Genomic DNA, 72,089 nt, shown 5'->3' with positions numbered 1-72,089 from the left:
GCATACAACATTCATGTATCATGATTGTTTGGAGCACACGCTGACGTAAAGTGACCGGATTTCAGGACCTTAATGCTTTCAAAATTATGTTAAGCTTAGTGCACGTTTATCGGCGCTATTACTTATATAGTTTTTGAAATCAAACAAAGAATACTCTCAATTAAATAATTCTTGGAAATTAGAAAATGTTGCTTATGTTGAATGGAAGGAGATTTAAATTAAGAGATTAATTTAACCTTCAAGCGCATTATAGGACCATTAATAAAATAATCATGTGAAGTCCCATCGAATAAGCATGATTGGATTTTATTAGATTGGACTTAAATATCTATGGGAGGAGATTTAAATTAAGAAATTAATTTAACCTCCAGGCGCATTGTGGGCCTATCAATAAAATAATCATGTGAGGCCCCAACGGATTAGCATGATTGGATTTTATTGGGCCTTAATAATTTCAAAATTTTAATAAAGTATTGTACGACCCATCGTCGATAATACTAAGTTATTAAAGATAATTTTGAAATTAAACAATGAATTCGACTGGGCTTATGAAAATTCTCAAACAAAAATGTTGAATGGGTGAAGGTTTTAAAAATTTATTAATTTTAAAACCTGTGGGCTCCATTTGTGGGTTTATTAGTGAAATGGTTATCGCTGAAGCCCCATCGGATAAGGATAATCAGATTTCACTAGATTAAATCTTAATAATTTCAAAATTTTAGTAAAGTATTGTACGGCCCATCGTCGGCAATGCTTAGACACTAAGGATAATTTTGAAATTAAACAATGGTTAATTACGTTCAACTTTGGTAAAATTGTTAACCCTCCCATCGAGGCTCTGGCAATGGCACTGAAGGCCCAAATAACAATTTTGGTTTTTACAAGTGACTTGCCCATCGTAAGCCTTGTAAAGATAAACTGAAAGATTGTTAACAATAAACAAGAGTAGTTATGAGAATCTACTTGCACTTCGTTTGTTTATTGCATTATTTGTTTGTAATTGTGTGCTTTATATGTTTTTCAGAAAATATCTTAGAAATGATTTTGAGTCGAAAACCTCTAGATGGTACCAACTATGAATAAGTGAAAAACAAATCTTTGATATTGTTCTAAAACATGGAAGCTAAAATTTGTCCTGACAATGCGAGGGCCATAGCAACCTGCAGAGAATGCGTCTAAGGAAGCTAAGATGCATTTCTCAGATTGGGAAAGGGCAGAAATGGTAGTTCGCTGCTATATTATTGTCAGTCTTTCCAAATACTTGCAGAAGAAGTGTACATGATTAAGAGTGGAGTAAAAATGCTTCAGACTCTTAATGACATGTTTGCTGCGTCTAGCAACTCTGCTAGACAGAATGCAGTCGGTGCAGGTTTTGCTAAGAGTCTTGTTAAATCCAAAGGGAAACCCAATGGTGGTAACAAGAACAAAATGACTTGGTTATCAGTTGTCAAACTAGTTGCTATGAAGAAGCTGCAAGGTAAGTTCTTCAAGTGCAGACTGAAGGGATACTGAAAGAAAAATTGCCCAGAGGTGATGAAAAGAACCTGACATGGGCATATCAAGGCCTGATCAGTGAATGAATTATTGATTCAGGAATTACTGATTATGTTTGTTACTCTTTGTAGTAGTTCAAACATGGCATACCTGTCAGCAATGGACATAGATATTTTAAGCTTGAAAATGGGAACTTTTGTCTGCATTTGCAGTAGGACAAGTTATTTATAAGACTATGGTTTTGGGTGACTGTTTATTTGTTCCAGATTTCAAGAGAAATTCAATTTTTGTTAGTTGTTTTGGTTAAAACATGGGTTGACAATGCAATTGATTCCTCAGTTACATTTCGAAGTTCATCTTCGTCTTGTTTGTTCTGGTACATTGTTTAAATAGTCTTTATTACCTATGTCCTATAACCTTTTTAAATTTGTTATGTTGAATGGAAATGATGATAAACAAGGATTTTCACCAAAGAAATAAAAGTTTCAAATGAAACATAACTTTGGCCTTTGTGATTGAGTCACATTATCTCAAGTAGAAAATATGTTTTAGTTAAAAGAGGGACTGGAAGTTCAATAATCTTTTAACTAACAGCTACATGTTAGTACTATTTGGAAGGTAAAGTGGCCTAGCAATCCTACAAGGGCCAATAAGGTTTGCGCAACTATTCAACTGGAACTGGTATATACTAAAGTATGTGGACCACTTAGTGTTCAGACCAGAAGAGGTGATGAGTACTTCATTATATGAATGTTTACTCTGGATTTGGACAGATGAACCAAGTGCGCTATAAGTCTAAAGCTTTTGGAAATTTCCAAGAGGTTTAGTCTGAGGCAGAAAAGCATGTAGGTGTTCAAATCAAAAACACTTTGGTCTGACTAAAGTGTTGGCTACCTGTCTGGTAAGTTCAGGTGTTACCTGATTTAAGAGGGGATAGTTTTTGTAACTGTCAACTCTAAGAACGCATTAGTTGAATAAAGTTGCAGTATGCAAAAATCAAACATTTTTAGACTTGGTGAAGATCATGTTCAGTTATTCATCTTTGCTAATGTTGTTCAAGGGAGATGCCTAAGAGAAGGAAATCTATCTTCTTAACTTGGTTCCGTCAAAGTTTGTTGTAAAGACACCTAAAGAATTATGGAAGGGGTGCAAGCCCAGATCAAACCCTATTCGGATTTAGGGTGCTACGGCACACGTCCTACAACAACAGTCAAATAAGATGGAATCTTGTATGGAAGAGTGCATATCTTTTGGCTACCCTAAGAGAACTAGGGATGATTTCTTCTTTAGTCTTAAGGACAAGATAATCTAAGTGAGCACTCACATGATTTTCTTAAAGGAAGACTAGATAAGAAATTATAAGCTCTTAAGTTAGGTTATTCTTGATGAGATTTATCTCAGATCAAGAATTTCCAGAATCTCTAGAAGCTTCATCCACTGTTCCCTTGATTGTTCAAGAGGGGATAGATATATCTCTAAGTGAACAAACAAGAGAACCATGATTGGAAATTCAACATGATAATATATAAGTGAAACTAGTAGAAATATTAGTATCACATGTAAATGAACAATATTCAAGAAACTGAAGATCCATCATTTGACCCACTCTTTGTTTTACCTATAAATACACAAGGTCTAGTGCAGTACATTCGTATTGGGAGAGAACCTTGTTAACTCTCAAGTTGTCTCTTGTTGAGTGATATTGATCCTACTAGTTACGATAATGCACTAGAAGATGTTGTTGATCAAGTGTTGCTCAAGCTATGAACAATGAGATGAAATACTTGTATTTCAACTCCGTTCGGTCCTAGTAAAGACACCAAGAGGGGTAAAACCCACAAGGTGCATGTGGACATAAAAGGCAAAGAGAGGATGGACAGGAAGGTGAAAACCTTCAAAGCTAGCTTGGAGGCAATTTTTGCCAGACGCCATGCTTGAGTCTATCCAGATTCTCTTAGTTGCTATAAGTCTCAATTATGAGATTTCATTTTGGGAGTTGGATGTCAGGATACCTACATACAACAACCAAAAGGGTTTATAGCAAATGAGTAGGAACACACGGTATGCAAGTTGTGAAAGTCAATTTCATAGACTTAAGCAAGCATCCAGGTCTTGAAACATCAGTTTTGATCAGGTTATCAAAATTTTGATTTTGAGAGAACCTTGATGAATGATGTGTATTTGTATGTAAAGGATACAATGGAAGACAGTAGCTTTTCTGGTACTTTATGTAGATGATATGCTCCTTATTAGAAACAATGTGGAGGTAATATCAAGCAAAAAGAGTTGGCTAAGTTAGTGTTTTGGTATGGAAGTACTGGGGAAGCCAATTATATTCTTGGTATAAAACTCTTATGAGGCCGGAAGAATAAGTTGTTGGCATCACCTCAGGCTACTTACATTGATAAAACCCAAAATTCAACATGAGAATTCTACGAGAAGAATTATAATTCTCAGATGTGGAATTCATCTTCCTAAGGAGTGACCAAAGACTTCTAAGAAGGAAGAATGCATGAGCAAGATATCTTATGCTTTGGCAAAGGTAGACTCATGCATATCATGTTGGGCGTTAAACCAGACATTTGTCACGCAGTGGGAGTAGTGAGATAGTACCATTTTGAACATAGAGGAATACTAGATTATTGTTAAGCATGTACTCAAGTATCTTTGGAGAACGAGAGATTATATGCTGGTATATTCTAGTGGGAGTCTTGAAAAGCTGAGTTTTCAAAAAAATCAGTTATTTCAAGTGGATATTGACTCAAGAAAATCAACCTCGAGCTATGAGTTTTTCACTAAACTCAGATAGCATTAGAGGTGGATCTTGCAGACCCAGTTACTAAGAGTTTGCCTGAATTTGTGTTCGAGAGGCATATTACTTCTTTGGGTCTTAGGAGGATCCCAGACTTGCATTAAGCAAGTGGAAGTTATTGGTTTCATTGCGCTCTTGGAATAAGACGATGAAACAATAAAATCATTTTCTGAATTTCATAAATAAGGTTTTATTTATTTATTTTGCGCACTATTTACAAACATAAAGGTCCGGATCAAATTGTGGAGTATATGATCATATGGATACGTTCATGGAGGACATGATCATAGGATCTCACAATTGATGAATGGAGTCACAACCGTTAAATAAAGTTGGGCACTTTATTCAGGCTGCAATATTTTATGAAATGATTTTGTCCGAATCATTGTAAAATATTGGTGTGAATTAACATTCACATTGAAAGGATCAAGGAGAGATTTGATTAAGGTTGTTTTTCTGTCATAAGGTATCAAATCTCCAGTTAACTATAGTTATGTAATTGCTCTTAATCCTGAGTTTATTATAAATAGGTAATCAAATAGTTTTCATTCTTTGATTTACCAACGGGTGAGGTTCGATCTATTGACGGCCAATAACTCGGTATTTTGGGAGTGAGATTATTTGATTATCGGTATTTATGAGATAAACAACATGGAATTTGTAGGATATGTCCCCTTGATATGTTTTGGTACTTGGATATTAAAGACACTGGCCAGTGCATGTAATCCATTAGAGAAACTATCATAGTCAAGGGAATAAATAATTGATTGAGTTACAGAAAACTTGTCAATCAATTATAGACATTCTACAAAGGGGCGATGCATATTCATCTTATAAGTGTTGTTAATCTTGGAGTTCAAGTTCGGGCTTTTAGTGGAGTAGCACCGAATTAGATAATCATTCGTTGATTATCAGGAGCCTTGATTAATAACAGATGGTAGATCCCCAAGCTAGCTTGAGACAAGGGATGGGGTATTTTTCGGATAGATGATGACTTATGGGTTACATGATCTTGGGTTTTACGACTCAAGTTTGTATCCAAAAGAGCAAGTGGGAGATTGTTGGGTTTGCTCTTTTACTAAAGCCCAAATGGGTTATTAGTATGAGAAGAGCCCAAGGAACCTAGAGCCCAATGAGCTAGGGTTTCTTGGAACCCATATAAATAGTACCTCTTAAGTCATCAGCCTCCAAGGTCTTTTTTGTGAGAAAGAGGCAAGATCAGAATCTAATCAGTGCCCACACACTTCCCCTTCCTCCTCGAGAGATAGTTTGGAAGATCTGCCACAGTCCAGCTTCAAGGAGGTTGTTCGTGCTGCGGCGCTGAGGTGAGCTGTTCGTGAAGAGAAATCCTACAAGGGTAGATTCTACACGAGACCTGTGCACCGAGAGGTAATTGTGAAACAAGGATGATTCAGTAAGCATACCAATGTACTAGGTCCTAAATCGCTTCCGCATAAATCTAAGATTTCCTTCATAAGTGAGCTTGGGGTGGAGAGATCCTTGAGGACCCCTTGTCTTACTGAGATTTCTTTTTAGAGATCTCACCCCGTGTTGGGGCACATTTTCAGGTAATAATGATGAAGTCATAATTTGAAAACGGATTGACGCGAACACAGATTTTTTGTGTCGTGTAAGCGGATCGTATTGAAAATTGTCACCCTTACTTTCAGACACCCTGATCACTAATACACATTAAATAATAAAAAATATAACAATAAATGACAAATGTTAAGACAGTGAGTATTTATTTATTTATAAATATTTTTTACTTTCAAAATTAAACGAAATAATCAATTAATAACGCCTCGATAAAATTATTAAGTTTATATACACCAACCAATTGTATAGTAAATCAATGACGTCACAAAGAAGCCGAATCCAATAATCCACAGATTTCATCCCTTTATTTCAACTAAGTATATATACAAGATTCCATCAAATTAATCGCACTAATATAAAACCCATATAACGAGTTTTCTTTATAATGCTAATATCAATATATCATACTACATATATAACACAGTAATCTGCACTCAATCACCTATAGGACAAGATTACTTGCACAATCCAGGTTCTCCTTCACACGACATAAAATACAAAAGAAAAAACAAGAAAACACAAAAACTATAAAGGTCGTTGGCCTTCAATATTGCCTGGTGGGTCATAGCTGCAAATAACAAAAATCCACCCATTGTTACACACTGCTCTTGCACACCCAAGATGAACCGTATCGCGCCAAATGACCTGAGTATAATGCAAGCATGCACCATTAACACATGAGTTGGAGTTATGATCATAATTGGGCTTCTCCGCCACCCACAACTTCACGGCATCTGTAGCCGTCATTTCGCCGTAAACCTCCGCCACGTTCTCCCCATAAGGCCCGTAGGAGTGCACCAGATTGCAGTCTTGGATCCTCGAGTTGGCATAGTTCTGAGCATAAGCTTCAAGTGTGTCGTTCCATGAGAGTGGACCAACACCAACCTCTGCGCGAGCCTCATTGTGCGGGTCAAGGAAGTCTTGAGGGGAGTAATGTGCTAAGGAAATGCAACACATGGAGAAAATGGTTAAGAGCAATAGGTATAAGGATCTCATTGTTGCTTGCTTGTATCTTGGATAATGGATCATAGTGAAGGATAAATAGTTAAAGCCTTCAACGTTATTGTAGGAGAATATATAATGGTGCAAATTCCACCATAAACAGAAGTGATGATAATACAAATAGCGGGTAGCCTCTTCTTTCTCTGGTTCTCTGGATTCGTTGAAAAATGTAATAACAAAAATAGAGAAGCATGGCCTATTGGGTGGACAACCTTTTCTCGTTATTAAAAATAGATGTTACGAAATATAGAAAACAAAAGCTGCTGAAAAAAGTAAGTAGGTTACCAACTATTAATGGTCAAAGTGATAAGAAACTAGTTTCTTTTAAATATATGTCTTAATTCGAGCCTAAAAATAAAGAAACTGATTTTGAGAGAATCGTTACTTAATTATAATGTTTCGAACCAGATTAACCAAATAATAGTTGAGAGAGGAGAGAAAAGATCGATTGATTAGAAAGAGAATACAAACAAAAGGCGTACATGATTCAGTACGGGTGTGAAATTAGAATAATTTGAACCACATAAATTATCTGTAGTAACTTTAATATAATGTTGTTTTGGGACAGAAATTATAGTGTTTTTGTAATTTTAATTTATTTCAGAATTATTATACTTTTTATAATTATAATTTTTTAATATTTTAATCTTAAAACGACATTATTTTAAAAATAAATGCAGATAACTTATTATAATAACTGCAAAAATATTTTTTCGTGTTTTATTAATAGTTAAATTGAAAATTTTAATCTTCATGATTTTAATTGGGTTCGCACAACTTTTTTTTAAACCAGTCTTTACATCAATAAACGTTTTGAAAATAGTTGTCTTCATTATTGTAAACTTGCGTTATAACTCTTGGGACAGGGTACCTCGATCAACGCAAAAGAAGTCACAGTCCGTTAAGTCGAGCAGTAAAGCTTGGCATAAAATCATTAGGTCGGCCAAATGCAAAAAAACAAAAATGCATAAAATCGGAGATGTAAAAAAAAAAGCACAATAAATTTTAATGTGAAAACCCTCTTAATGTAGAGAAAAAAAATAGAAAAAATTTTATTACGAGAAAATCTTCCACTATGAATCGTAGGATTACAAAGATTCAAACTTCCCTAGTCATAGAGGTACACTCAGGTAGTGTTTGGTTCGAGAAAAAAAAAAATTTACTAGGGAAATATAATTGATAGGAAAGTGGTTGGAAAATGAGTTTGATAGGAAAATGTAAAAAAAGTTGTTTGGTTGACCCAAATATTACCAGGGAAATTTATTTAAATATGCAAAATCTATGTTCGGGAGAAACTTTGCACCTGTTTTTTCACTTCTCCAGTTATCTCAAAATACCACATCTCAAGTGGTATTCTGTAACAGTGAATTTCATCCAAAAATCAACACAAAAGTCATTTTCCCATCTATCCTATTTGTCTGGTATTTCTTGAAAAAACCTGAACCAAACGTGGCATTTTCCAATATCCACCTACACTTTCCCATCAATCCTAAAATAAACCTTCAACCAAACACTACCTCAAGCTTCACCAACAATGATGGTTACAAAATTCTTCTTCACATACTTAATCTTCTCTTCATAGGATTCTGGCACAAGGTCTCTAAGCTTAGGTTATAAGATTAGGTTAACCCTTCCAAAGGGTTTTATATTTCTTCATATAAGAGAGGTGAAACCCTTCACCTCCTTGTAGAATCTTCTTCATAATTATGAGGTAGGTATTTGTTCGATCCTAAGGGTATCGAGTTGTCCAGTCAAAAACTGGTGAATTACTATTGGATTTGTATGCCTTTTCTTAGGTATCTATGGGAGAGATAGTCCCTTAGAGTAGCGGATCATTGTGCATAATAATGGAGAAACATAGCCATGACATGGGGTATGTGCACAGTGACAACTAATAGAGAGAGCAAAAATGCATATATGTAGGCTTTACTTCTTATTTATAGAGTTTACTTGTGACTAATGAGATTTTTGACCTTTTGTGTATTTTTGGGGTCCGATGCTTGATTCATTGAAGATACGGTAGGATTGATATCCTTTAGGAATCTTTCCTTATTTCTCTCTTAGTTGTTTGCCTTTATTGAGCCCTCTAGAATATCAGACCTTAAGTTAGGCCAATAATAGTTTCCCCCAAACCGATAGCTTGGGTGTTCGGGCTGTAGCTGGTGCCAGGCTAGTGATCCCAAAGTTACCTTTCTCTTGGCGTTCCTATTCCGGGTTGGGACCTGTCATACTTGATTAGACAAGTCAAGCTTTCTGGTCAATACCTCAACCGTGTCCAAGGTCAGGTTTGCCAAATTTCATTCCTCCAAGACCCAGTCAGATCCTAGCTCGTGCTGAGAAACTTCTCATTTGTATCACTTGGTTCAAGTTCTACCTTAACTCTTAAATCTTCTATTCTTGGTTTTTCGTGTTGGGTTCCCTCCACCTTTTTGGTCGAGGTCCCAACTGGGTTTGATTGATCTTTCTTTAGATCGCCTTGTTCAGGGTCTTACCCTGCTTTTCTGGGTTTCTGGCGTTCATATTAGCTCGTGTTCCAGGTCAGATTATAGAAGTAGAGCTGGGCGGGAGCCTTTTGCCCTTCCAAAGCCCATCCAACAGTTACACCTTTACACTTGTCTTAATTTGATTGGTTGGATGTGCATTAGGGGGCGCATGCTAACTTCGCACTTTGTACACCATCATGGCATGCTGACTTCGCACTTTGTACACCATCATCGCATGCTGCAAAGGTCTATGTCATAACTGTTTTGCCCTTTGTGATATAATTTTTTTCCCTGTTGCTTCAAATTCGCACCAAAAGACCCTTATACGTTCATTTTGGTGTCTTATTCGCTCCAACTTCCAATTTCTTTGTTATATATTTCCCTCACATTTGTTTTCTCTTCTATATTTCTTCCAACATCACTTCTTTTATATGTTTCGAGTTTTCATCTTCTTTGGGGCTTTCTAACTTAGGAGACAAACTTGTTTCTTCTTCACCATTCATGCAGCTTAACATTATTCTCACATTCGATTTCCAATAGGTATCCCTTTAGACATTTTCCCTTTCTTTCTTTTTTAGTTTTTTGCATTATTCTTGGTGCTTGCGTTTCTGTTGTTGTATTCACATTTTCTGGGAAGGCTGGTATCTTTGCATTTTTTGGCAATTTGGTGTTTTCAAAGCCAGTTAGGCATCTCGAATTTGCTGGGTAATTTTAGTTTGTCTGAGTAGTTGTTTCGATAATAATTCTTGTAATCTCTTCCCAATAAACATTTTCCAAACACTTCTACATTTCTAAGAATGAATAGGAAACATTTGAGTGGGAGAGGTTCGAGTAGCCCATATGGTGCTTTGCATATGCGAGGTCGTGGCCGTGGTGACGATGTTAAAGAAGTAGGCTACCCTCAAGGGCCAAGTTTTGAATTTTTAACATAGATCGGACCGAGGAGAAGAAACACAATGCTCATTTGCAAAAACCATAGGAGATGAAGTAGGAAAAAAGTCTGTGCCTCATCAAGTTAGTCGAGTTCGAGCTCCCCTTTCCTTGCGACAAGATTCGCAGCCTGTATTGATGGAGAATCTGCGTGCCTTCGCCTTGTTGTTCTTAGGCGTGTTACTTCTTCTGGGGTAGTGCGTTTCAAGTCCATTGTCTCATCTAGCGTCCCTCATTTAGGAGGTCACCCCATCTTCCAAAGCGACTTATTCTTTGGAACGACCTATCAAAAGAGTTTCACCATCGTCACCGATTCGATCCTACCCTGTCAAACAGGAGAGGGTGTCTGAGTCTTCAACCTGCCCTTATTATGGCTGAAGTTCTACGTTAGCTGAGTGCGCCTTTGATTCTCTCATTTAGTTGACACTTGCTAAGTGTAGCCATCTTTTTTCCTCCATCGCGCCCAATCCGGGTTCCTTGGGGGAAGCTTCCCATCCTATTGAAATTTTGTACGAGTCTTCAATCTCGTTAATGTAAAAACCTGCACCGTTAATTAAGGAAATTAATTATATAAATATGAGAATTAGGAAATAATTCTATAATTGACCCTAATAATTATGAGAAGGCTTAAATAATTATGGTAAGTGATTAAGATTGCTGAAAGTCGCTTTTTTGACGAAAAGAGCAGATACCGGTTCTGCTACTCGGTATAAATGCGTACCGATGAAGTATCCCGGAAAATTATAATAAGTGCATGAATATTCCTAGAATAATATGTAGGACTTGTAAAACAAGTTTCAAGCCAAAATAATGAGAACTGGTGCCAGAACTGATACTGGCTATGAAAAAGTGCGTATCGGAAAGGTGCTGCGAAAAATAAAATAAAAATATGATAAATATTAGAAAAATGAGTAGGTTCTGATTCCTAAATTTGGGATTAAAATGCTAAGTGTAACAATTAGCGCTAATACAGTGTGATTAAGCTTTAACCGGCTATGAATATAAGTTTAGGCACTTAACTCTAGGCATGCTCAGATTTTCTACGTGAAATTTCTGAAGTGGGGTGCCTCCACCTTGTCACCTTCCTTGTTCCTCTTGAAAACTCAAGCAAAACTCATTCTTTCTCTTGATTCTTCCTCTTGATCTTGCAAACACTTGGTAGGGTGGGTTGTGAGAGTGTGAGGCTGTCTTTTATTGAGTGCTCAGCCACTGTTTGGGAAGGTTTTTGGTGCTGGCTTTGCTATTGAGTGGTGGGAACCTTGGTGATGGCACTTTAAGCTTCAAGGAGCCATCTTTTGTGCAAAAAATCAACCTTTGATCACCATTTTCGTGCACTTTGTGAAGTCAGACTTGAGGAGCTGTTGATGAGCTCCAAGAGCAGCCTTCGCTTCTGTTCTAAAGCCTTGAGTATGTCCCTTCACTTAATCTTGAGTTTTAATGCTTAAAAGAGGTGTCTTGGCATATTTAAGGAGTTAAACAAGTATGTAATCTGTATATGAACTTAAAAGAGTATAAAAATGCAGGCTTTAACGTTTTGAAGTGTTAAAAATGGAACCTTGGATGTGGTATTTCGCAAAATGCAGAATCTGAGTTTTGCTGCGAAATATCCGATATTGGGTTGGAAATATCCGGATATTGATATCCGGATATGGGGTTCTGAATATTCGGATATTGATATCCGGATATTGACAGAGAAATATCCGGATATTGATATCCGGATATGCCCCCGACAAATATCCGGATATTCTGGGTTTTTGAAAAACAACTATTCATACAGAATGCTATTTTGGGTTTGTGGACCCATGATTGGCTACTGTGGACTTCTGTAATGACTAATGTAAGTCAGAATCTAAGTGATTAAGGGCTTGTGGCTTTGTGAGAAGCCTAAAGACGTAAAACATAAAGGAAAGACGTTGTCTTTGTGTCTTATGCTTGTTAAGCATGATTATTGATATATTGTTGGTCCGAAACAGATTGTGATTCTACTGTGTTTGGGCTTTGAGCTAGTGTGGACTCTCGGCAGTGGATAGTTAACTTGCAAGGTAAGCTTTCGTGTCCTCGGTTTAGCCATTGTTGGTTCCACCATACCCCATGGGGGAATGGTTTATATGCATGATGTGTTTTCATGCTTTGATGATTGGAATGCTTTTGAACTGTTATGTGTAAGGGCCTTATAATATGCATGTGTTGTTCCCCTTTGACAGTAAGCCTGAGTATGTAGCGTCATACAAAATGGTGAGACTGGGGTGGATGCAAGTAGCGTCTTGCACTATTTGTAGGAGATAGACGTATATCCTGCATTTCTCTGACCAGTAGATTATATTGACACGCATGACATGGTTATCTGTGCATTACACTGACTTTGGAACTTATATATATTGTGTAAACTGCTTTAGAACTTATATTGCACATGTAAGTGAGCTTGGGGTGGAAGATCCTACAGGACCCCTTGTCTTACTGTGATTTTTTTTTTTGAGATCTCACCCCACGTTTGGAGCACATATTTCAGGTTCAGGTAATGCGAGGGTTGAGACCTCTAGCGGCAGGAGGCCGGAGCTGAGTTAGATGTCTGCTGTTATGATTTTATGCTGGATGTTGTTATGTTATCTTTATGATTATGTTGTTATTGTTGAGACTGCTGTTGGGCCTTGTTGCCTTATTTGGTGAGCATGGGGATTGTCCATGCCACATTTGATTATGTTGTTGATTAGATTTGGGTTGTATAAACTATTAGGGTTGTCCGGCTTACGTGTTGTAGTGTCGTGATTAGAGACTCAGTTAATGATCTTAATTATGTTATGAGGTTATTCAATATAGATGTCTGTCTTTTGCATTTACATACAGGCAATGTTTTGGAAATGAATTAAGTAATTCAACTTGGTAAGGATAATGACGTCATAATTGAAAAGAAAAAGAATATTCTGCATTTTTAATTAAGCGTGGCTTAATACGATGACATGTTAACAAATCGGGTTAACACAGGGTGTTACAGTCCACTAGCAGTTCTTTTGACTTGGATATATCTCCCGCTTGGTCTGATCCTGACTCTCCTTATTCTAGGTCATCGATGGATCCAACCACAGATGAGTTGGCGATTCAGTATCCTTGGATCATTTGGGAAGTGCTGAACATTACCTCTATTATGGATCTAGAGGACAAAGTCGAGGTTGCTACTGACAATACATATAGTGTCAATATCCTTCCCCATATGAAGATAAGCTAGCTTACTCTAAAAAAGATGAGATTGAACCATCCTTCTTCTTCTTATACCGGGACCTGATAACGAAGATTGGGCTCTAGTTTCCTTTTAATGATTTTCATATGGGCATGCTAGCCCATCTCCACCTTGCCCCTACCCAGCTTTATCTGAATGGCTAGGTGTTAGTCCGATCTTTTGAGCAGTTGTGTGCCTACTTAGACTTAAGATGTACAATGGAGTTGTTTTTCTACTTTTTCCATGTCTACACTTCTCGGACGGGGCCAAGCCTGCAGACCGGATAGGTTGGACCAACATTCCCGGGTCTACCTCAAAGCAACTATTTAATGTTTTTAGTGTTTCCTTTAAAATGTTCAAGGATCAATTTTTAAAGTTTCAGCGTGTCAGGGGCGTCGACCTTGGTTTTTGTCTGCCAAGGAAGGAAAAGAAAGGAACTTTCCCTTGCATTTGTCTAATGACCATAACAACATGAGGCCCCATCGATACTGAACAATCGAGTTTGCCCTTACTGCAGAGGAGCTGGTCGTATCTCCTGCTTTGTTGAGATATGTGAAGGATCATTGTGTCCTAGATGCGGCTCAGCTAGTATAAAAAACCGTGGCGAGCTTGTTCGAGAATTTGGTATGCTTTTTCGGCTTGTTCTGAGTCCTGACTCCCCCTTTTTTGTTTTATGATCAACTTGTCTGATTTTTTGTTTTCTTCTTTTTCACAGTTCCTATGGCTTGCCCGGATTATGTCAATGTTCTTAATATAGGAAAGGTTGTGACCCATCTTGCTTCAAAGTTACAGAAGAGATGTAAGGTGACGTCCAGCCCCATAAGCTCCTTAAGGTCGGGGAAAGCTCTCGGGCCATCCAAGTTTCTCCGGGCGACCCTTACTCCTGTGGTCATAGCCATGTCCCTGACCTCGGCAAACCCACCTCCTTAAGATCATTGTGTGATGACTTTGAAGAAAGGGAAGCTTTGGGATACTGGGGTCTCAGACAACCTTCGTCATGTTATCCGTTCTCTTCAAGCCCTTTTCTGATCACAAACTTCTTTCTTGCGCCCCTCTCAAAGAGTTTCATCAAATTGAAGCTAACACTGTGAAGGCTCACTTTTTAGTTAAGTCCTTCTTAAGTTCTTCACAACAACTATGAATTTTTTTTCAAACAACGTTTCCCCCCGCCTTGAAGCGGAGGTACTTAAGCAGGAGAAGGATGAATATGATGCCGGTTACACCAACATGCATGGAGAATGATTTGAACAAGGCTGGACTTGAAGTTATTGTCCGAAACGGTGCAGACTGACAAGGCGAGGCATGCCTCGGCAGAAAAGACTCTGAAAGAGGAGAATGATACCCGGGTGCGGAAGGAAATTGAGCTAAAACAACTCTGAGCTGAATATGACGCTTTCTTTGCTCAATTTGCAAAAGTGGTTGAGGATTCTTTTACTAACAACATTGATAAAGCGATGGTCCTCAACCCGGATATAAAGAATGACTGACTGCATGTCCGAAGCTACTTTGAGTATGGGGTCATAATTGCTCCTCCCGCTGAGGCTCTTCCTACAAAGGCTGAAGGCGAAGAAGAAGATGACAAGGGAAAGGGAGACAAACCCCAGATCTTACTGCGGTCATGGACGCCGTTATCCTTGAGCAAGATGCACCCTAGCAAAATGAAGGGTCAGGATGCTAACTTTGTTTATGCTTTTTCTTTTTATTATTATTTGGGGGCCTTTGGGCCCTTTTTTTGATGTCTAAAGTACATTATCGAGTTTGTTCCTGATCCTTTATTTTGAAATGGCCATTTTGGTTTGAATTTTCTCATGCTTCTTTTATTTTTACTAAGTTATTTTAACTTGGCTTCTTTCTGTCGAAGTTTTAAGTGCATGAAGATGATTTTTGCATCTTGTTTTCTCAATTCGAGCCCTACTTATTTTGCCTTCACCTTATGTTTATGGTGTCGACTTTAAGTTTCCCCTTCCGTCTTTGATTTATTTCAACCCAGCTTGCGCAACCGAAGCTGTGGGTAGCGAGGCGGTTTGTGGACCCCCATTTATTGCTAATGCTTCAACCCAGCTTCGAATGCCATGGCTTTTCATTTTGTGGACTTGATTTATTTCGCCAAAGTCTTTGTTCCAAGATAATTCAAAGTCGTAAATATTTACTAAACAATTCCTCCTTTATTGAAAAGTGATATCTTTAAATAAGTGGTTGCGTTATAGTAAAGGACTTATAGTTATGTCCCAATGAAAAAAAAAATACCTAATTTGACTTCAAAATTAAATAAAAGTAAAAACTCCTAACCGAGGTCGAGGGCCGAGCCCAAGCTTACAAGCTTAGGCTGGATCCTCAATCTCAGTTTCCTAACTATAATATGTCTTCAACTTGTCCGCGTTCTAGGTCCTTTTCACCAAGTTGTAAAAGTCAAGTTCAAAGTTCCTGAGACTACTTTACCTCATCCATATGCAGAAAAGCACTATAGGAGGACACAATTTATGAATGATGGACCTTGTTCATCACCAATTTCATGCTTTGAACCACCATGATCATAAGTCAGGTACGTCAGGCTCGTAACGTAAAACAAGCGCTAGGGGGAGGCAACCCACCATTTTACTATTTTTAGTTTTGATTAAATTTTCCTTTTTTGTTCAATTAAGAAAAATACAAAAAGATTAGGTAGTGAGACTAATGGATGAATTTGTGGGTTCAAAGTTTTTCAGGTATTGAGAGTTGCAAATCATGCAGCTATGAGATAGACTTTTGAGGAGGACGAGGAACAGGAGGACTGACTAGACCATAGTCTCACTTTTATTTTATTTATGCATTTTCTTTATCTTCTTTTAGGTTTTCATTTTAGTTTTATACTTTCAGTAGTTCTATTTTGATAGGGTATTGAGATAACCCTAAAGTATTTTATTTCACTTTCGCTTTAACGACTGATGATATAAGTTGTTTTATGTTGTTTCAGAGAGTGACTAGTTTCCTTATTTCTTTGTGATTTTCCTTTTAGATTTAAATCAATTATTGGGGACAACAACATTTAAATCTGGGAATGGAAAACACGCGATTCATCAGGAACTACTGTACTTGGTCGGAAGGATTTCATGGTTATACACAGAATATCCGGCTAGAACAGGGAAATATCTCAACTTTTTTATTTTTTATTTTTTTATTTATTTATTTTATTTTTTTTCTTGCATAATTTCTTTTGAATTTGATTTTTTTGTTTTTTAGTTAGTTAGAGTTTTGAAAACCCTCAATCCATTGTTTTTGTGAAAAAATTTAGATTTTTTTCTTACTCAGTGCAAATTAATGGATGATTGGCAGGGAATTTGATCAAGAGTATAATGATGCACTTCATAATTTTTTGATAACATGCATTGATTTTAAGTAATTTTCATGATTCATCTGATTTTTAGAAAAGTAATGAGACTGATTTGGATGAAGATTAGGAAGTTAAATGTACACCCATAGCCGTGAGATTTTGAGCCTATACAGAAAAAATTCCAATGTGCACTTCATTGTATGAGATACTCTAGAACTTGCTTTGTTTCTTGCTGGAGATGATCCATGATTTATATTATTAAGATGATAGAGGCATGTTCTTTCTATTAGCTAGATGGCCAAATTGTAAGAACTCGCACCGTTAATTAAGGTATTTAATTAACTAATTATGCAAAATTAGAAAATGATTCCATAATTGACCCTAATAATTATTAAGAGGCTTTAATAATTATGGTAAGTGATTAAGAATGTTGAAAGTCGCTTTTTGGAAGAAAAGTGCAGATACTGGTTCTGCTAGTTGGTATAATTGCGTACCGAAAAAGTATCCCGGAAAATTAAATTAAGTGCATGATAATTACTAGAATAATATGTAGGACTTGTAAAATGAGTTTCAAGTCCAAATAATGAGAACTAGTGCTAGAAACCGGTACTGGCTTTGAAAAGCGCGTACCAGAAAGGTGCTCAGAAAAATATAATAAAAATATGTTAATTCTTGGAAAAATGTGTAGTTTCAGAATCCAAAGTTTTGGATTAAAATGCTAAGCGTATCAATTAAAGTTAATACTGTGCGTTTTAATGAGTTTTGGCTATATATACCCTTTGTAAGGGCACAAAGCCCTAGAAAACTGATTTGCTGCGTGGCTTTTCTTGGAGGCTAACCAAAAATAGTGTTCTTAGGCTTCCTTCTCCATTTCTTGATCAAGTAATCACCTTTGATGCTTGTTCTTCCATTTAAACACTTGGTGAGGGTGAGGGTGAGGGTTGGCCTTGAGACTGCATTGTTGGCCTTTTTCTGAGTTAAAGAACCTGTGTGAGGGGGTTTGAACTGCTGAGTTTGGTGTTTGAAGGGTGAGAGTCTCATTCTTGACATTTTGATATTCAAAGTGTCACCTTTGTGAAGAAAAACCTATTCTTGATGGTGTCATTTTCGTGCACATCCTTGAGTCAGACTTGAGGGGCTGTGTTGAGCTCCAAGAGCATCTCCATTCTGAGTTTTGAGCCTTGGTATGTTGTACCACCCTTTGATCTTGAGTTTTATGCTTAAAAATGGAGGCTTGATGCATGTTAAGGTTAAAAGATGATAACTTGTTGTTGGGTAAGACTTAAAACACCTAGAAATGCATGTTTAAGTGTTTAAAATCGGTAAAAACCCAACCTTGAAGGATATCTTCACGAAATGCAGAAACTGCATTCTGTCGTGAAATATCCGGATATCTTCCCGTGGAATATCCGAATATTGGATATCCGGATATGATATCCGGATATGTGATATCCGGATATGTGATATCCGGATATGGAGTTTTGGGATATCTGGTTATTGAATATCCGGATATGTGAATTTGTATATCCGGATATTGCATATCCGGATATGGACAGTGAGATATCCGGATATTGCATATCCGGATATGGTCCCGAGGAATATCCGGATATTCTGGGATTTCGCAGAACAGTAGCTGTGTTGTGTGTACAGTAGGCTATTGGGGGTTTGTGGACCCTAGATTGATGAAGTTGAACTTCTGTGATTAATGGACTAAGCCAGAATCATGTGATTAAGGGCTTGTGGCTTTGTTAGAAGCTTTAAGACATAAAACGTAATGAGAAGGCGTTGTCTTTAATTTGTATGCATGTGGTACATGTTTATTAATTTATATTTGGTCCATATCAGATTGTGATCTGCTGTGATTGGACTTTGAGCTTGTGGCATTGGATAGCTAGCTTAGAGGTAAGCTTTCGTGTCCTCGGTTTAGCCATGTTGTGGTTCCACCATGTCCCATGGGGTATGGTATATGCATGATTTGTTACATGCTTTTGATGTTTTGGAAATGCTGTTGAGCTATTGTATGTTAGTGCCTTGTTGATATTCATGGAGGTGTTCCACTTATACGGTAAGCCTGAGTATGTAGAACATACAAAATGGTGAGGCTGTGGGTGAGGTGCAAGCGGTGTTCCTTGTACTACATGTAGGGAATAGACGTATTCCTACATTTCTCTGGCCAGTAGATGGTGATTACACACATGCCATAGATATCTGTTGCACTACATAGTTTTGGAACTGATAATGATATAAATGCTTTTAGAACTTATATTGCACATATAAGTGAGCTTAGGATGGAAGATCCTTGAGGACCCCTTGTCTTACTGAAATTTCTTGTTTAGAGATCTCACCCCACGTTTGGGGAATACTTATTTCAGGGTCAGGTAATGTTGAGACCTCAGACGGCAGGAGGCCGGAGCTGAGTTAGATTGCTGTTATATTATGCTGCCATGATTGGATGCTGGATTTGCATGCTGCTTGTATGCTTATAGATTCAGTTTATGTTTATGGAGTTTTATGTTGAGACTGGTTGTTTACTATGTTTATTTGGTGAGCATGGGGATTGTCCATGACACATAGTATTGTTATGTCTTGATTACGTCTTGAGTCTTTTGGAGTTGTATTAATGTATCAGGATATTGTCCGGATTACGAGATGTAATACTGTGATTTAGATACACACTTTATTTATATATTGAGGTATTTCAGTAGATGTCTTATTGCAATTTATATACAGGCATTATTTTATGAAATTGATTAAGTAATCTAGTTGGTAATTGATAATGACGTCATAATTGAAAAGAAAAAGAATATTCCGCATTTTTAATTAAGCACTGCTTAATACGATGTAATGTTAATATTCCGAGTATACACGGGGTGTTACACAAATAGCCAACACTTATGTATGTTATACCTTTGTTTGAGCCCCTTTGAGCCTAGGCCTATTTATTCTTTGAAAACCTGTATATGAATAGTCACTTTCCATACACATCCTTGCCTTAATTTAGATTGAATTTCAGACTTGCATTGAGGAATGGATATTAATTGTTATATTTTAGATGTTGTTACATGGGAAAATACATGTGAAAAAGGGCAAAAGCCAATGACAATGAGTTGGTTAGAAAGAAAAAGGAAAAGGAAAGGAGTGAGAATACTTGAGAAGGGAAAATAAAATCAAATGTGAAAGAAAAATTGAAAAAGAAAAAGAAATCTTTCAAAGAAAAAGAAAAATGCCTTGAAAAAGAGAAAAAGGAAATAGTGAAAAGAGTAAAGGAGTAAGAGTGGAAGAATAATAATAATTGTTTGCAATTTTGTCAAACATTTTTATTTATTCCTCTTCAAATCTAATCTTTAATATTAGAGCCACTTACCCAAAAAATTTCCTTCCTTTTAGCCAGACCAAGTTACAACCATAATAAAGACCTCTTGATCTGCTTTATAGGTCTTTAAGACTGTGGAGAGTGAGAATATGAGCAAGCCTATGGTAGTATTGATTCATGAAGGATGAGTGAAACATAAACCCTCAAACACTTGAGTGTGAATGAATTGAAAATCCTAGTGAGCAGTGTTTTAGCTTAATATTTCTATTCTTTGTATGATGAAGTCTTGTTACAATTATATGATTGATCGGATTGTGAATCTTGCTTGAATTGATGTATCATTTTATTTCAAGACTAAGTTTGAATACTCTTTGATCTTGTTGTTACTTGATTTTTTCCTGTTGAAATTCATTCAATTGAAGATTCCTACTCCCTATTCCCTTAGTTTTATTTTAGATGATTGTTGAGGAGTGTTCGTATATATGAAAGCCTTTCGACTTTATTAAATGTTTTTGCACTATGGTTTTGTTTTTGGGATTAATATTTGTCTTTTAAATGACATAAAATTGTATCATTTTATGTGAAAAATATGATATATAATGAAAATCATTTTGGAGAAAGTGAGAGAATTTTTTTTTTAATGTAATTAAGGACGGTCATTTTAGTTAAAATTAATTTTTTTATTTAATATTTAAATTAAAAAAACCTTTCTTTTTCTCTCACCATGATTTATGTTTCTCTTACTATAAAATACAGTAGTTGACTAAAATGACACAACTCTATACTCTTTAAAACGACAAATACTAATTCTTTTTTTAATTTAAATTTTAAATAAAAAACACTAGTATTAACTAAACTGACAATCCTTTAAAAGGATAAATATTTTTTATTTTTTTATTTTTTGCAACTCATTGTGTCATTTTAATGAACTACTGTGTTTTATGGTAAGAGAAACATAAATCATGGTGAGAGAAGATGAAAGGTTTTTTTAAATTTAAATATTAAATAAAAATATTAATTTTAAATAAAATAACTGTCTTTATATTTTTCCGAAAAAAAACTCTCTCTTTCTCTATCATGATTTTCATTATGTATTATTTTTTCTCACCTAAAATAATACAATTATATGTTGTTTTAGAGGACAAACATTAATCCCAAAATTTTGTGCAATACCACCTTGTTTCACCGGAGTTCCCATAGAAACCACTTGCAGCCACCCCCTTCAAGTTTGGACTATAGAAACTCAAGTACAACCTCACATTTTGTCCAGCTATACAGTGCATGAATAGATTTCAATTTTTCGCCATTACATCGCCATTCTGATTGTGATAAAAAAATTATAAATTAGGAAATACTATTAGTTTAGTGATAAAAAAATGGAATAACATAACTGCAACAATTTAAAAAAAGAACAATTTAAACAAATATGAAGAAGAGTTAATATGATTTTGGACCGTAGGTTGGGCAATACAACTTGGATTCGTGGCAAAGAAACCAATTGTAAAATACCAAGACCATATAATTACGTAATTTAAATAAATTTGTAGAAAATATCAATATAATTTCGGAAGGTTCGGTGGTGATATACTAAATAATATATGGGTTCATTAGCAAAGAAACAAAAATTGAAAAACTCAAGTTGCTAATGTGATACACTACAGGGCGTAGATGAGCCTTTTAACAAAACTGAACGATTGAGACAAAAAAATAGAATAGAATACAATTGACTGGCAGTTATTGGTAAACTTCACCAACAATAACCAGATGAGCTGCAATCCCTAGAGTTCGGAGTCAATTTTTAGGTTCCTTCATACCTATAAATATAAGCACATATGTGGGTGACAATTTGTTGGGACCAATAACGTCCAACCTTGAAGTTCAGTTTCTCTTCTACCCTGCATTTTAATCAGACCTTCGGTTGGTTCATGGCCCCATCCAATGAACCAACCAGCAATGGGGATGCAATTAACTGGTTCTTGTTCGACAACAATTGGTATTCATTTTATAGAAAACATTGCATGAATAGTAAACATGCATTTTGAATTTTTCCCATATGCTTTTCCATAACCAAAAAAATATTCTTATTGTTGAGGCTTTGCCAATTAGGAACACCAAACTTTCCATTGCATCTCTCTTTTATATGTCACGTGTTAGAAAATATTTCCTATAATTTTTTATTTTATTTTTTTGATGTAAAAACTTCTCCATTTCCATCATATATCTTGACTAAAACATATCATTAACTTATATATATCGTTAGCTTTCATGTTTCATGTTGTAACAATTGATAGTACCGAAGTAACCCAACTTGTGGCATATGGTTGTAGGGAGACTGAAGAGATGTATGCGAAGATGGATTGGGACAAACTTGGATATGATGTGATTCCAACCGATTATATGTACATAATGAAATCCAATGAAGACGGGACCTTTTCAAATGGAGCTCTCGTCCCTTTTGGAACCATTCAGATCAGCCCCCATTCTTCTGTTTTAAATTACGGACAGGTGAACCTATTGCTTTTAAATTGTATTCGTAAATTTTTTAGTGGAAGGGAAGGAAAGGAGTGAAAAGAGAGTGGAGGAGATAAAGGAAGAGTTTTTTTTCTTTCGGAAAATTAAAAAAAAAAGAGATAACTACCTTCTCCTTAATCTAAAACTCTAAATAAGGGTTTTGTCACTTTTCCCTCCGGTTTGACTCTTAGTAGATCCTAATATGCAAACATATAACGTCAGAATATAAAAAATATATATAATGAAAATTATTCAAATATCTATATTTTGTGACGGTCCAAATATTTATTGTAATGTTACCTATAGCAACTCCAAGATATTAGTATTACAATTGAAGAAACATATTATAATACAACTTTTCCTCTCTGTTAATTAAGAAGTGTTTAGTCACTAAAATAACATATTAACACATTAATATATATATTTGGAATTAGTAAAATTAAGAGATTAAAAACAAAAAGTAGCAAATAACTGAATATGATTTGGCGAGAGAGGCGTCGTAAAGTTTCTAGTTTTGATTCTCATAGTATATAATAAAAAAATAAAATAAAGAATAGCTATTGTGTTATAATATATACCTTTTTTAGGTGATTTTTAATAAAAAAGAATCACTAGCTAAATAAGCGATAACTTAGCCTTAGTAACTCATAAGCTAAATATTGCTTTATATCATTTGATTACCTTTGAGACTTTGATTAAAGGCAATGTTTTGACAAATTGTAAACATATATGATATATGCATGGAAATAGGGATTATTTGAGGGCATGAAGGCATCCAGAAGACAAGATGGTGAGGTGCAGATATTCCGACCTGAAGAGAATGCGCTTCGCATGCAGATGGGAGCAGAGAGGCTGCTAATGGTGTCACCTTCTGTTGAGCAGTATGTAGATGCTGTTAAACAAGTTGTCCGTGCAAATAAACGTTGGGTATGTATGTCTCCCCGAGAGAGATTTTGAATCCGATGTAAAAATAGGAAATCTTATTTCCCATTTCAATATCTCTGTACATTTAAAAGTATTAATTAATTAATAGATATTAATTTAATAAATTATAACTGTCAAATGCACGAATATTAACGGTTGAGACCAGAAGTAAGATTTTTTATTTTTACACTGTAATTTATTTATTTTTTATTTTTTTCTTGATCTTGAGTTTTAAGTTTTTTTATTGGAACTGCAGGTGCCTCCTCACGGAAAAGGAATTTTGTACGTTAGGCCTTTACTATTTGGAAGTGGATCTGTTATGGGTGTTGCGCCTGCACCACAATGTACCTTTTTAATATACACTAATCCAGCTAGCAACGGTTACAAGGTGAGCCATCTCCAGGTTTCAACATTGAATTTAAATTATGAATGTTAGTTTTATTAAGTCAACAAATAAACGAATATGATGATGAAAAGAGGTATTGATTGCCCAACATATTGACCGATGTTTCAGAATACGAGGTTTATAATTAAATCGAGAAAACTTAGCAGTTATATTATTAACAATTAGTTTTTTTCTTTATATTATTAATCACATAATTATAACATATATTGTTCATATGGACAGGGACGAACTGCAGCCTTGAACTTGTTGATTGATGATAAACTTCCTCGCGCGTTTCCTGGTGGGACTGGTGGAATAAAAAATATAAGCAATTATTCACCTGTAAGTTTATGTAATCAGCAAGATAAAATAATAGAAGTCAATTATTGGCATGAGATTAAAGAACAAGGATCCCATTTTCTTTTGGACAATTTAGTATTATATACCCACAAATTTTTTTAATAATATTCAAGTGCAGTATGTGTATTACACCAATACAAACATTTAATTAACATCATAGTGTATATATCGGTATTAAAGTAGCTACATATATAATAAATTACATGATGAATTCGAGCGACATTTTAACTTAAGTATTCTTATCTAAGCTATGATGTTTGGTTGACGTTCATGTCGCCATCTCAACGCAGGTTTTCCAAGTGGTAAAAGAAGCAAAAGCCAAAGGATTTTCTGATGTCCTATTTCTAGACGCAGCGGAACATAAATATGTTGAGGAGGTGTCTACTTGCAATGCTTTCATTGTTAAGGTAATGTTGTATGATATATAGTATTTAATTGTTACTTTTTTAAATCACAATTTCCATCAACATGCGTGTGATCAATCTGGCACACTTGTTCCACTTTTCCAACCACATATTCATAGATACATATATTTTGTAGGGTAAAGTGATTTCAACTGCACCTACACTCGGAACTATTCTTCCTGGAATTACAAGGAAAAGTATTATTCAACTTGCTGGTGATTTGGGTTACCAGGTGATTAATTACTCATTTTGAACATATAATTGTGAGAAGAAAAAAAAAAACTTTAAATATATTATTCATGGTAAACGGAGTTATAACACCCAAACGCAGAGTTTTTCATATAGGGCCCATGAAACATCGCTCAAGGCCTTCTATAAATGAAAAAAAATAATATTTACATTGTTGCTCAATTAACCTAATTTGGATGCTGGTTATAATTAATTTTAATATTATTACTGTAGCAAAATTACTTATAATTTTTTCCGTTAATTTTGCCAAGGTCAAGGAACGCAAAATTTCAGTAAAAGAATTGCTTAAAGCTGATGAGGTTTTCTGCACTGGAACTGCTGTTGGGATCTCTGAGGTTGGTAGTGTAACTTACAAGAATAAAAGGTAAAAAGCATTCAAATTCTTGCTTCTTTGTGTTCGTACTACATTAATAATAATAATAATAATAATAATAATTTGGTATTGTTTGTGAAGGGTTGAGTTCAAAACAGGAGCAGACACCGTGACCCAGAAGTTGTATGATTTGATTACAGGCATCCAAAATGGTCTAATGGAAGATAAGAAGGGATGGGTAGTCAAGATTGACTGAACTATTGGTTTTGAGTGTTGGTTCCAGCTCCATATAATTTCTTTTGTATTAAAATTATATTTAGTTTACGTATTCAAAAAAAAAATAAGTAAATAACAATCATTAGGATTGGTCTAGTGGAGGGGTTTTGGTAATTTATATTGGGAAAAATGTGTATCATTTTAAAGGATGTAAAGTTGTGTCATGTTAAGTGAAAAATAGAGATAGATAAAGGAGGAGAGATAGTGGACAAAAAAATATAAAGGTAGGAGTCTCACCTCTTTGTGAGAGTAAAATGACATAATTTGTGTCATTTAAAAAAACAAACACTTTTTCCATTTATATTATATTATGAGTTCAATTTTCATTATTGTATCAAAAATAAATAAATTAGTTTACCCGTGCTTTGTATGGATTATTTTAAACTTTAATCTATAAATATGAAGTTTCCCTTTAACGTTTTAGTACATGTTTAAAGTAGCATTTTGTCCTCTTTTATAGATATTAATAATCATAATTTTTTTTAAATTTAATGAAAAATATTTTTTATAAAATGAATAAATATTTCTAATTTTATAAAAAGTAATGGGGAGATTATATTAAAATTTTAATAATAATATTATACAATTTTATTTCATTTATTTGCAGCAATATTGAGCTATGTAAATAAATTTGTAAAATAAAAAGTGTAAAGGAGATATAAATAAAAGGATAGTTAAAGAATAATATAAACTATTAAAAAGGCTCTCACCTAACTGTCGCAATCGGATCGCGACGTGACGACGAAGGAAATTGAAGGTTAAAAACAATGGAGTCGCCACCAAGGTTTATTTGGGAAAACATTGGAAAAATCCTTTTTGTTTGAGAAAACTGGTCTTTAGAATAGAAAATGAATTCAGGAATCGATTACGAGTATGGAAGGTGTTAGCACCCTCCACCATCCGTTTAAAAAACGGTTATCTTATATTAATTGTGCAAACTATTGATAAGATTTTAATATTTTATTTCACCCTAAGAATTAAATAAAATTGATTAAAGAAAAGAAAACTAATTTTGTAAATTTATTTTTTGTGCTTGACGGGAAGTGTCCCGCTCCGACATATCCCTCGGTACAACAGAGAACTCAAAGTTACGTCATTCTGTAGAAAAATGTTTGTGTATTGATTGAATTTAATTTTTTGGAATAATTCATTTTAAAGAAAATCATTAGAAAGTTTTGGCTTTTGATGATTTATATTTATTTCAATAATTCTTATTTTTATTAGTATAAATTTTTTAATAAATTTTGAATCACCAAGCCGTCACGGCTAAAATGATTCAAAAGAGTATTGGGATTAACAAGCTGTCTCAACTCAGCTAATCCTTTTAAAAAAAATAGATTTAACATTATTATTTTTTATTATAAATTTTGAATTACCAAGCCGTCACGGCTAAAATGATTCAAAAGATTATGAGATTAACAAGCTGTCTCGACTCAGCTAATCCTTTTTAAAAAATAGATTTGACGTTATTATTTTTTAATTATAAATTTTATAATAAATTTTGAATCACCAAGCCGTCACGACTAAAATGATTCAAAAGATTATTGGAATTAACAAACCGTCACGATTAAATTATCCTCGGTCATTGGATGGATTTAAATTAAAACTCTATTGATTTATTTTCCATATTTTTATTTTGTTTTTCTTGTATTTTGTATTTTTTATTAATGCCGCATATAATGTATATCGTATCATAAACAAACAAGTACCTATAAACGAAGTGACAGAGGAGGCGATAACGTTTCAACCATTATATTTGCTTTATTTTTTTTAATTTTCAGAATATTTAAACCTATTTTGTCAACAAATAAATAAATACATACCCGATACAAAAAGATAACCAATTATTAACATGAATATGAAATATAAGGCAACACGGACCATTTGGTTATTTTGTTTTTCTTTATTATTTGTTTTAACATCAAGAGGAAAGGCTACCTAATCAGACCTGTATGCCTATATAAAGTCTCCAAATTAATTAACAAGATATTAAAACTAAACAAATAATTTTGAAAGACGTGACCAATTTCTTTCTGATGGGATGTGCACTGTATTTTATAAAGCAACAAGATCTTCTTATGCACAATTTAAAAAAAAAAAAGCATCAGATCATATTTCTAACTTATTTTTTTTATTTTAAATGTAATAAAGGATGACTAGTCTAATCAATCAATAGTAAGCTTCATGACAAGTTCACTTCTACTAGTCTAATAAAAAAATAAATAGGAACGATGGCCATATCATAACTACACCTTTTTTGGTTCAAGAAGAGATAAGTTTAGAAGAAAAAAAAAAAAAGAGAATAAAGCTTGTGTCTTGAAACTTGAATAAGGACACGGGTATAAAAAACGATAAAATATAATGAGTTGTGTATGAACACACTAACACAAAGGTAAGATCCTTGGGCAGTACATACCCTCTCCAAGCTCACGATCTTGATCGATGGTGTTGTGTAGTAGAAGGGTGCTCCGAAGCCTAGCGACCAACGATGCTTGCCGGTGGTGATGAACGGTGACCAATGGTGTGGCTTTGGTTGGTGGAGCTTTAGGCGACAGTGAGCAGCGACGGTCGACGGTGATCAGTGGTGCTTGGAGGCAGTGACCGATGGAATAACTTTGGTTGACGGTGGCCAACACTGTATGGCTTTGTTATTTTGGGTTTAAAAGTTTATCTTTTTGGGGTTTGTGGGTATTTTGGTTGAAAGAAGCTTGGACTCTGTTTACATCAGGTTTTTTTTGGTATTACACCATGAAGGAGATTGTGGGGTTGATGGAGGCTGAGGATGGAATCCTGGGATCGATCTTTTCTGTTTTTTTCCTTAGCTTTTTTTTTTTGGCTTCCCGCTCCTTCTCCCTCTGATGTTTTTAGCGTCTTCTTATAACCCAATACCTGTTCCGAGAGCCTGAAGTTGTGCAGCCTGTGCACAATGCACTGTCCCCTCCTTTGAGCAAAGATGCCATTTGACTAACTATTTTGGTATCGATCTCAGAAGCTCTTTTCTATATTCTTATTTATTTGCTTGCTACCACTTCCAGCTTAAGCATTAAATTTTTTTTGTTTGGGCGCCTGATTATTTAACCATCATACCCAAGACTTGTCGTTGTCTTCCTCTCTTCTAGGTGATATTGCTGGTTGCTTTTTTTTCTTTTTGAGTAAAGGAAAAAAATGTTAAATTAAATAAAGCAAAAAGAAAACAGACAAATATTAGTGTTTACAGTTACAACTTAAGTTTTTGGGTTGAATTGATGTTTTTCAGGTCTTCAGTGACCAGAGATCACGAGTTCGATTATTACCGCCTCCACTTTCAGGTGGAATTAAGAAAAACACAATGTAGACCAAAATTGGCTTGTGCAGTGGAAGACAGACCAAAGATGAACTTGTGTCATATCTACATTTCAAGCTTTAAGGGCTTTTGCATAACATTGTGTGTCAAAGAGATACAAAATAATTAATTAAGTCTCACTCAAACTTTAAGATTTTGGTATGAAGTGACGCTTATCAAGAATTAATGTTGATAGAAAAATTTATTAATGAATGAACCCACAACGGTAATAGATCACAAAATTTTTGAGATGGTGTGTCAAAGAGATACAAAATAATTAATTAAGTCTCACTCAAGTTTTAAGATTTTGAGATGAAGTGACGTTTATCAGAGATTAATGTTGATAGAAAAATTTTACGAATGAATGAACCCACGACCGTAATGGATCACAATAATCCGAATACGTTATTTAATTTCTTCAAGTTAAACATTACAAGATAGATGTAGTGCTTGTATATACTATACCTAAAAATTTGGGTGATTCATTCGATGAACTCATCATTAATAATATAACAAGTGCATATCTCATCAACAACTTGTCTTTTAACGATATTGTCAACGTTATTCTTGAAGAAAATCCAAAAAAAATGGATATGTTGAAAAATTCAAATTAAACAAAGTAAACGGAGGCTTTATCGACAACGAGGATGAAGGTGAATAAAGTCTAACTCAAGTGGGAGTCATAATTAGATAGAATTGATCAAAAGAGAAATTAAAGGAATAATTTCAAATGCTAGGAAGTATGGAACAAAAAGACACTTCAAGAAATATTTTTCAAATAAGAATACAAAGAAAACTTAAGAAATAATTACTTTACATGAATGTGTTGATAATGCCTCTATAAATTTCATGTATTGGAGTGATAATTAATTCTAAAGACGAAAAATAACTCATTAATTTTGGCTAATAGTGGATTCAAAAGCAACTTCAGACGTAACTTTAAAATTTTTTAAGAAATAAGAACCTAAATATAAATTTTTAAAATAGAAAAATTTGAAAAGACTATAAATATCTAAAGAATAATTTAACCCTTCAATTTTCGCTAGAAATAAATCTTGCTTACCTATTCTTGCACTTTACACACTGCTAAAAAATCAAGCTATGTTTACCAACAAAAAAAACAAAAAACAAAACTACTGCGATGGCATTTACGCCATCGTAAATTATGACAGGCACGCAATTCTGACCATCGCAAAAAATATGTCACAAATCGCGACGGCAATTGAGACGAGCATGTAATTTGCGACAGATGTTATTTTCATCGCAAATTTCAAGAAATTGCAACATAATTTTTTTGACGGCTATATCTGTCACAAATGTGTAGGGAAACCTTTTATGCCAATCAAAAGTTTTGCTATTAAAATTATGGATATTGATATATGGATATATAACACTCAAAAAGGGATAAGAATATGAGGTAAAGTGATGATGATCATGACAGTGAAGAAGATAGTGTATATAAACCACCCCAAATTGCAGTAAATATGATGATGACCATACTATATCATGAGATTTTGATGATGATCAATCAATATCGTGAGATTTTGATTGTCAGAAAATTATATTTCCTAATATATTTTTGGGCTACATATTGTATTAATAATTATATTATGCTATTTGATATATGTTGGGTAAATTAAAGTGATCAAATAAAGATGTCAAAATAGATTCCTGAGTAAGTGTGGGATAAATGGTTGGATATCAGTGTTAGCCCAACTAGACATAATGGGAGCTTACTGCCCAACAATAAAGAAAACACTATAAAGGGTTATGGTCTCCAATATGTCAGATAACAACCCTAGTTTCTTTTTCCCATCAAGAGAGAGACAACACACTAAAGAATAAGGATTAGGGCTATTTGACTGAGGAAGATCGCATATTCCATAAAGAGAAGATCATATTAAAGAATAAGGATTAAGGCTATTCGATGAAGGAAAATCGCATACCCCAAAGGAGAAGATCGAAGTTATTCCGCTGCTATGGAGACAGGTATGCCTCCACCTTTATGTTAATATTCCTTTATGCTTTGGTACGATGGATCTTGGTTTATTGGTGATGGTTATTGTTGCGACTTCGGCAAGTGCACCGGTCGTACAAGTAATAAAGGGATAAGAATAAGTTATCGATCCCACGAGGACTTATGACCAATCACTAACTTATCTATTCAATTAAAGTTGGATCAGTCGTGAACAGGTTTCTTGAGAATATTTTAATTAAATTAAAACAGAATTTTAACTACTTATTTTTAGTTTTCAATATTAAAGAAATTAAATTCAGAATTTATAATGCTAAAAATTGGTTTTAAGTTTTTATAAAAGATGTAGCTAGGACTCAACTTCCCCAATATTTTCCTAACGAGTTTATCTATTCTTATGATTAACACTCAAGATCAAGTTATTAACAGTTCTTTCTAGATTTGATTGGATCCCAATTCCTTAGTAATCGGATCATTTACTTCACTCAAAAGCCTAATCCCTTAGTACTTTTTCATAAAGCAAGCATTAACGCAAGAACTTACCATTATAGAATTCATAAGTCTATCCTTAGATCATACAAATTCTTGCAATCAACCAATCGGAATCAATACACCAACATCCCTATTATCATGCTTGTAAGAACCTGCACCGTTAATTTAGGAAATTAATTAAATAAATATGAGAATTAGGAAATAATTCCATAATTGACTCTAATAATTATGAGAAGGCTTAAATAATTATAGTAAATGTTTAAGAATGCTGAAAGTCACTTTTCTGACAGAAAGTGCAGATACCGATTCTGCTCCACAGTATAAATGCGTACTGATGAAGTATCCCCAAAAATTATGAAAAATATGTATATGTCACTAGAATAATACATAGGACTAGTAAAACAAGTTTCAAGTCAAAATAATGAGAACTGGTGCCAGAACTGATACTGGCTATGTAAAAGCGCGTACCGAAAAGGTGCTGCGAAAAATAAAATAAAAATATGAAAATCTTAGAAAAATGAGTAGGTTCAGAATCCTAAGTTTGGGATTAAAATGCTAAGTGTAGCTATTAGCGCTAATACAGTGCGATTAAGACTTAAGGGGGTATAAATGCTTAGTGCATAGAACCCTAGGCCATATTGCAGCCTCCTACGTGAGTAATTTCTGATGCACCTTGCTCTCCATCAGCCACCACCTTCCTCCCTTCACTTGTGAGCCAAGAGACCACCTTTCCTCTTGGTTCCTTCGCCAAACCTCCTTGTGTGTGTGAGACATAGCTTTGGGAGTGGGTAGGAGACCTTGTTTCTGAACTTTGGGTCTCTGTTTTTAAAAGTTTAAGGGCTGAGTTCATGAACTTGGTTGAGCGAGCCATTATCATGGCATGTTGAGCTTCAATGAGTGGTCTTTGGTGAGAAAGAACCAACATTTGATCACCACTTTCGTGCATAAGGAAGTCAGAACCTTAGGAGCTACATTGTGAGCTCCAAGAGCTGTCCTTTTCTGTTTTGAACCTTTGGGGTAAGTTGTTGAACCTTGATAGTGAGTTGTCATTGTTTAAAGGTTGAGTCTTGGCATATTCATGAGTTAAAAAAGTAACCAACCGAACATGAATCTAAAATTGTATAAAAATACATGCTTGGACGTTTTAATGGGTTAAAAACCCAACCTTGGAAGTGATATCTCGCGAAATGCAGAAACTGCATTCTGTCGCGAAATATCCGGATATGATATTCGGATATGGGGTCTTGAGATATCCGAATATGAATGTCCGGATATGGCCCCGACATATATACAGATATTCTTGGTCTTCGAGGACAGTAACGGTACTGTTCATACAGAATGACATTTTGGGTTTGTGTGTAAGAACCTGCACCGTTAATTTAGGAAATTAATTAAATAAATATGAGAATTAGAAAATAATTTCATAATTGACCCTAATAATTATGATAAGGCTTAAATAAATATAGTAAATGATTAAGAATGTTGAAAGTCGCTTTTCTGACAAAAGTGCAGATACCGGTTCTGTTCCTCGGTATAAATGCGTACCGATGAATTATCCCGAAAAAGTATGAAAAGTATGTATATGTTACTATAAAAATATATAGGACTGACATAACAAGTTTCAAGTCAAAGTAATGAGAATTGGTGCCAGAACTGATACTGACTATGTAAAAGCGCGTATCGAAAAAGTGCTGTGAAAAATAAAATAAAAATATGACAAATCTTATAAAAATGAATAGGTTCAGAATCCTAAGTTTGGGATTAAAACGCTAAGCGTAGGAATTAGCGCTAATACAGTGCGATTAAAACTTAAGTGGCTATATATAAGATTGGCACATGATCTTAGGTCAAATGTTTGCACCTCTATGTGGCATTTGCTGGAGCCTTTGTAGTCAGCCACCCTTGCCACCTTTCCTCTCCATCTTTGTGAGCCAAAAGACCACTTTTCCTCTTGGTTTCTTCACCACATCTCCTAGTGTGAGTGTGCTTGGGCCTTGGGAGGGTGAAAGGTGCTCTTTTCTGTGTTAGGAGTCTTTGGGGGCCTGAGTTCTTGTGTTGGGTTGTGGGGGTTATCTTCTTGGCTTATGGAGCTTCAAGAAGCCACCTTTGTGAAGAAAGGGCCAACCTTGTTACCCATTTTCGTTCACCTTGAAGTCAGCACCTTAGAAGCTGAAGTGAGAGCTCCAAGGGCATCTCCTTGCTCTGTTTTAAGCTTGGGTAAGCTTCATCACCTTGATCATGGGTTTTAGTTGCTTAAAAATGGAGTCTTGACATGTTTAATAAGTTAAACAAGTAACCAACGTGATAACTGACCTAGAAGGGTTTAAAGATGCATGCTTTAACGTTTAGAAGTGTTAAAAATGGAACATTGGGAGTGATATCTCGCGAAATGCAGAAACTGCATTCTGTCACGAAATATCCGGATAAGATATCCGGATATTGATATCCAGATATGGGCTCTGTAGATATCCAAATATGGATATCCGGATATGACATTCGGATACGCATATCCGGATATGGACCCGTCATATATCCAGATATTCTGGGTTTTCGAGAACAGTAACGACACTGTTCATACAGAATGTCAATTTGGGTTTAGGGACCCATGCTTGGTCAATGTGGACTTCTGTAATAATTAAACTAAATCAAAATCTATGTGATTAACGGCTTATGGCTTTGTGAGAAGCCTAAAGACATGAAACGTAAAGGAAAGACGTTGTCTTTTGTCACATGCTTTTAGAGTATGAATATTGATATGATTGTTGGTCTAAAACATATTGAGATCTTGCTGTGTGTGGACCTTGAGCTTGTGTGGACTCTTGGCTTGGATAGTTAGCTTGCAAGGTAAGCTTTCGTGTCCTCGGTTTAGCCATTGTTGGTTCCACTATATCCCATGGGGGGATGGTTTATATGCATGATGTGTTTTCATGTATTATTTTATTGAAATGCTATCGAGCTGTTAAGTGCAAATGCCTATGATATATATGTGGTGTTCGCCTAGACGGGATTAAATTCCTGTGGGCAGGTATGATATAGGCGCGTACTGTGTGGGTAATAGACGTATTCCTGCACCTCTCTGGCCAGTAGATTAGTTATAACACACATGACATGATTATCTGCTGCATTGCACTGATTTTGGAACTGATATTGAATTACTGCTTTTAGAACTTATATTGCTCATGTAAGTGAGCTTGGGGTGGAAGATCCTTGAGGACCTCTTGTCTTACTGAGATTTATGTTTAGAGATCTCACCCCACATTTGGGGCACATATTTCAAGTTTAGGTAACCCAGGGGTTGAGACCTCAGGCGGCAGGAGGCCGGAGCTGAGTTAGATGTTTGCTGTTAAGATTATATGCTGGATGCTGACATGTTATCTTTATAATTATGTTGTTATTGTGGAGACTCTGTTGGGCCTTGTTGCCTTATTTGGTGAGCATGGGGATTGTCCATGCCATATTTGATTATGTATCGTTGTTTAGACTTAAATTGTATAAACTATCAGGGTTTGTCCGGCCTACGTGTTGTAGTGTCGTGACTAGAGACACAGTTAATGATTTTTATATATATATATATGAGGTTATTCAGTGTAGATAGCTGTCTTTTGCAATTTACATATATGCAATATTTTTTAAATGAATTAAGTAATTCAACTTGGTAATGATAATGACGTAATAATTGAAAGTAAAAAGTTATTCCGCAAATTTAATTAAGCGTGGCTTAATACGATGGCATGTTAACAAACCGGGTATACACGGGGTGTTACATTGTGGACCCATGATTAGTTAATGTGGACTTCTGTAATAAATAACTTAAGTTAGAATCTACGTGATTAAGGGCTTGTGGCTTTGTGAGAAGCCTAAAGACATGAAACGTAAAGAAAAGGCGTTGTCTTTATGTCATATGCTTGTAGAGTATGATTATTGATATGATTATTGGTCCAAACAGATTGTGATTGTGTTGTGTGTGGACTTTGAGCTTGGTTGGACTCTTGGCTTGGATAGTTAGCTTGCAAGGTAAGCTTCCGTGTCCTCGGTTTAGCCATTGTTGGTTCAACCATATCCCATGGGGGGATGGTTTATATGCATGATGTGTTTTCATGTATTGTTTTATTGAAATGCGATTGAGCTGTTAAGTGCAAATGCCTTATGATGTGTATGTGGTGTTCGGCTAGACGGGATGTGATCCTGTGGGCAGGTTGGCTTGAGCGCGTACTATGTGGGTAATCTACGTGTTCCTGTATCTCTCTGGCCAGTAGATTAGTTATAACACACATGACATGATTATCTGCTGCGTTGCACTGGTTTTGGACCTTATATTGTTAAACTGCTTTTGGAACTTATATTGCACATATAAGTGAGCTTGGGTGGAAGATCCTTGAGGACCCCTTGTCTTACTGAGATTTCTGTTTAGAGATCTCACCCCACGTTTGGGGCACCATTTTCAGGTTCAGGTAACTAGGGGGTTGAGACCTCGGGCGGCAGGAGACTGGAGCTTAGTTGATTGATGTTTATCTGCTTATGCTGATTATGCTTGGATGCTGGATTATGTCTGTTGCTATTAGGTGTTTAGCTTCATCTTATGGATTATTATGTGGAGACTTTGTTGGTTATGTTGTCTTATTTGGTGAACATGGGGATTGTCCATGTCACATTGACTTGACTTTATGCTTTTAGATTCGAGTTGTATAATTGTATCAGGATTATGTCGGGTCTACATGTTGTAGTTCCGTGACTTAGATACCCACATATATTTATGTATTGAGGTAATTCAGTTAGTTGTCTATTTGCAATTTACATACAGGCCATGTTTTGGAAATGAATTAAGTAATTCAACTTGGCAATGATAATGACGTCATAATTAAAAAGAAAAGGATATTCCGCATTTTTAATTCAGCGTGGTTTAATACGATGACATGATAACAAACCGGGTATACACGGGGTGTTACAATGCACGACTCATATGTTTATCTACGAGTGATCAATTCATAAATAAAGCTAATCAATAAGAAATAGATTGGTTGCATACCTTTAAATCATGAATATAAATTATAAGAAAAAACAAATAGCGTTTAAGAACCCATTGGTTCTGTCTCGCCCTAACTACTTAAAGAAAATTAACCTGACATAGTCAGGAAAACGAGAACAATAGATGAAAAGAAACTAAAATTCATAAAAAATAAAATAAAACCTGGTCTCCACGGTAAAGCTTTAACCGTTCCTCCGCTCCTCTGCCTTCTGAAAGCGCTCCTCTGCCTCCTCTCCCGAATTTCTTACAAAGGCTTCGTCCCATTCTATTTAAAGACTTGAAACTGGGCTTTTAATTTTGGGCCAACTCGCTGAGGATTAATTTTGATTAATTCTTTATTTTTCTTGATCCTTATCCTTTGCAATTGATCCCAACTACATTTTTCATCAGATTAGTGATTTGTTACATTGAACCTGAAACAGTACGAAAAAATATCAGAATCTTAATATCATTTGGATTTATTAATTAACACTATATTAATAATCATATTAATCATTATTTAAACCAAATTTGATATTAAAAATATAGTGTCTTTGACACATATCAGTTATCACCATAAGGTTAAGAGAAATTATTATTCCAATAATTGGTATCAGAGCCATCATCATATTGAATCATGAGGGAATTAAGTTTTGTGATTTTTATATATGATTAATCATGAAAAGTTTTTTTTATTGTCTTTTGGTATAAAGTTTACTGTTTTTTGAACGTGGGTTCCATCTCATGTATTTTCTATTAGCTATATAGTATAATTTTTGTTCAAGTAACTTTTGTTTTGGAACAAAAGTTACAATCTTTTGAAAATCTAGGATTTGCAGTTTAATAAGGGTTTGTTGTTTGAATTGGGAATTTGAATGAACAATATTCTCTTGAAATATTTGAGGTCTTTGGTTTTGGGGCTTTTTCTTAGATTTGATATTCTTTGTCAAAAGCCAAATTTAAATTTTTTTGGGGTATTGTGCAACATTTTCAAGCTTTCATTTGAAAAGGTTTACCTGTGTGTCGTTTGTGCATTAATGTTTAAGCCTTATAATGAAAAGGTATTTATTGTTATTGATATAATAGTATAGTATATAGGTATGTATAATTACACATATTTTGTTACACTTATTTATTACTCTTGGTTAGTATTTTTAGGATTTATTTGAGCTAAATAAAATCATTTTGGTCAAATCAGAATTCTAGATTTTAATTGGGTTTAATTGATTTTCGTCAGAATTTTTCAGATTTACACTACTTTAGTATTTTCGCCATATATCACTCTACAGATGTTCAATTGACTCCATTCTTGTTTCGTTTTGCAGCTAACAAAAAGGGCTATAATCTCTATTTCATCCACTAAAGCCCAATTCGGACGGGAAGATGGTAGTAACCTGAGCACAATATGACGTGTTTTTGCTGGAATTTTATTTTAACATTTGGACTTGTAAATTAGATTAGAACCCAATGTGTTTAGGGCCCAAGGCCATGTTTTAATATTTTATCTTATTTTATTAAGTTTTTATTTTATGTATGGGTCGAAGTGTTGGAACTCTAACCCGTTCTGAATGTGGGTTATTTAATGGAAACTTTAGGAAACCCTACGACAATCAGATTTTTGGATTAAACGATTGTTTGAAGTTTTTCTTTAAAATTAAAATTTCTGCACTCTTTTCCTTTCGTCTTCTTCTTCTCTTTTATTTTATTTTGAATGATGTTTAACCTTGAGGTGCTAGGCTAAACACCTTTAATCAATCTAAAGATTAAAGGTTCATTAGTTTATTTCAGAGGATCTGTTTTAACCTTTTAAATCAATTTTTTTTTCCAATTCAGATTGAATATCATGCGATTGTAGGTATTCAAACTAAATAATGTGATTGCATTCTATAAAGAAAAATTAATCATTAGATCTAATGGTCAGATTAATTAACCAAATGAACATAAGTTGAACAAGTTTAAACTGCTGTGATTGCATAGTTTAAATATTGTATTCAACCAAACGCTAGGCGATAGTCTAGAGAGGGTTTCCAATTGAATTTGAGGATTTCGAATTCAATTGAGGTTAATTACAAATTGATAATTTTATTTTTATCCAATGACGAAATAAATTAATGAATCCTAATTCCTTAGGTTGATTGCATTTAATTCTGATTTTAAAATTCCAAATTCAATTCTGTTTTTATTTAAATCTCAAATCAACAAAATCCCCCTTTTCCTTTTTATATTCTATTTTACAGAGCGTTTTTGATTTCGAGCGGGTTTTTTGGGAGACGATCCAAGTTCCCTATCACTACAAACTTAAAGCTCGGTAATTTGCGTGGGTTCGACACCTCACGTCAATGTACATTAAGGATTGATAAAGAATAACTTTCTTTATCGTTGTTATTTTATTTTTAAATTGATTTATTATTCCTAAAAGTTTCTATTTGAAATTAAATATCATAGATATGTTAGCCGCCAAAGTGGCCAAATTTATAAAAGGTTATTTTGATTTCAAATACGTTGATCATATAAATGTATATTATTTATGCGAATAATTATCGACCCAAAGGAGGGTAGTTGTTTGGCCAAATAATATATGTCGTATGATCATGTGTGTATTTGTTGCTTATGCGGATAATAATCGGCCCAAAGGAAGGTTATTTGGCCAAGTAATGGACATACCTGTGGTAATAAATATGTGACAATTATTAAGGTTTCACCATGTGAGTCATAGTCGGCCCAAAGGAAGGCTATAATTTGACAGAACTTATTCTCAATATTTGATTACTGCATTGAGATTATCATTTACAAGTTGATATTTTTTCCAAAGACTGAATGTCAATGTTGTGTTAGGTATATTGTAAATAAACTCATTTGACTTCAGATTATTTGTCAATATCATGTATGTAATATGATTACGATGGTGTTTAAATATATACATGATATGACTGTTATGAGTATGTTATCTTATTCTGTTCTCTATACAGTTTTTGCTACTTCTGCTAACTTTGTTGTTCAAGTGAATATGATTCTCATGCTTAATGGGGAAAATTTCAAGCTGTGGAAAGAGCATGTGGAAATTGTTCTCGACTGCATGGATTTAGACAATACGCTAAGGACTGAGAAACTCAATTCTACTCCAGAAAATTCGAATACAGATAAGGTTCTGGATGCATTTAGGGGCTCGATAGTTGAGACTACTGATGCCAAAATGGCTAAACAGAAAGTTGGGATATGATAAAAGAGTAACTTTTGGTTCTCAATTTCTAATTATCAAAATAACAAAATTCAACTCCTAAAATAAGGGTCTTAACCACCTTTTATAGACTAATTACAAATTGATTCAAAATCTAAAATTTAAAATTCTAAAAATAATAAAACTTATTTCCAAAAATAATAATAATAATAATAATAAAACTTCCTAAAATAAATATAACAGTAATTAACCTCTAAAAATAAATAAATAATTACAATTTAAAAATTTAAAATACACCCCAAATCTTAAATATCAAATTATGTTAAATGTGTTGCTTTCCTTTTCTTGCCAAACAAATCACAATTATATCTGCTGCTTTATTGGGACTTGAATTTGATCGTAATTTATTATATTTCAAATCACTGCTTCTTTTAACAATTGGATCATACTTATTGGACCACAACTCTGGTTGACTCTGAGCTTCTTGAATCAATGGTCGGATTATGTGCAATACTCAACTGTAAGTGCATCAAGTGGAGGAGTTTGCGTCGGAATGTAGCCGTTGCAATTTATTATGGAATTTTGATGGCAGAAATGCCATTGCAAATTTCGTTTGCGAAAACTTCTGTATCAGTTGTCGTTTGCCAATCACAAATTCTGTCGCAAGCCAAATTTGTGACAAAATTTGGCTTGTTTGCAACGAAAATTGTCCGCAACAAATACCCCATTTTTTAGTACTAACATCTAGCCTTAACTCCCGTAATTAAAAAAAAAATGATTTGAACATTTTCGCATACAATTCTGTCAAAATTTTCTATAGCATTTATATCTGACAGATTAACCGTTAAAAATTAAAATTTTACTTATATCGCATCTATTCTTTCTTTCTTTTTTTGTGGTAAACGTCGGATCCTTTCTTGCATGCTTTCAGTGTTTTCTTTCATTAAGTAAACTCATGGTTCCTGTTCAGGTTATGATTCCACTTGGCCAAAATAATAATTGCTCCCAAGATCAATCAGATAGTATAAATTCCTCATGCAACAAAGATTTCACAATCTTAAATACCAAAAACAACATGTTTGAATCTTTTGACTAAGTACTTATAATATTTCCGGCTAAAATAAATAATAATTTTTGTTATAGTTTTACTATTTTGTTCTCCTCCTTGATCTTACTAGGTTTTTCTTGCTTTTTTCTTGTAAAACTAATTCTTGTTTCTAATCATAAGTGTTTTTTTTTTTTTTTGTTAACTTGAAACCCTAACATTTTATAGACTATTAAATAATGAGTTCAAGTTTATTTATTATTCGAGTCGTGTGTGGTAGAATACCAGCAACTTTCGTTAACAAGTACAAGCATGAAGCTCATATCCATTACATAACCAACAAAAAAACAGCGCATATTTAAAAAAAAAAACAAAACAGCGCATACACACATCAAACCATGCATAGAATAAAAGCGACAAGCTAATTAAGAATGAACAAAGAGACTTTCACGAAACGATTACATCAATAGCAACTATGGCCTTCTTTATTTGTGCATATATATATATATATATGCTTATTATTGCTTAAAGCCTCAATGCATTACAATAACCTAGCTTAGCACTCAGTTGGCAGTGGGAGGCTTGTGTGGAGGCTTGTGAGGATATTTGTGGGCAGTGGGAGGCTTGTGTGGAGGCTTATGGGGAGGCTTGTGAGAATAATTGTCTTCTTTCACCTTCTCCTCCTCCACCCCCGGAGGGTGTCCAGGTCCATATGATGGCTTCCTCCAACCCTTGGGTTCTGCGTATTGCTTCTCTTGCTCTGTAGGAGGCTTATGTGGTGGAGGTGCATGTGGATGCTTGAGGTGTTCTTTGTGGTGTTGTTCATTAGCAAATGAGATTGCAGCGAACAGCAATGCAAGTAGCAAGACTAGTGTGTATTTGGGAGACATTTTTGGTTATTGGATTGTTGTTGTGCAAAAACCAGAGCCAAGGTTTGGTCTTTTATAATTACAGGCAATATCCTATGTCGTCATGACACTCGTCATCTCTTTTGTACTGTTTAATTAGTTTATTATAGAAGCATTGCAAGTTCAGATGGAAGTTTACTCGTAACTAGAAGGTTGAGATGGAATAGTAAATAAAGATACTAACTAATTAGGCTAAAATATCTTTGTCGTAAATAATTATTTAACCCCAATATATTTCTTACTTTAAATTAAGGGAGAGATAACTAGCTCACGAATTATTCAATTACAATACTCAAAAAAAAAAAAAAAATGCAATATTTATTTAATTTCATGGAGTTACGTTAGTTCAGCGAAGCTGTATTTTAGAAGTGTGCAAATAATTAGATGCTTTGCAGAAATATCGTAATTAGATGATTTTCAAAAATATCATATATATAATTAAAGGCCACATGTCATGACACTCGTCACCTCTTTTGTCCTATTTAATTAGTTTATTATAGAAGCATTTGATGTTAGAAAATTTAAACTGATCGAGTGAAAGAGTACACTTCGATTCCAAGTTAAGTGAGGATGTATAAATGAAAAGATTTATAAATTTATTAATACTTAACCTATTAATAAATTACCCCTTCCTATATATGGTGCTAAAGAGAAGAAATTTTGGACTTTGACTAAAGTAGCACTTTGGTTCCGTAAATGGAATAGGAATTAGTTAAACTTTATTGATACTGACATTAAAAAAAATAAAAATCTACACTTTATTTTTTTTCTTTCTCTTCAGTTTTTTTTATTTTTTTATTTTTTATAAATCACATATATCTTCTACAAAAAATAATTATCTTCGGACCGAGTCTAGGATTAAGGCTTTAAACCTTTATAAAAAATGATATTGGGAATGATCGAACATATACTCTCACTTTCTCCTATTTAGGTCTCATGTGTTAACTAAACTATCCTCATTTGATTTTCTCCTCCATTTATGCGCTTGCAACTTCTCTTGTTGTATGAGAAGTTAGAACTTTCCTAATAAGAGAGATATGAGTGGGCTCATCTTGATAAAAAAAAAAAAGTAAAAAATAGAAAAGTGGCTAATACAAATATTAAAGTAAGAGTAGTAGAAGAAAAGACTTCTTATGCAACGTGAAAAGTTTAGTTTTTTTCCCCCAAAGTTTATATCCGCTTACTTTTGTTTTGATGACTATATATTGTACAAAATTACGTTAGTTAAGATTTGATGAAATTGCTGTTCTGAAAGTAAGGCAAAACCCGGAAGTTAGACGGTTGAGATGGATTAGTAAATAAAGATACCAACTAATTAAATAGTCTAAAATATCTTTGTCGTAAATAGTTATTTAAACCCCTCAATGGTAGCTCAGTTGATAATTGACCTACTAAGGATTTATTTGAATCAAGGATTTAAACTTTGTCTCAAACAAATTCCGATTGAAATCATGGATGGATATATGTTCGATTCGGTAGTGTTATGGACCAGAATGAGGCCCATGATCAGCACAGGCCCACAAGTAAGCATTATAAATAGGAACTAAAAGTTACAGGTATGACCTAATCTCTTTTTACCTATTTACGCAGCCTACACCTCTCCCAAGGCTAAGGCCATCAGATAGTGTGTGATTTGTTGTCCCCAAGATACCTAACTCATAGGTATCCAGAGAAGGCACCTGAATTATAGATCAATCATCCAATCCTGATTGGACACTGCCTTACGCAGAACATGTAGCTTTCACTGTACAGAATTTTTTGTTTTGGTTACATGATGGCGTGGGCTGGATGAACGTGCCCAGTGGCGACCTTTATGTATTAACAATATCATGGTTATCAAATATGATAAAATAGAGACTGATATTCATATATACTTCTGTAAAAAATCAAATAATTTTTTTATTAAATGCTTGCTAAATAAATTATACAATGCAATTTTACATGCAAGATCATCTAAATTTTTACGCATTAGTCAATCACGTAATAAACCTTTGTCCATCAAAAATTCAAATCGATCTTTCGCAGCTTTGAACTTTTGATCAGTTCACGAGTTCCTTGGGCCAGCAGATTGAAGAGCTTTCTATTGTGGTTATCATGGTAGTTAAAATTGAAATTTTACCTAAAATCAGAAAGAGGATAAAAAATCGCAAAACGTAAAATCTTAACGTAAGAAAAATCATAAAATCGTAAAAGCGTTTGGAATTTTGGTACAATCGTTTTGATTAAAAAAAATCGTAAAATCATAAATTCTAAGATTTAAATCAGAATTTTAACTACCACGGTGGTTATAGTTAAAGCTGGAGACGATCATGAATCTGCCCACATGCCCCCTGAAGCCTTTCCTCTCTGTATGATATACTTGGTTTTACAAGTTCTTGGTAGGCTTACTGTCTAGCAAATAACAGGACCAATTGACCAAGTATGGCTTACTTGGTCACCATGAATGGTGCCTATATATTAACAATAACGAGACGTGTCTGTTCAACTGTTAATAATCGTGTTTGTTCACCAGTGAATAATTATATCGGTTTGACTGTGAAAAAATATTTTTTTACACTCAACTTCTTATTCGTAACATTTAAATTCTATAAAAATTCTAACAACTATTAGTATTATAATTATGGAAAAAGTATTTGTCCTTTTAAATGATACAATTTATGTCATTTTACTCTCACAAAGAGGTGGGACCCACACCTTTATTTTTTTTGTCCACTCTCTCCTCCTTTATCTATCTCTTTCTCTCTCATAAAATAACATAGCTTTAGTTCTTTAAAATGACACCCACCTTTTCTTATAATTATTGTGTGATTAAGATTCAGATTTAGAAATTTCCGGGATTGACTGTACGTAAGGGTTTAAAAATGGTTAAAAGAGGATGGGCAGGTGAACGCATATGGGGGCATATTAAAAAGTTTCTTCGCTCCTCTGGCATGCATATGGGTTCATCAAAATTGGTTATCACTTATTATGATTATAAAATCATAGGGAACAAAAACAACTAATAAAAAGATACAATCTTTTCGGTGCATTTTCCATGCGCAATCATGCTAAAACTGGATCATTCTTATAACTTATTTAATAAAGTCAAATCAATTCATTTTGAGCTTTAAATAAAAACATTTGATTTCTTCAAATCTCAATTTTTTATAATTGGTTCCAAACACAGAATTTGATTTTTAATTCAAATCAAATGAAATCAAATCCTTTCATATTTTCCTAAATCTCAATCACAATTTGAGTGAATTAATTTCTCAGAACCGAATAAATTCAAATCAAATCAAATGAATCATTGCCTATTATTAAAGATTTAATTCACAATGTGACTATTTAATTTCTCAAAACGAGTGTTTGGAATCAATATATTTAATAATTTGTTTTTAAGGTTATAAGATTAGAGTATAATTGATATGATTATGAGATTCTTGCGAGTTTAGCTGTATGTAGAAATCTACTCAAATTGTTTACTAAATAAAAAAAGGAAACCTAATCAAATTGGATATGATTTGAATTTGAATTTAATTTTAATTTTATTATTAATTAAAAATTTAGTCCTTATTAATTTCTTCATTTTAGCTCTGATAAGCATAGTTGTAAAACCCGGCCCGATCCGGATGGGTCGACCTGGAACCCGACGAACCGGTCATCAGACCGGTTCAGGTTAAGCATTGGACCGGTCACGCATCGACCCGGTCAAACCCGATCAAAATTCAGATAAAATCGACCAAACCCGGTGACCCAGTGACCCGGTCGGGTCATGTATTTAAAAAAAAAAAAACCAAAATTGTTTCATCTTGTCAAACAAAATGTAGAACTCATCTTAAAACTTTTTGTAATTTTATTTATTAGTATACTCTTCTACAATGACCTCAAATTTTAGCTTCTAATACTGAAACAATTTACGGAATAATAAATTAAGAGAATGTAATATATGTCATTTTAATGTAGTTGAATTTGAAAAAAATGAGTTTAATGTCATTGAGAGGTATGTTTATGGGGATTCTGAGTTGCAATTTAAATTGACATAGTAATAGCATTCATTTTTATTTATTTATGCTTCTTATTTTTGAGTTTATTTAATGAACATTGTTTAATTCATTTTAGATTTGGAGAATATAATTAAATTTATATGCTCATATTTTTATATATCTATATATATCCGGGTCAACCGGTCTGACCAGTGACCCATCAGTCCGACCAGTGACCCAGTAACCCAGTACCCCAACTGGGTCGATGCCCGGGTCGAGTTTAATAACACTGCTGATAAGTAAGAAAAATAAGGTATATAAATAAAAAATAATTCATTCATTTTAAATATGTTTCAAATATAAAAATTTACTTACAAATCAATTATAGTTTTGTTTTCGGGGTTTCAAATATGATATTTAATTTTCAAATTAAATGATAAATCAATTTAAATAAAAATGTAAAAAATTCCAACGCAGTGTCCTTAAAATAGTTTAAAAAAAAAAGATTTAATGTAGAAAAAACTGCTGCCCTTATAAAGCCTTTCACAGGGAAAAAAAAATATCAAATCGTATTGAAATCTAGACTATAATATATACTTGACTGTTCAGTGAGAATGAAGATACACATGATATTAATTAACACATCCATGTGAGCCATGCTTTGCAACTTGTTATTTTATTCAATGCGGTTTCAGTTTTCCTATATAAAAGGCCTCCACATCATGGCTCTTAACAACATCACTATCAGATCCTCAGTGATCATATCCCATTCCCATTTCTGCAAAACCATTCTCATTTATCTTAATTTCTCTTCTCCTTTCTACATTGTACCCCAACATTAGGGTGCCTATAAAGTTGGCAGCAGATTTTACACAACTCTTTAAGGTACCAATGCTTCCATTTTTATTTTATTTTTTCATTTTATATGTATGAAAATGTTCAAAGTTAATATCGATTGAAAGTACTGGCCTTAAAATTGAGATTAATTGGTGAAAGATTTAGATTCGATTTTCACTGCTAGAAATTGATAGGTGATGTAAAGCTTCATTACAATCTGTCACATATTTGCCAAATGAGCTGGCATTGATATTTTTGTTTCTCGGAATCGTCGCATTGTTTATAGAATATACTAAATAATAGTAGTTTGGCGTTAGGAAACTCAGCAATTGGAAGTGAGATTGTGTTTGATCTTCCACATTATTGTCTTTATGAGTGTTTAAAAATCTTAATTTCAGAATCTGTCCCGAATCAGACTAATCACAAAGCAATAATCAATTAGAATATCTCAAAAAAAAAAAACATTTTATAGAATATAGGAATAATTGTCTGTTCATCAAAACTAATGACGTTGTATTTATAGCAATGTATCAAAATTAGAAATGAATAAGACATATGTCTCGAGTCTTGCACACCTATTGACATGATTTTTCTTTGCAGAAATGGCTCCCCCTTCTATTTTAGGGAACTGGGAAGACGGTTCTGAAAGGTACACAATGACATAAAATTTATCATTCCGTTCCAAATTCTTAGTAGACATTCATCACCTAGGTTTTTATTTTTTGTTTTTAATAATAGAGATATAATATTGTAACAATCAAATAATATTATTATCATATTTTAATCATTGATTTTCGCTAATCAACGGTTATTATTTTCACAAATCAAACTTATTAATTAATTATTAATTCACAATAAATAATAACAGTTGATTAACAAAAATCAACTATTAAAATATAATAATAATGTTGATAATAACTTTATTTGATTGTTAGAATATCGTATCCCTAGATAATAATATTGCTGATTTGGAAACCTTAGATCACCTGCTTGTCTGAAAAAACAGGGCTAATGGTGAAACAAATGCTGACATCAATTGGGATGAGCTTGGATTTAGTGTACTTCCCACAGATTACATGTATGTCATGAAATGCGCAAAAGGAGATAAGTTTTCAGAAGGAACCCTCACTCGCTATGGAAACATAGAGCTTAGTCCTTTTGCTGGGATCTTAAATTATGGACAGGTTAAAGAGTGTACCAAGTTGTATATTTTATAGTTAATTTATGATAGTTCGCAAATCTAATCTAGCTAAAATCTCAAACACAAAACATTGTTGTTTTTAGGGAATCTTTGAGGGGCTAAAAGCATATAGAACTGAAGATGGACGTGTACTTGTGTTTCGACCAGAGGAGAATGCTCTACGCATGAAGGCAGGTGCTGATAGATTGTGTATGCCATCCCCATCAATTGACCAATTCGTTAATGCTGTAAAGCAGATAGTTCTTGCCAACAAACGTTGGGTATTTCCTCCTGTCCATCTCTTTGGTCTTTTCCATCTATCAGAAGTTGAAAACAATAAAATAAAATTGAACTTCAAATTTCAATCAAACAGGTGCCTCCTCCAGGGAAAGGGTCACTATATATTAGGCCGTTGCTCATGGGAACAGGAGCTTTGTTAGGCTTGGCACCAGCACCTGAGTACACATTTCTTGTTTATTGTTGCCCTGTCAGTTGCTACTACAAGGTCAGCTATGGATTTTTACTTAGTTATATATGGGCGCAGTGGACAAGTGTCCTTTTAAAGTGTTAGAGGATGAGCCCGTTTGTTTTGACTTCAAGAAAAAATAATTTTTATCTCTTTCTTATTTTAAAAGTGCTTTTTATAAAAGTTAAAATTATTTATATTTTTATAAAAATATTTAGTTTTTGAAAAAAATATTTGACTTTTGACTTTTGCTTTTTGTAGAAGTTAAAATTTTTAGCTTCTAAAAAAAATAAGTTTTTGACTTTTTTGTGACTTCTACTTTTTTTAAAAGCCGACATCCAAACAAACTTAAAGAGAGAAGTACTTTTTTTTTCTTAAGAAAAAGCAACTTTTAGAAAGAAAAAGTCCATCCAAACGGGCCTACTCTTACCACGAAAAGTTGTTCCTTTTTTAACTTTAAATCTCAGGTGATGTGATTAAGGAGAAAAAAAAAATAATTTTTCGTATTAACATGATGTCTTATCAATAAGACATAGTGTAAATATATTAAAAGGATACAAATTGTGTCTTTTAAAAGTACACGAATATTTTAATAAAAAATGTGTTTGTCCTTTCAAATTATACAACTTATTCATTTCACTCTCATAAAGAGGTGGAATTCACACTTTTATATTTTTTGTCCACTCTCTTTCCTCATTTATCTATTTCTTTCTCTCACTTAAAATGACACAACTTTACATCCTTTAAAATGATATACATTTTTCGTATTTTAATATGGAGAAGGATATTGTAACAATCAATTAGCAGTGTTATTAAACTCGACCCGGGTATCGACCCAGTTGAGGTACTAGGTTACTGAGTCACTGGACGGACCGATTGACTCGGATATATATAGATATATAAAATATATATAAATATAAACATATAAATTCAATTATATTCTCCATATCTAAAATGAATTAAACAAGGTTCATTAAATAAACTCAAAAACACGAAGCATAAATAAATAAAAATACATGCTATTATTATGTCAATTTAAATTGCAACTCAGAATCCCCATAAACATTCCTCTCAATGACATTGAACTCATATTTTTCAAATTCAACTACATTAAAAACGATATATGTCACATTCTCTTAATTTATTATTCTGCGAATTGATTCAGTATTAGAAGCTGAAATTTGAGGTCAGTGTAGAAGAGTATACTAGTAAATAAAATTACAAAAAAATTTAAAATGAGTTCTACATTTTTTTGACAAGATGAAACATTTTTGGTTTTTTGGTTTTTTTTTTTTAAATGCATGACCCGGCCGGGTTACTGGGTCACCTGGTCACCGATTCTGACTGGGTTTAGCCGACTTTGTCCGGGATTGACCGGGTCGATGCATGACCAGTCCAATGCTTGACCCGAACCGGTCCGATGACCGGTTCACCGGGTTCCGGGTCGACCCGGCCGGGTTTTACAACTATGCCAATTAGTGTTACTACCAATCAATTTCACCATTAGATCGGTTATGTTGATCCAACAGTTATATTTATTTCCATCTATGTATGGTTATGATTTCTCATATTTAATGCTTTCACATTAAATATGGGGAATCATAATCATACAAAGATAGAAATAAATGTAACCGTTGGATCAACATAATCGATCTATTGGTGAAATTAATTGGTAATAACACTAATTGGTTGTTAGAATATCCTATCCCTTTTAATATAAAGAAAATATTGAACTTACAAGTTAATATAAGGAAAATATAGAACTTACAAAACTTATTGAAACTTACTAATTTCTTTGAGAAAAATATTTGTCCTTTTAAATGATACAACTTATGTCATTTCACTCTCACAAAGATGTGGGACCCACACCTTTATATTTTTTGTCCACTCTCTCTTCCTTTATCTATCTCTTTCTCTCATTTAAAATGATACAACTTTACGTTCTTTAAAATGATACACATATTTTCCAATTTCTTTTATATCGCAGGGTCCACTGAACTTAAAAGTTGAGGATAAACTCTATCGAGCAATATCTGGCCATGGTGGAACCGGAGGGATCAAGAGTGTTACCAATTATGCCCCAGTAAGCATAGCAATACCATTATTTCACCATTTAATATGTATCTTCTTTCGCTCTTCATTGAGTGTATTAATTAGCCTTATATATTTCCAATGCCGTAGGTTTATACTGCAACCACCGCAGCAAAGGCTAATGGATTCTCTGATGTCTTGTTCTTGGACTCAGCAACTGGAAAAAATGTAGAGGAGGCTTCTTCATGCAATGTATTTGTTGTCAAGGTACACCGACAACCTTAACTTTCATACGCACGTATATGATAGGGTATATAATAAGGAAAATGTTTTTTTTCAGGTTGCATGAGACAATGTGTAATATGCAACACACAAAAAAGTGGATGAAATTCACTTTTTTTTTCTCTCCTCTCCTTAGTGAGTCCTACCCACTTTTTTGTATGTTGCATGAGACAATTTGTAATTGTCTCATGCAACATGAGAAAAACATTTCCCATGTAATAATACTATTAACAACTTTAATGTTCAAACCAAGGGGAGAATATTTTATTATCTCTGAACAAAAATTTGTTTAAATTTTTATTCCATATTTTATTTTAATCTTGTGAAGGGCAATGCTATCTTCACCCCGGAATTAGATGGAACCATCTTGCCTGGGATCACACGAAAAACCATCATTGAGATTGCCATTGATTTGGGTTATCAGGTATTTAACATGCCTTCATCTTTTAGCATGTAAATCAACCTTGATGGTTTCATTTTCTAAATATTTGGTTTTGAAAACTGAATTATTTTTCAGGTCATGGAACGTGCCATACCAGTGGAGAAAATGCTAGGTGCTGATGAAGTGTTCTGCACAGGAACTGCAGTGGTTGTTAACTCTGTTGCATCTGTAACCTATAATGACACTAGGTAACTAATTGATCATTTTCTCTTTTGTCTTCAATATTTAATGTTCCCTTTTATCTTAAAGTTATGTTCCATCTTGCACCTTTATGATAGTGCTAAATTCAATAAAAATATTGGCAATGCAGAACTGAATTCAAAACAGGACCAGAAACATTGTGTGAAAAACTGCGCAAAACACTGGTTGGAATTCAAACTGGGAGTATTGAGGACAGAAAGAAATGGACAGTCCAAGTAAACTGAGCAATGAACACAGCCTCTCTGTTAAATGATAAATAATTGTTATTTATTGCCCTGTTTTTGTCCTTCCTTTTTTTCTCATGGTAATCACTCTGAATATGTGTTGTTGAGTTCTTATCTAATTTATTGTAGCATCTGAATTATGCCAAAAGGAATAAAGTTATTTGCAATTCATGGGACCGTTTCAATAACATTTCTTCCAACAGATTAAAAATTTATTATTTTTTTATAAGATTTTAATAAGGGATTATAGTTTCTCAAATTGCTGGACATGCAGTTAAGAATCATAACTATATATGGGTGAATAAAAACATTAAATACGAAAAATAAATAAAAATTAACTATCAGGATTATTAACTGGACGTGCAGCTATTTCAGAAATAATTTCACCAAATTTAATAATGAAGTTATTCAATAAATTGAGTGGTCCATTCATAATTTCATATTATACATCAAAGACAGCGTGTTTGTTTTATTTTACTAAAAAAATTAGCAAATTACCAAAACTTTCAACAACAACAAAATATATTTTAAAAAAAAGGTTTAACCAAACGTGCTCTAACTTATATAAAATTGAAGTTGATTAGTAAAGCTTTGAATAATTTTATATTCTATATCGCTTTGAAACTTTTATTTAAAAGAATGAGTCACATGTTTCCAAAAAAAACAAAATGAGTCACAACTTAGTCAAAGAGATTTTAATAAAAACATCGTTGTCATTAACTGGCCTTTTGACTCTTTGGTTGCAATTCTGGAAGATTTGTTCCGAACCGTGACTACCTCAAATCGTATCCTTAAGAAAATAAATCAAATCAAACATTCAAATGGTATATATTTTTTTTTGTTATATAAAATAATGTTAAATATATAATATTAAGATTGCATATAAATATTATCCTCATCTCACTTCACCCTCGCTATTCGAGTTTAATTATGAATGATTTTTTATTTTTTATAAAATATTGTGTTTGATCGGGGTTATTGAGATAACCAATCTATTGATCGGTAAGTCACTGTTGGATCTGTATGTTATTTCTTAAATATTTATAAAAAAGATACCATAGAAATTAGCTAATTAATGTGCACTGTAGTAGAACAACTTAACCAAAATGTGAGGTGGGAGAGCAGCTGAGAGAGAGAGTTCAAAAATGCATAATTGTAAACTTTGCCTCCTATTTATAAAGAGTTTAGTTGTAGCTAATTAGATCTTTTATAAATATTGGGGCTCATTACTTGATCGGATCGATATTCTCGTAAGATTCTTTTCAAACTTTTCTTTTAATTGTTTGTCCTTCTTGCCTTCTAGAAGGTGGGCCCTTAAGTTGGGCCATAACACATTGCCAAATAAAATATTATTTCTGCACAATGTTGATGACTCAATTCGTACGTTTAATATTTCTGGGCTTGCTTGAGAAATTATAAATGACATATCGAGATATCATACATGCCTAGCTCAATTTTTATCTCAAGAAGATCCAAATTTCCCAGTTTTCATTCAAAACACATATTTCCAAAATAAATTATATGGTTGATTATGGTTTGTATAAGACAGAAAGAAAGGGAAAAGGTTCTTCAACATGCGTATATCTCTAAAGGGCATTACGAATTATATCAAAATTAAATTACAAACAACAGCAACTAATTGAAGAAAGAAACAGAACTACATATTATCAGTCTATCAGATTCGTGATGAAATTGAAAAGTTGATTTCTATGAATGGTGAGTGTTCTGCCTGAGGCAGAAATGTCCGACCGTAAGTCGGGTATTTGATATTGGATTTAGAGTTTTCTCTCTGGTATCTTGGGGAGAGCGAATTCTTGAAGTTGAAAAGTTCCTCATTCTCATTAATTGAACTAAATGAATTACATATGGCTATTTATAATTACAAAGTAAAGCTTGAAGGTTCAGCGCTAATTAACAAACTCTAACTAACTAACTAACAAATTCTAACAAACTCAACAATTAACTGAAACAGATTTGGTTTATCTATTATGATTGGTCCCACGTGGCTTGGTATTGTGTGGAACCCAGAAGTTGTTTTGTGTTTGATATTGTGGGCCTGGATCAATTGTCTTTTGATTTGGGCTTGAGTTTGATGACTCTTGTAAGAGCCCCCGGCAAGCTGGACTGAGTATATTTACCAGTCCCAGCTTGGAAATACCAGAAATGAACGTGGAGGAGTGTAGTGGCTTGGTAAAAACATCTGCGATTTGATGAGCTGAAGATACAGGAAGAAGTCGGACTAGACCAGAACGTATCTTGTCTCGAGTAACATGACAGTCAATGTCAATGTGTTTAGAACACTCATGGAATGTGGCATTGTGATCAAGATATATAGCGGATTGATTGTCACAATAGACAGAGGCAGTGTGCCAGGATAAGCCAAGATCTTGGAAAAGATATTGGAACCATTGCAATTCACAAGATAGGCTGGCTAGAGCTCTGTACTCTGCTTCTGAAGATGAACGAGAGATAGTTGTCTGCTTCTTAGAACGCCAAGACACTAACGAATCTCCTATGAAAACACAAAAGCCTGTAACAGACTTACGGGTAAGAGGACAAGATGCCCAATCGAAATCAGCAAATGCTCGTATAGAAAAGGAACCATGAGAAGGATAAAACACCCCATTGGCTGGGGCATTCTTCAAGTACCGTAGAACCCGGTGAGCAGCTGTAAGGTGATGAGCACACGGAGATGGAACAAACTGACTTAGATGATGAACAACATATGCAATGTCTGGTCTGGTTGTAGTTAAGTATAAAATTCTTCCAATCAATCGGCGGTAGACTGTAGGATCTAATAGGAGAGGACTTTGAGCCTGAGTGGTAGATGAAACTGGTACTATGGGAGTGGGGACATGCTTTGCAGCCAAAAGTCCAGCATCTGTCAGTAACTCCAATGCATATTTCCGTTGGTTAAGAAGTATGCCAGATTTGGAACGTGCAATCTCTAAGCCAAGAAAATAACGTAGCTTGCCAAGGTCCTTGATGCGAAAATGGTCATGAAGATAGTCTTCAACCCGCTGTATTTCAGTCATGCAGTCACCAGATAAAACGACATCATCAACCTAAATCAGAAGGACTGTGAAGGAGGACTCAGTTCTGAGTGTGAACATCGAATGATCTTCCTGTGCTTGAGTGTATCCCAAGGACAGAAGAGCGGAAGACAACTTTGCATGCCATTGACGACTGGCTTGTTTAAGCCCATACAATGACTTCTGGAGCTTACAAACAAGATTTCCAGAAGAGGAGAGGTCAGAGGGAGGATCCCTGTAAACCTCTTCATTGAGGTCTCCGTGTAGAAAAGCATTATCTACATCCAACTGTTCGAGGAACCAACCTTTGATAGAAGCTATGGTAAGCAATGTGCGTACGAAAGTTAGCTTAGCAACTGGGGAGAATGTATCAAAATAATCGACTCCCACTTGCTGTGTAAAGCCTTTGGCAACTAATCTTGCCTTGTACCTTTCAATGGATCCATTGGATTGATATTTAATCTTAAAAACCCATTTTGACTCAATTGTTTGTTTTCCAGCAGGTAATGGTACCATCACCCAAGTATTGTTCAGTTTCAAAGCATGTAATTCTTTCTCCATTGCTTGCAGCCAATGTGTGAATTTGGCAGCTTGTATATATGTGTGTGGCTCAGTGTGGGATGAAGATGTCAAACAAAAGTGATGATAATGGGGAGTACAAGTATCATATGAAATAAAATTGGATAGGGGATACCTTGTGGGAAATGTGGAACTACTTGGAGGACTCTTGGAAGCTGTGGAGAGCCCAACATGATAATCAACAAGATAATTTGGAGGTACTCGAACCCGTGAGGAGCGGCGAAGATTGCCATCTGTGTTGTTTGTGTCATTGATGTTGGATGAGGTGGCATGTTCTGAGGTTGGTTGCGTGTCATGGATGTTAGGTAAGGTGTTTGAATCAGAAGGAGGTAAGAAATGTGGTAGGTTAGGTATGGTATGTGGAATGGTTGATGGGATATGAGTTTGTGTGGGAATGGGAGATATGGTTACATCTGGCATAAGGTATGGTGAATGTGGGAGGTTAGGTGGCTGTGTGGAGGGAAGAAAACTGTCATAAGGAGGTTCATTCGGATGGCTTATTTCAGATAAACTTGAAGGTGTGTTTTGTGTGGTATGATTCGGTTGGTATGAAAAATGTGTTTCATAAAAGACTACATTCCTTGAGATAAAAATTTCTCTAGAGTTTAGATCATATAAGATGTACCCTTTTGTTCCTTCTTTGAATCCCAAGAACACATCTTTGTGAGCTCGAGGAGTGAATTTGGTGCGATGAGCTAGCAAGGTTGAACCATAGCATAAACAGCCAAAAACCCGTAGGTGAATCAGCAATGAGGGCATTCCATATAATCTCCGATATGGTGTTTGGTTGGCCAGAAGAGGTGAACATAGAAGATTGATAATATGTGCAGCATGAAGAATGGCATAATTCCATAATGTGAGTGGCAAGTTAGCTTGAAATAAAAATGCACGAGCTACATTTAACAAATGTTGATGCTTTCGTTCTACTAAACCATTCTGTTGTGGAGTCTCAACACAACTAGTTTGGTGGAGAATTCCCTTTTTCTTGTAAAAATCATTCATAGCAAATTCAATTCCATTATCACTTCGAATTGACTTAATGGAAGTGTTGAATTGTGTTTCAACAAAGGCTACAAAATCATGAATATGCTGTCTAGTTTCACTTTTGCTTTTCATAAGAAAAATCCATGTAAAACGTGAATAATGATCAACAACAGTAAGAAAGAAACGATGATCATTTATTGATGTAGTTGAAAAAGGGCCCCAGATGTCTGTATGCACCAAATCAAAAAATTTACTGGTTTTAGTCTCACTGGAACTAAAAGGAAGCTTTCGTTGCTTTGCTAAATGACATATATCATATGGAGTTACATGTGTGGAAGGATAAAAGGAAAATACAAAGACATTCTTTGTAGTCCATCATTTGAGAGGTGTCCCAATCTTCTATGCCAAAGAAGAGATTCATCTACATTACTTCTTGTAGCTCCACAGCTGCTATTTGTCTTACTTGAATTCTGGGAAGCTTTATTGATTATCATGTATAAGCCATTTCTCCTTTCAGCTCTACCAATCATCCTCTGTGATGGCATCTGCTTAATGAAGCACAATTTAGAATCAAAGGTGAATGAGTAGTTAATGGTTGTAACAAGTTTTGATACAGAAATCAGGTTGACATGGAATTGTGGAATATAAAGGACATCATGAAGAATTAAAGTAGGTGTTAAGCAAATGGTGCCAGAATAATGTGCATAGATGTGAGAGCCACTTGGGAGGATTACTGGTAAAGGAGTGGTGATATGAATTGTGGAAAAATCAGAAATGGAATGTGCAATGTGATCTGTTGCACCTGTGTCCACAATCCATTGAGTATTTGGGCTACCTGTCAGTTCTTTCCTTTCTGTTGTGTTCATGCTGGAAATTTGAGCCACATTGCTTACATGAGCTGTTGCTGGTGCATTACCAAGATCAGTGGAAGGAGACTTTTGTAGAAGCTCCATTAACTGCTGGTATTCATTTCTGGTCATGTGCATATAAGGTTCTGACCTTGAACTGCAACTTCTGATTGAAAATTCTTGGATCTGTGCTTGCAACATTTGTATTAGGGATTCTATTGTTTGTACGGTAACCTGGTGGGAAGCCATGTAGTTGATAACATGTTTCAACTGTATGATTGCTTCTTCCACAGGGAGTGCATATGCGGTTGGTTTGAGATCTACCACCAAAGTTTCTGCCTCGTCCTCTACCAGTAAACCTTCCTCCATAACTAGGACCACATCTTCGATAGCTTGATGGTGTATTTGTCACATGAAAAACTGATGACTGACTTGTATCAGTGACATGACTATCCAATTTGAACTGTCTTTCTTGTTGAGAAACGAGTGAAAATGATCTATTTATGTTAGGCAGTGGACTCATCAACATGATTTAAGACCTTACAGAAGCAAATTGATCATTCAATCCTCTTAAAAATCGTATAACCTGTTCTTGTTCACGATATTCTCTCATCCTTGTAATTGCTCCACATACACATGGAACTGCACAAACACAATTAGGAAGAGGTTTGAGGTTATCTAATTCATCCCATACCGTTTTGAGATGTGTGTAGTAGTCAGTGACAGATCTGTCTCCTTGATTCAGACGAAAAGCTTCTTCCAGCAAGTCTGAAATTCGAAATACATCTCCTTGAGAAAATCGTTCTTGCAAATCAAGCCAAGCATCACGAGCATGTTCAATCCATATGATTGATTTCACTATGGATTCAGATATGGATCTTTGAATCCAGGCCATCACCATTGTGTCACATCGTTGCCATGCTGCAAACGTAGGTTCATGTTGATTCGGTGCAGGAATACTTCCATCAATGAAGCCTAGCTTATTCTTAGAAATCAATGATCCTCTCATTTCTCGAGCCCAGGAATGATAGTTTTCACCATTTAGAGGCGGTGAAACTAAAACCAAAGCAGGACTCTCATTTGGATGTAGAAACAAAGGATGAGAAGGATTTGTTTGTGGATCTGGAATTGCAACAAGATTTGCCATGGCAATGATCGTGAGTTTGGTTGAGAAGAAGAACGATGAAGAAAAGTGATAGAAAAAAAAACGAAAATCTTCAAAGCAGAGTACCAGAGCTCAATGTGAGCTCTGATACCATCTTGAAGTTGAAAAGTTCCTCATTCTCATTAATTGAACTAAATGAATTACATATGGCTATTTATAATTACAAAGTAAAGCTGGAAGGTTCAGCGCTAATTAACAAACTCTAACTAACTAACAAATTCTAACAAACTCAACAATTAACTGAAGCAGATTTGGTTTATCTATTATGATTGGTCCCACGTGGCTTGGTATTGTGTGGAACCCGGAAGTTGTTTTGTGTTTGATACTGTGGGCCTGGATCAGTTGTCTTTTGATTTGGGCTTGAGTTTGATGACTCTTGTAAAACGAATCACTACACACTTATACGATGGCCTTAGTCAGAAGGGGTGTGTGTGTACACTGTCGTGGTTGCATAAAATAGGATTCGAGAGATCAGTCATACTTGTGGTCTTTAACTCCTATTTATAGAGCTTACCTTTAGGCTCGTGCTGGTTGGGCTTCTCGTATTATGGGCCTTTCCCAGGTCCATAACAGTGAGGTTGTTATGTTAAACTTGATCTCTATGTGACATTATTTTTATGCAGATACAATGTACATGTTCACGAAAATATAAAGCATAGGGAAGATAATGATCCATTTGTTTCTGCTACAATTTATATTTAATTTAAATGACGTGTAGCATTACTACATACAGTTGATTTGAGTCCAAATATACTAGAATCTCTTAAACCATTTGATTGTTGTTATAGATTCAAAGGACAAACTGAACATCCAATGGAAACTTGAACTAAAATTTTAGGATAAAGTGTGTGTCATTTTAAAGGATGTAAAGTTGTGTCATTTTAAAAGAGAGAAAGAGATAGATAAAGGAGGAGAGAGAGTTGGCAAAAAAAATAAAGGTGTGGGTCCCACCTCTTTGTGAGAGTGAAAGTATATAAGTTGTGTCATTTAAAAGGATAAACATTTTTCTCAAAATTTTAAGGGGTTAAAAGTAAATGCTTTGTAGGTAAATTAATTCACAAAATGACATACAACCTCTAACAAATTCATGCTTAAACTAAAATATAAAGATTTAACAAAGCATTTAGAAATGACAATGCTGCAACTACAACAACTGCATACTTTAATTCTAACAAGACCCATGTGTTACACTTTTTCATAAAGTTACTAATTACAAGTTAAAAAAAAAAATGGTTCAGACTCAGAATATTGAGTTTACTCCTCCTAATGATAAGCTTCAAGAAATTGTTGCACCATGGCCCTAATGTCCCTGTTCTCATTCTTTATAAAACTACAATACCAATTGTTGCAACCTTCAAGAAGGCTAAGAATACACATGAGATTATATTTTCAAATTTTTCTTGTGCTTTTCCTTAAGAGAAATTCTTGCATTCTTCTTTTTAGCAGCACAAAATGTATAGGATGCGAACTTAGATCACCTTCTTTTACCAACATAAAGTGTATAGGATATGAACTTACACCACGTACTCCATCATATTATAAACATGAATCATCAAGTAAATACTAATTCACTAAGTAATTTTTTCCCCTTCATATCACTCTAACCCTTTTTAAAGTATCTCTAAAACTAATCACATGTATTCAAGACATGTCATGTGGAAGTTTACAAAAGATACATTACTATATTACATATATTAAGATGAAATCAAAGCACTCAATATCTAACATTTCATGGAAACTGGAAATCTCCCCCACCTTGTCCATCAGCACCCTTAGGTGGGCTAATGGCAATCCAAAGCAGAGAAAGGGTAATTGCAATAAGACCTGACCAAACAAACACAATGGTTGGTGTCTTCCCTCTCCTCCCCATCAACCCTTTAGCAAAAGGGTACAAATGAGCAAGCACCCAGAAACTGAAGAATGCTCCTCCAATGAACTTACTCCATTGTGGGTTTGCACTATAAATGGTCCTTGCAAATGCAACCACAATGGCTATAATATTCATCATAGCAATAACAATTGGTGGAATCATCAATGAGCTCCACTTAACTATATACAAATCTGCATATATATCTTCATCATCCTCCCCTCCAGATTTGGATGTCAAAGTAAAAGAAATCTCAATACCGGCTACCACCTTAAGGAGTCCTTGCACCACAGCAGCCAAATGAGCACTTGTTCCTGAAATGAGCCAAAACTGTTCATTCCTCCACCATTGTTCTAACTCCACACCTGACCATTTAACCTCAAGAATTGCCAGAATCACTAGGCATATTGTGATGGTAAGCAAGTAGATTAAGAATGCAATACTGAGAGTTTGGACAATGAAGAATCCAGAGAATAAGGAGAGTGCAGGGAGGAAGCAATATACAACAAGGAAGAGGGAAGTGAAAGGGTAAATGCCAACATTGAGGTATGCTAAGCGTTGGAGAAGCCTGAGACGCCTACTAGCAAGGAAGGCATTGTTCTTAGAGAAGAAGATTTCAACAGAACCTGTGGCCCATCTCAAAACTTGGTGTAGTCTATCAGTGAGGTTTATTGGTGCTGATCCTCGAAATGCATCTCTCTTTGTTATGCAATACACTGAACGCCATCCACGGTTGTGCATGCGATACCCTGTGACCACATCTTCTGTTACTGACCCATAAATCCATCCCACTCTGTCTCCCCATTCTGTCTTGTCCTCGTACCTATGTATACATAATATGTTACACATCTTTAATTAGTTTTGCTAACAAATTAATTAAATTGTTTTCATCTAATAGTATACACATACAATGCTATATTGGATCCAAATCAGGTATAAGCTACGTACCAACAAGAAATGACAGAGACAGCTTCAGCTACAGTACTTGCATCAAGTGGTTCTCGAGGGACCCTGAGAGCACCAGGTGGACGTCCATATTTAACAGCAGGATGATCCGCAAGAGGACGACCTTGGAACTCAGCCACAGGTATGCTCTCAGAAAGAACGGTTGAATTACCAAACCGCTTTGGCAACAGGTTAACATCAAGATCTGGATCAAACTCACTAGCATTCAATGCTGGTGCTGTTTCCTCAGAGCCTCCACTACTCTTTTTCTTGTCCTTATCCACATTGGGTGGGTCAAATCCATACAATGCAAACCTTCTGAACATGCATCCAGTTCCCACATAAACTGGACCTTGAACACCATCAAGTGCTCGCATGTTTCCATCAAAGAACACAGTGTTGTGATTGGCATAACGATCTGAGGGATCAATTCCTTCGAATCTTTGTGGGAACTGAATGTAACATATGTCCTCGCCTTCTCTGTCCATCATGAAACACATCCCTTCACGTATTGCCCTGCAATTGTAGATGTAGTGATCGCAATCAAGGTTTAGAATGAATGGCCCGTTTGACAGAACTGCAGATGTTCGAACCAGTGCATTCATCGCACCGGCTTTCTTGTTGTGATCATAACCTGGCCTCTTCTCCCGAGAAACATACACAAACATTGGCAACCTCGTATCTACCTCTGCGAAGTCTATAATCTTGTCGTCTGCACTGCCCATTAACGGATCCGGACTTGGCGGCTTCAGCATCACCTATCAATATATATTACACATACACATATTAGTTAAATTATGATATGCCCATATATATATATATATATATATATATATATGAAAAGAGATTTTTTTTACTCCAACTTAAAATTGTCTTACTCCTCAACTCAGCAGTTGATATCTGTCCATGTAATTGGTATAACTTAGTAAATTAACTGTTAAGACAAGAAGTAAGACTTTTAAGTCTTACACCAGTGTTAATATATATATATATATATATATATATTGTCAGAAATATTTTAACAGGGTATAAGTTACACTCTTAATGTTCTTGATCATTGATTTGTCTATGAACGAGTGTAACCTCGTTGTATTAAATAGTACATGAGAGGATTCATTTCGTGTATGTGGTTGGTCAAAAGGAAGAGAAACTGGTGAGGTACCTGAAGTATTCCAGCATGGTCACCTCTTGAATGTTCACTAGAAGCAGAAGTCCAAGTACCAGGCCAGTGGGTGCCATCAGCCATCCAAGTGGCCTTGGAGACTTTGACAGGCTCAGAAGGGTCAGCTCCACTCTCTTTCATGTGCTTCATCATCTTCATTTCCTCCCTAGCATTAAATGCATCTGATCTTCTCCTGATGGAATCTGGAAGGCCATTTATGCGCACCTTGAACTCATCATACTCCCTCTTGACCCTTCTTCTATCCTTCACAAAATCTTGTTTGCTTTTGTTCTTGGTAGGATCAACTTTTAAACTGAAGTAAGTCTCCGGATTCCTTGGCTCAATGTTGTGTTTTCGACAAAAGGGAACCCATAAATCAGCAAAACTCGCAGCCTCAGCCATGGCCTCAAAAGTCAGGAGAGCACCTCCATCATCAGAAACATAACATGCAAGTTTCTCCACAGGGTAATCAACTGATAATATGGAAAGAATGGTGTTGGCAGTGACTAAAGGTGGCTCCTTCTCAGGATCAGCAGTGGACACAAAGAGGTCTACACCAGGTAGATCAGATCTCCCTGTGGGATTAGATGGAGAAGGACTATCGAATTTGTCATGAAGAGCACCAAGGTCAGTTGAACGATTCACAGGGCAAAGCTTGGGAACCTGATCAAGTATCCATGAGAAAGCAAACCATATCTCACAAGTAACTGACATAAGCCACAACCATATTGCATCTTCATTTGGATTCCTCACTCTCCAATGCAAAAAGAAGGCCAATACTACTAACCGAACAAAAATAAGCAACCTGAAGAAGCAGAATTACAATTAGATTTGATCATGTAATTCATTGTAATTACAATATGATCATGTGACTTGGTCAGGTGATTGAGATGTGTTATTTCAGGGAACATAAGATAAAATTATTCACAATAAAAATCTAACCTGTAAGGACTTATGATTGCAGATGGAATTGGCGTTTTACGGCTTAACGGTTTAAAAGGCTTATCCCCTGGATCTATCATTCCTCCTTGTAGGCCATCATCACCACCATCTCCATACATGTCATCTTGGGGCCAATAAGCATTGCCAACACCATAGGTACCTTGTGTCTCAAACAACCACCTATTGTGGTCAAATTCTCCATTTTGATTCCTCTTCATAACATGCATGTTGTTTGGATTCCGTTTGGAGCCATTTGGTGCTGGTAATGGCAGTGCCCCGTTTGAATAATCTGGAGGCTCATCCTCATATTCCCCTACTTTGTATGGCTCCTTGCAACCAGGACATAGACCAGTTTCTTTTTGTGCATCTATAAAGCAGTCTCTGCAAATCTTGAACCTAAATTCAAATCATTTCATAATTTAGTTAGCTTGTGTAACAACATCAATATCAATATCACCTTTATCCCAAACTAATTGGGGTCAATGACAGATGAACCCAAATGAAAAGTACGGAAAAATTTAAGTTAAAAAAAGGATAAAATGTTACAATATCTAATAGATGATATCTTATTTATTTAAGATATTACATGATAATATTGGTACATACCTACACTCACATGGAGCGACATCATGTCCTCTTTCATCCTTCATGACCTTGCCATCACAAATTGAACATTTAGAGCCTTTTGCCCCAGCCATTTGAGGATGATTCACTTCAGAATCAATGACCTTGTCCATAAGATGGGCTCTGGTAACGCTGTTGAAACCGCCGGTAAATAAAGAATTGGAAACATATTGTTCTTCAGCTTTCATTGCAACGGACGTGTCCATAGGTTGATTATCAGGGGTAGGAGGTAAATGAACAGTGTAGCTCATATAGTCCCCTGATATTTCTGAAGACATTTCAATGTCCTCTCTTGATAAACTCACATATCTCCCACTTGAAGTTCTTCTTGCAAACTTTACATTACGGGCTTGAGAACTATCTGATCCTGATCCTGATCCTACAGGATTACGTTGAGACTTCTTTGAACCTTGGCTTGTCAATGAAGCCATATTATTGTTTCTAATTGCCTACACCTAATATTTAACTTTCTACCAACTTAGAAAATCTACATGTAACGTATTTGCCATGGTAAGATGATGAATTAGACTCTACAAAAGCCAAATTGGAAAACCCACCTCCATTTGCGCTATAACTATAATGAGGAATAAGAATGAGAGTTGAGAATGTTAGAAGATGGATTTATGGTGAGAGACCGAGTCCATCATTATGCTATTTTCAAGGGTCTTATTTCCGGTTTTTTAGAAGTGTGTTTGTTGAGAAGAAAGCAAAACACACATATTTTTTGGCACACTGCTACGCCAAATTCGGAATTTGTGTGCGGTGCATAATACCCGCCCTCTGCTTGAGTAGCTACTCAAGCATAATTTGTTTATTCACTCTTATCACTTTCTTCAATGTCACACTCTGTTCTTTTGCATAGGTATAACTGAGATTATGAAGCTGAAACAAATTTATCTTGCGTTGAAGGGATAACTAATTTTGTTGTAAATGTTATATCAAGTTGATTTAAATATATTTCTTTGCAGCTACATTTTGCTTATTCTATTAGGCTTTGATTGTATTTGCAAATAAGGATAGGGAATTATCAAAAGAACAAACTGAGATCATGGCCCTAAGGCTCTCTGAATGACTCGTTGAAGAGGTCACCTCTAATTTCTCAATTATTATTTAAAATGAGTTCCTCTCTTTCTTTTTCCTTTTTGCCATTTTCGGTTATGCTGATGCATTATTCCATACATGCAATCGATGGGGGGATTAGAGGTGTGTTTATTTTTTTATTTCTTCTAAGGACCAACAAATATGATTTTATGCTTCTCGGAACCCACCAATTAAATTTGTTATTATTGTTATTGATGTAAAACATGGATGAATTTTAAACCGGGGAAGACTTTTTAACTTTTTATATTATAGTATAAGGTTATACTTATCACCTATTTTTGTTTACAACATCTTACAACCATATCTTTAACAGTTGATTTTCGTCAATCAACGGTTATAATTTATTATGAATTAATATTTAATATTTTCACAAATTAAACTCGTTAATTAAATATTAATTCATAATAAATTATAACCGTTGATTAACGAAAATAAACTGTTAAGATATGGTTGTAAGAGGTTATCATCTATATTATATGGGCAAAGAATTTCTCCAGTGGAGATAAGTTATCTCCGGTGAGCCAAAACGATATCATTTTCAGGTTGAAACCAAGCTGTTTTTGTAATTTTAATATATTACAACGTCGTTTTGAACTCACTGGAGATAATGTTATCTCCATGACTGAAGAAATATTTTTCCCATATTATATATGAGATAGGTAATTCTACCTACTCCCTTCTTGCCTACCTTTTGCCTACCCCTTTCATCACCGTTGGATTACAATCTAATCCAACGGTCCATAATTGCGAAATAAAATAACCTTTTTTTTTCTTTCTCTCTCCTCACTTCCTCCCACACCCTTTCTCTCTCCTCCCCTTTCTCTCTTCCTCTGCGATCCAAGACACAATCTCTGGATACCTATTTTTTTCCCTTTATCTCTGATCTCTGCCGAGGTGAACGCTCGCGGAAGCATTATGTGATTCATCGACCACAACATTTGAAATCATCTTTCTTATCAGGTTTTTTTTTTTTTTTGACCTTTTTAAAAGGCAATTCTTGATTCGTGAAGAAAAAGAAGAGATTTTTCTAGACTACTAGATTACAACAGACTGTAGAATTGTAGAATTGATAATCTAAAATTGTAGAATTGATAATCTACAATCTTTGGGTTCCTTCATTATTCATGTAAGTAGGTATTTTTTTATTTTATTTTTTGACCTTCTTTTTAAAAGGCGATTCTTGATTGTGAAGAAAAAGAAGAAATTTTTCTAGACTACCAGATTACAATAGACTGTACAATTGTAGAATTGATAATCTACAATCTTTGGGTTCCTTCATTATTCATGTAAGTAGGAAGGTACAAAATCACTTTTCATTCTTTGCCATCAAAACCTTGAATTCTATGCACGCGGCCATAGAATCTCGTAAACCAAAATAAGTTATGTGCTTTGTTTGCATCCACAAGTGCAATTCTCAAGTTCATTGTGAAGCAGCTTCTGAAAGAGGGCGAAAATAAACCTGATAAGGACGATGATTTCAAATGATGTGGACGATGAATCGCATAATGTTTCCGCGCACGTTCACCTCGGCAGAGATCAGAGATAAAGGAAAAAAAATAGGCATCGAGAGATCAAAAGGATGTGTCCGGATCGCAAAGGAAGAGAGAAAGGATAGGAGAAAGAAAGGGTGTGGGAGGAAGTGAGAAGAGAGAAAGGCAAAAAAAGAGTTATTTTATTTCGCAATTATGGACCGTTGGATTAGATTGTAATCCAACGGTGATAAAAGGGGTAGGTGATGCTTACCGGCAAGTATACCGATCGCACAAGTAATATAATGATAAGAAAAGTTTGTCTCCATAGGGATTGCGATCGTATATCAATTACTAGTCCTTTCAAGAATGGAAAACTCGGTTATTTTTCAAAAATATTGAATTGATGGTAAAATAAAGACAGAATTTTAAAATATAAAATTTCAATTTAAATAACAATGGTTAACTTTTGGATTTTTGAAAGAATAATAAAAGGCATTGCAGCTAAGGTACACGCACCATATGATCCCCACTTTAAACATTGGATTGATTGACAATGTTCATTCAATTTAATAACTCAGACAAATTATCATCTAAAATAATTAGTTAAATCTCAATCCCTTGACAATCTAACCCTTTAATTCAATTAGAATCCTAATCCCTTAGCAATCCCGCATGAAATTAAGCATTAATCACGATAAATCAAACGACTGCAATTCACACAAGTCTATCCCTAGAGCATGCATAAATTGTTACCTTACCCCCTTTCAGAATCAAAAACCCCAATATTCCTATTGCGAGCCCTAATTTCCAAATTATTATCTCCTATTAGGTTGATCAAGTCTAACAGAAATAATATCAATACGCACAAGGTAAAAATAAAATATATTAAAATAAACGAGCGAAAATAATCAATCCAGCGTAAAAAGGGTTCACATAGGGTTTGTGACCCTAACTACAATAAAAGAAATTAGCCAGTCATAGACATGGCTGACATAAAATTATAAAATAGAATTCAAAATAAAATTACTAGGAGGAACGGAGAATGATTCTCTGCTCTTCTCTTCCTCACGAATCCTTGTTCTGCTCCGTCGTAAAAATATGTTTGGTTAATAGTAAAATATTGCTGGGAATTTCAACGAATTTACACAATTAACCTTGAGTTGACGTTTTTCAACTGAGATATGATGAAGGGCAGATTTGTCTGAAATTTTTCCATTTTTTCACGCTCCATTTTCCAACCAAGTAGGATTCCTCAAATTTCACATTTTCGATTGCATTCTGTTGTAAATATTAGTTATTTATTATTATTTTTTGTATTGGGCCAAACTCATTAGGTCAAGAATTAGGTCTTTTATTCTCTATAAATAGAGAACTCTTTGTATCAGATTATTAACACAATTCAATAATATATCAGAATACCCTTTTTCAAGTTGGTATCAGAGCTCTCGATCCTAAGGGCTCTGCTTCCGCGCCTACGAAACCTTTTTTATTCTTTTTTCGTCTCTCGCTGCCATCAACCGCTAGGGGTGTTCGCGGTCTGGATTGGATCGATTTTCGAAGCAAAATTCATCTGATCCAATCCCTTCGGTTTGATCATTTAATCATCCATTCAGTTTAGATTTTTTTCAAATCCGATCCAATCCAATTTTTTTCAGTTTGGATTGGATAGGTTTTCAGTTTTTTGAATATCCTAAAATTAGTTTCATGATTATTGTGCAAATAACATCTTTTGTATATATTGGCTTTGTAAAAAAAAAATCGAAATACAAAAATATCAGTAAACAATACTATAGTTGATAAGACGTGACTAAATTTTTTCTTGGGTTTAGTTGATGAGTTAATAGGTCATGGGTTTAGAAATTTTTGGGATATAATTAGGGAAAAGACCAAATAGGTAGAGGAGAATTAATATATTGGATCGGTTTAGATTGGATCAGTTTTCATCAACCCATCCGAAAACCGATCCAATCCAATTAAAATTTACGGTTTTTTCAGTTTTTGGTTTTTCGGTTTTCGGTTATCGGTTTTTCGGTTCGGTTTTCACGGTTTGAATCGGTTTGGATCGGTTGATGAACACCCCTATCAGCCGCAACCGGAAAAATTTTCTGGGGACCTCTTGGACCGAGAAGATCACTGTTCCTCTTATTTTCCTCTTTACACAGTACCAAAACAACATCGATGGATCCTGTTCATCGCGTTTCAACACAACAGAACTGCTCATCGCGTTTTTGGACTTTTTCTGGCAACCTTTCAACTTCGATCAGGCCCAGATAGGTTCGCGCTCCTTAGACGACCTCACCGCAGAAAGCTCAGCCCGGGAAGCCGCCGCACGCGCCCACACACGCCACCATCTTCACCGCGAGTGACACCCACGCGCCGACAGCTTCACCGGCGCGTGGCTTTGATTCTCAGCCGCAGACCACTTCCGTTCTGATCGTCTCTTCATCCTCTTTCTGGATCTGTGCTTTCCCCTCTGATCGGAGTCGTTTGGTATTTTTTCCGTATTTTTTGGCTTCTTGGAGCTTTTCTTTGACTAGTTTTTTGCAGTATGGCCTCCGACACTGAAACTGAATCAACCCTTGCAAACACAAATTCTTCTACACAGTCTTTGGTGACACCTCTTGGTCCCAATGATCTTCCTGCTCTTCATCAGAATTATCTTCTGAATGGAAAGAATTATTTACAATGGTCCCAGGTCGTTCGTACCATTCTCAAAGGACGTCGTAAAGTTGCTCATATTGAAGGACCTGTTCCTGCCAAAACAGCTCCAACATTTGCTGATTGGGATGATGAAGACTCACTTATTATGACGTGGCTATGGAACTCTATGACTCCTGAGGTTAGTCAACACTGCATGTTTTTACCTACTGCTCTTGAGATCTGGAACATTCTTAAGTAGACCTATTCAATGAAGCAAGATGATGCCACTTGTTATGATCTGAGGAATCGTATTTTTTCTATCAAGCAAGGTTCTCTCTCTATAACAGAATATTATGGTATTATGAATAAGTTATGGACTGAGCTTGATTAGTACGAGAATTTGAAGATGGAATGTAGCAAGGATGCAGCCACTCTGACCACCTCCATTGAACGCCATAGGATCTATGATTTTCTTTGTGGTCTCAACTCAGAATATGACCCTATTCAAGTTCGAATTCTTGGTAAGGAAAAATTATTGTCTCTTTCTGAAGTCTTTCACATTGTCAGGGGTGAAGAAAGTCGCAGGGCTGTCATGATGGATACCAAAGTGTCTGAAGGGTCCATTATGCTCTCATATAAAGTTACTACTCCAATTCCTTCTGATTCTAATCCCACTGATGGGTCTGCTATGATTCAACAAAAAGGGATGGTTCTTCTCAAAGAAACTCCTTTACAAAATTTTCTGAGGGTGCATCTTCTAGACCTAAGAAAGATGATTGTTGGTATTCTTATTGTAAAAGAACGGGTCATTTCAAGGATCTATGCTTTCGCCTCTATGGAAAGCAAACAGTCTTAGAAAAGATGGCAAGGATGTGTGGTCAAGCACATTTTACTTCCTCTATAATAGCTCCTGCACCTAATGAGACCCAACCTACGTTCCGTCAAGATGAGTTGGAACGGCTCCGAACCATCCTTGATTCTCTGAGTAAGCCATCTGATACTAATGCTTTGGCTATGACTGGTATGAGCTCCAAAACTTATTATTTTCTTTCTTCATGTACAGATTTTAAACATTCTTGGGTTGTTGATTCTGGTGCTACTGATCATATGGCTTGTTGTGCTGACCCCTTTACTTCTTATCATCCTACCATTGGAACTCATACAATTACCGTAGCTGATGGCTCACATACATCAGTTGCGGGTTCTGGTAACATAAACTTACAGCAGTCCTTACATCTTAAAGATGCTCTTCATGTTCCTAAACTCTCCACGAATCTTCTTTCTATTCATAAAATTACAAAAGATTTGAATTATACTGTAACCTTCTTCCCTACCCACTGTGTTTTTCAGGATCTCGCCACGGGGAAGACGATTGGTAGTGCTAAAGAGCAAGGTGGGCTGTACTATCTGATGTCACAATCTCCCGCCAATAAAGTAACAAATCACATCTTGCTGTCTCATGGTCAATCAACTGCTGATTCTTTGATTTGGCTTCATCATAAGCGCTTAGGACATCCTCAATTTAGTTTACTCAAGTCTTTATTTCCGTCATTGTTTTTGTCTAAGTCTGTTGAGTTTTTTCATTGTGATGTTTGTGAGTTTGCAAAGCATATTCGTGTGTCTTTTCCTTCTAGTATTACTAAAAGTATTGAACCTTTTGATCTTAATCATTCTGATGTTTGGGGTCCTTCTAAGATCCCTCATTCTTCTAGAAATAAATGGTTTGTTTCTTTTATTGATGATTGTACTCGTGTGACTTGGGTTTACTTAATGCGTGAAAAATCTGAGGTACCACAACTATTTTTCAATTTTATAAAATGGTTGAGACCCAATTTGGTAAAAAAATCAAGCGACTAAGGACTGATAATGGTACTGAATATGTTAATCACTGTCTTCCCAATTTATACGAAATAACTGTATGATTCATGAACTTACTTGTGTTGACACCCCTCAACAGAATGTGGTTGCTGAAAGAAAAAATCGTCACTATAAGAACCCGCACCGTTAATTAAAGAATTTAATTAATAAATTATGCAAACTTAGAAAATGATTCCATAATTGACCCTAATAATTATTATGAGGCTTTAATAATTATAGTAAGTGAGTAATAATGCTGAGAGTCGTTTTTCGGAAGAAAAGTGCAGATACTGGTTCTGCTAGTCAGTATAAATGAGTACCGAAAAAGTATCCCGGAAAATTAAAGTAAGTTTATGATAATTACTAGAATAATATGTAGGACTTGTAAAACGAGTTTCAAGTCCAGATAATGAGAACTGGTGCTAGAAACTGGTACTGGCTTGGAAAAGCGCGTACCGGAAAGGTGCTCAGAAAATTATAAGAAAAATATGATAAATCTTAGAAAATTATGTAGTTTCATAATCCAAAGTTTGGGATTAAAATGCTAAGCGTAGCAATTAAAGTTAATACTATGTGTTAATCTTTAAGTGGGCTATATATACCCTTATTAAGGGCACAAAACCCTAGAAAACAGTTTCTCTACGTGGGTGAGGGGCTGGTCAGCTGCTGGTTCCATTGTTACATTGCTTCACCACCATTTTGTGAGCTTTGTGACCTCTCTTCCTCCTTTTCTCTTCACTTTGTACCTTGGGTGAGTGGGAGAGGTCATTGTGAGTGTGAAAGGAGCTCTTTTCCTGAGTGTGGTGGCTGTGTGGAGGCTGTTTGGAGTCTGGACTGCCTTGTGAGAGTGTGTGAGCTTCTTCCTTGAGTTGTTGGAGCTCCAAGGAGCAACCTTTGTGAAGAAAGGACCCTCCTTGGTGTGTATTTTCGTGTTCTGTGAGAGACAGAACCTTGAAGCTGTTGTGTGAGCTCCAAGAGCACCCTTTTTCTGAGTTTGAGCTTTGGTAAGCTTCATCACCTTTGATCTTGAGTCTTTAAGCTTAAAAATGGAACCTTGATGCATGTAAAGGTTAAAAGATGATAACTTGTTGTTGGGTAATGTTGAACACACCTAGAAATGCATGTTTAGGTGTTTTAAATCGTTAAAAACCCAACCTTGGATGGATATCTTCACGAAAATGCAGAACTGCATTCTGTCGTGAAATATCCGGATATCTGCCCGATGAATATCCGGATATGTGATATCCGGATATGGGGTTGTGGATATCCGGATATGGGATTCTGGATATCCGGATATTGGATATCCGGATATGCACAGTGAGATATCCGGATATTGAATATCTGGATATGGTCCCGAGGAATATCCGAATATTCTGGGATTTCGAAGAACAGTAGCTGTGCTGTGAGGACAGTAGGCTATTGGGGGTTTGTGGACCCTAGATTGATGAAGTTGAACTTCTGTTTTAATTAAACTAGGTCAGAATCAAGTGATTAAGGGCTTATGGCTTGGTGAGAAGCCTTAAGACATAAAGCGTAATGAAAAGGCGTTGTCTTTAATTTGTATGCTTGTGGTGCATGTTGTTGATGTATTGTTGGTCCATAACAGATTGTGAATCTGCTGTATTTGGACTTTGAGCTGTGGACTCTTGGCTTTTGGAGTTAGCTTGCAAGGTAAGCTTTCGTGTCCTCGGTTTAGCCATGTTGTGGTTCCACCATGTCCCATGGGGGTATGGTTTATG

The 72,089-nt window shown here is 35.0% G+C and overlaps 5 protein-coding genes across 7 annotated transcripts; 2 read left to right on the top strand and 3 right to left on the bottom strand.

Moving 5' to 3' along the window:
• Positions 1-6,430: 6,430 nt before the first annotated feature.
• On the bottom strand, positions 6,431-6,901 carry LOC133283568 (basic form of pathogenesis-related protein 1-like). The gene has a single exon (XM_061480445.1). It carries the CDS (start codon positions 6,899-6,901, stop codon positions 6,431-6,433), a length of 471 nt encoding a protein of 156 aa, XP_061336429.1.
• Positions 6,902-22,082: 15,181 nt separating this feature from the next.
• LOC133283561 (branched-chain-amino-acid aminotransferase 2, chloroplastic-like) lies at positions 22,083-25,559 on the top strand. 2 transcript variants are annotated; one of them, XM_061480438.1, is made up of 9 exons: positions 22,083-22,129; positions 22,485-22,662; positions 23,419-23,595; positions 23,849-23,980; positions 24,221-24,319; positions 24,628-24,744; positions 24,878-24,973; positions 25,242-25,354; positions 25,445-25,559. In XM_061480438.1, the coding sequence occupies exons 1-9, from the start codon at positions 22,083-22,085 to the stop codon at positions 25,557-25,559; spliced, it is 1,074 nt and encodes a 357-aa protein (XP_061336422.1). The 2 variants fall into 2 exon arrangements, with proteins under 2 accessions (XP_061336422.1, XP_061336423.1); XM_061480439.1 differs by lacking the exon at positions 22,083-22,129 and having other exon boundaries at positions 22,492-22,662; positions 23,849-23,995.
• A 21,753-nt stretch (positions 25,560-47,312) lies between these two features.
• On the top strand, positions 47,313-51,139 carry LOC133283549 (branched-chain-amino-acid aminotransferase 2, chloroplastic-like). Of its 2 annotated transcripts, XM_061480418.1 has the most exons (9): positions 47,313-47,490; positions 47,591-47,767; positions 47,860-47,991; positions 48,733-48,741; positions 49,940-50,035; positions 50,134-50,250; positions 50,594-50,689; positions 50,783-50,895; positions 51,018-51,139. In XM_061480418.1, the coding sequence occupies exons 1-9, from the start codon at positions 47,383-47,385 to the stop codon at positions 51,130-51,132; spliced, it is 963 nt and encodes a 320-aa protein (XP_061336402.1). In that variant the 5' UTR covers positions 47,313-47,382; the 3' UTR covers positions 51,133-51,139. The 2 variants fall into 2 exon arrangements, with proteins under 2 accessions (XP_061336402.1, XP_061336401.1); XM_061480417.1 differs by lacking the exon at positions 48,733-48,741.
• Positions 51,140-53,111: 1,972 nt separating this feature from the next.
• On the bottom strand, positions 53,112-54,167 carry LOC133283566 (uncharacterized mitochondrial protein AtMg00810-like). Its single transcript, XM_061480444.1, has one exon. The coding sequence runs from the start codon at positions 54,165-54,167 to the stop codon at positions 53,112-53,114; it is 1,056 nt and encodes a 351-aa protein (XP_061336428.1).
• Positions 54,168-59,469: 5,302 nt separating this feature from the next.
• LOC133283543 (cellulose synthase-like protein D4) lies at positions 59,470-63,711 on the bottom strand. The gene is made up of 5 exons (XM_061480406.1): positions 63,263-63,711; positions 62,657-63,052; positions 61,715-62,519; positions 60,556-61,310; positions 59,470-60,430 (listed from the first exon to the last, which is right to left on the bottom strand). The coding sequence occupies exons 1-5, from the start codon at positions 63,709-63,711 to the stop codon at positions 59,470-59,472; spliced, it is 3,366 nt and encodes a 1,121-aa protein (XP_061336390.1).
• Between the last annotated feature and the right edge of the window lie 8,378 nt (positions 63,712-72,089).

Source organism: Gastrolobium bilobum, unplaced genomic scaffold (genome assembly GCF_033153095.1).
Source record: "Gastrolobium bilobum isolate Gb01-03AN ecotype WA unplaced genomic scaffold, APGP_CSIRO_Gbil_v1 utg9509, whole genome shotgun sequence".
NCBI lineage: Eukaryota > Viridiplantae > Streptophyta > Magnoliopsida > Fabales > Fabaceae > Gastrolobium > Gastrolobium bilobum.
Note: the sequence above shows the minus strand (reverse complement) of the source record. Positions and strands in the feature narration are given on the sequence as shown.

Coding starts and splice junctions, on each gene's coding strand:
- LOC133283568 (XM_061480445.1), bottom strand. CDS start 6,901: ATGAGATCCTTATACCTATTGCTCTTAACCATTTTCTCCATGTGTTGC.
- LOC133283561 (XM_061480438.1), top strand. CDS start 22,083: ATGGCCCCATCCAATGAACCAACCAGCAATGGGGATGCAATTAACTG. Junction 22,663..23,418: donor CTGTTTTAAATTACGGACAG/GTGAACCTATTG, acceptor GCATGGAAATAG/GGATTATTTGAGGGCATGAA. Junction 25,355..25,444: donor GTAACTTACAAGAATAAAAG/GTAAAAAGCATT, acceptor TTGTTTGTGAAG/GGTTGAGTTCAAAACAGGAG.
- LOC133283549 (XM_061480418.1), top strand. CDS start 47,383: ATGTATGTCATGAAATGCGCAAAAGGAGATAAGTTTTCAGAAGGAACC. Junction 47,768..47,859: donor TTCTTGCCAACAAACGTTGG/GTATTTCCTCCT, acceptor TCAATCAAACAG/GTGCCTCCTCCAGGGAAAGG. Junction 50,896..51,017: donor GTAACCTATAATGACACTAG/GTAACTAATTGA, acceptor TTGGCAATGCAG/AACTGAATTCAAAACAGGAC.
- LOC133283566 (XM_061480444.1), bottom strand. CDS start 54,167: ATGACTGAAATACAGCGGGTTGAAGACTATCTTCATGACCATTTTCGC.
- LOC133283543 (XM_061480406.1), bottom strand. CDS start 63,711: ATGGCTTCATTGACAAGCCAAGGTTCAAAGAAGTCTCAACGTAATCCT. Junction 61,311..61,714: donor ACCATGCTGGAATACTTCAG/GTACCTCACCAG, acceptor ATATATTGATAG/GTGATGCTGAAGCCGCCAAG. Junction 60,431..60,555: donor GTCTCTGTCATTTCTTGTTG/GTACGTAGCTTA, acceptor ATGTATACATAG/GTACGAGGACAAGACAGAAT.